Source organism: Aulonocara sp. 'chitande type north' Nkhata Bay, linkage group LG19, assembly GCF_057382095.1.
Source record: "Aulonocara sp. 'chitande type north' Nkhata Bay isolate Kocher_YH1m ecotype deep benthic linkage group LG19, A_spYH_male_GT1.1, whole genome shotgun sequence".
Classification (NCBI taxonomy): Eukaryota; Metazoa; Chordata; class Actinopteri; order Cichliformes; family Cichlidae; genus Aulonocara; species Aulonocara sp. 'chitande type north' Nkhata Bay.
Window position 1 is genome coordinate 31,215,681 of NC_141362.1, and position 58,527 is coordinate 31,274,207.

Genomic DNA, 58,527 nt, shown 5'->3' on the forward strand with positions numbered 1-58,527 from the left:
TTTGATATCGGAGCCGACTCTGACACCGTGAACTTTCCTAAGGCCCATTAACCAGCTTTAATCATTTAAACACTTTTGAGAATTAATCAGCTTAATCCGATTGGCAGAGAAAGTATCAAACCACTTAATTTGATCTGGCCTAGCTGGCTTCTGCGAAGAAAGGGGGTGGGGGGGTTGAGGATTTAAGCGGCTTTTCCCACGTGACCATTCTGTGTGTTATTTCATGTTTGATTAAGCACTTTTGCAAGGTCTATGCCAGCAGAGCACCTCTGACCACAGAAACAGCCCATGGGATTAGTAAGAGGCAAAAATAAACCATACTGACTGTTAGTACTTGACAGATTGCTTAATTTAGACATGTTTGTGTATTTACTGCACTGTTTCAGACCAACAGTCCTACTTCTCTTCATTACAAGTGTGAACTAGTTCATATTTGTGGTTATTTTACCGCCCATTTTTCTGCTCCCGGTCTTTATTGTAGACATTAGGTGCTGCGTGAGAAAGTCATCATGCACAGAGAAGTCAGTTCGAGGAAAACAGCAGGACTTCACTTCCTGCAGTGCCAGATTCAGGTGCAGGAGCAGGAGGAGGCTCTGCATATGGTGAAGGTTTTGGCAGGAACACAGATTGGAGCTCCTTCCAGCCCCGGAGGCATAATGCAAGCCTCAGACTTGTGAACTCACAGAAGCGAGTAAAGCTGCAGGTAAATACTGCCTCATACTCACACCATATTCAGGGTGGAATGAGCTGGCCAGGAAGCACATAACAGAGTTGTGTCCTGTCATGGTCAGAAAAAAAGAGTACATTAATCTATGAAGGCCTCAGATAGAGATGTTTTCTTTTAAAGAAGCAGATAGCATTAAGACACAACACAAGCCCCCCTCTCCCCTTTTTTTTGTTAAATAAAAGGTCCATTTATTTACCATAAAGTGACCTATCAGGCAAATTAATTTCAGCGAGCCATATTATAGAAATTTACTTTAGTATTTGTTGGGTTTGATAATAAATCCACATGGTGCAGAGCATTAAAGGAAATGGATTTACTGCCCTCTTACATCCAGAGAAAATGAAAATGAGCTTGACTCCCACGGAAGGTTGTCATAATGAAAAACATAATAGTCAGTGAATGCCAACATTATGAGAAGCAATTTCATTAAAGCGTTAGAAAGTTGCGGAGTATGTGACTTCTCAAGGTCCCTCCACAAATGTTCAATCAGAATATTAACAGTGTGTGTCTGGAAGCTGGCCCGCGTCTGCGTGCCGGCGCAGTGGGAGTGGATGCGCTGGAAATCCCAAGAGACCCGCAGAGGCTTTTGGCTTTTGCAATTATCTAACACACAAATGCAATATGTGTCGAATTAGCTGAAAGCGCTCCATCAGGAGGGGAAAGGTCGGAGTTTGTCATCCACAATTTGAGACAGAATCACCACTTTGTGGCTCTACCCTTCACCTGCGAGCACGCTTCCCTTTAGCGGCGCATAACAAATGCAAAGTGTGCAACTTGGGAGAGATCCAGTCTGGAGTCGCAGCAGTTAACGTCACTTATAATTGGACTTCATCCAGCAGACGGAACCTGAATGAGGACAGTGGGGAGTTTCTCATCTTCACAGATCGCTGGCACCGGTACAGTAGCCAACTGTCCTCTAGAGAGAGAGACGCACTGTGCAGATTAATGGCATCACTGTGCCTAGATTTGAAAACTTCCATTAATGGAACACCAATGATAATTTATTTGGACAGCAGAGCTGCTTCTCTGTGAATAATGAAGTGGCCTCAGGATCATTAATATGATGGATTTGCTCTAATGCAGTGATGCTGTGCCAGAAGTCCGAGCTGTGAAGGAAAAGACAACAAAATAGAAAATCAAAAATCACAGCTTTGTTCATTGTTCGCTTGGATTCACAAAAAAAATGCTATTAAGTACTGACACTGCTTCTTTACAGGGATTTAAGGGTTTCCAAGAACCGATACCTCAGATGATTTTTTATTTGGATCTCTCCTAATGAACTACACACTGTTAATCCTTCTGAGTGTATTTGCAGGTATTCCAGGTGATGAGTCAGCCAGGCATGACAGTGCGCTGTATGACTTGCAGAGATGTGGTTTTACTCACTGTTACTCTATCCCATCAGTCTAAAAAGGAGAATTACCAATTATGCATGCCTGCCTCTGTCAGAGCTGCTGTCCCTCATTTGTCATGGGACCACCCAGCATATGTTACAGCTTTCCACTTTTTAAGCTCATACACTAAAGCGTTTATTAAACAGCTCATGAATTAGCATTACAACTTCAATATGCTTCTGTGCAAAAGAGAGCTCAGACGAAAGCAGACTCCACTGTCTGTCAGGGGTTGTGGGACTCATGCGGAAGGGTTATAAATAGGTAATCGTTCAGGAGCGGCTGCAGGTTAAGGCAAGGGAGCTCGCTGAGGGCGGTAGTGACTCATTGCCCTGTCTCATTGCATCATGTCAGTTACCTGGTGTTTGCACCTGTCACTGCAACCCCACCTCAAAATCCCTGACTGAAGAACCTGCTGGAGGGCACATCACTGAAGTCTATTGATGAAATGATGAAATGAATGTGTGAAATGCAAAAGGAGTTACTTTCAGTGACGAGCCCAAAAGAAAATAATACTGGATTGTGCAGTTTTCCTCAGCTCCTCGGAGTGTTTTGGCATTTTAATCTAATTGCTAAGGCCCCACCCTCAGCACTCTTAAAGAGTGGACTCAATGCATTTTCATCTGAAAGAAAAGAAAAGTTATGAAACAGACAAACTGCATAGATCTAGGTGATCAGTAGTTGATGATTTGGTGTTAAGTGACTCATCTTTAACACAAAACCAAAGTTGCACAGATTAAAATGCAAAAAGATCTTGTAGCACATACATAGATATTACTAATGAAGTTTAAGAAGGACTCATTTCTACTTTATCTTAACTAGCTGATCTCCTCGGCTCTATTACAGTGCTTTCATTTGATCAGGACTGTATTTAAGAAAATCGAATGCTTGGGTAGATTCAGTGTCCCAGATAAACTTTGTATTACAGCTTCTGTCATATATATGAAATCTTTTGGTGTGCAGCAAACACTCAAACTAAAATGCTGATGTAAAGGTTGTCATAGATTTCATCACGTTCTGCAATCTAATGTAGCTGAAAGCCATATTCTGCCGGAACAAAAACTGTAAAACTAATTATTTCATTTCATGAAGCTTATATTATGCATGCACCGTAAAACTCCTCCACTGATTTGGATCAATAGCCACACACTCCCTAATGTTCCTCTTTAATGTTCTTCTCTGAGCTGTAATTTCAGGAGGGTTTATTATCTGAGCCCTGCCAGACTGCTGTGGCTGCCCTTATTTAAAAAGCTATTTTCAGCGCGCGCTGTCACTTTGGCTGGTGTTGTGACAAATAAACAATATAACCCAGGGATTCCTGTGGGTGTCAAAAGATCAGGATAGGACTACTTGTTTGTGAGCGCTAGCCAGCCTTTCATTTTCAAAAGCCTCTAATGCACCCGCAGGAGACGTGAGTCTTGTTTCCACAGGACGAATATGGCTTAACACCCTGCCAGAAATCCACGATGCTCTGCCACACGATCGTTTTCTGTGTCAATGACATCTGAGCGCCGCGCCACAGGATGTGCGTTGACTTGGACAGCCTTTTAAGAGAATCAGTGCACATGCGTGTAACCCCTGGGAGAAGACTGATCATCAGGATCTAAGATGAAGGAAGTGCTTTCTGTAACAGCTCATCCATCGGAGCACTCTGGTCCAAGGCTCATTAAATGACCGGTCTCCTCTACTACATCATTTTGGTCATCTACCTCGCAACAGCTGTCTGCAGCAACAGAGCCCTGAAAAGCAATGTAAAGGGATCCAGCTGGTATTTGTCTTTTCAGTGAGGTCATGATCTTATTGCACATGCAGGATGCTGTAATTAGGACAGCAATAATTAAGCTAATACGATGTATGTTGGCAATACGTTCAACACGACCCTGACACAGTTTGTGAAGAATTTTTTCTCACATAAGATAGAATGTCATTGGGAGAACAATTACCGAAAGCTTCTGCACGAGCTGATGTGACTGTGGATGATATGTGACAACATGTCTGCACCATAATTGACATTGCTTTTCCTTGTTAGGCTGAAAAATAGATGTCTAGCTGTGCATAATTCATTGAAATGCATTTTTTTTCCTGCATTCAAGGCCAGAGTTGCCACATCCAGTGTCTGTGTTGTTTATTCTCGACATCAAGAGAGGAATGGAGGCGATCTGCAGGATGTAATGAGAACCTCACAACCACAATTGGAGCAATCAGAGCATGCTAAACCACAGAGGAGGTGTTGTTTTTTTCTTCTCCCGTTTGGTCCAAATTCTGAGCTGAAGATCCACGTTTGTGAATAAATATATGCCCAGAAGTCTGGCCCGTGCACCCACTTACAGATTTATTAAGGGTAATGGAAAATGAACTTGTGACTCCAGAGATGCTGGACACTAAAGTTAAGTCAGTTAAACACTAGGAACTTCTGGAAGTATACATATTTTATTGGCATATCCATATTTTATTGAAGTGCTCATTATGCTGAGTGATGGCTTTGATGGAGATTTAATCAGGTCCTCTTTAATCTCTCATTCATTTCATAATGACCTATTTTTTCACATGACATTGAGCCAAAGGTGTACATGGTGTTTCATTGTGGCACTGCAAACTGTCAGGAAGAAAGTCTCATGTAGATTTTGGCTTTGCAAGCGAATAACACACACAGGGAGCTGCTGGATACTGATGTTTACTGATAGCTGGAAAACCCAGGGACTCTCCCTTCATTTTCAAGGACATTTTCAACTGAATAGAAGCAATTTGCTGCTGAGGTGCAGGATATAAAAAGTTATCTTAGTTAGATTTGTGATTTTTGTGCTGAATCAGTGATGTATTTCTAATTGAAATCACTGCTTCTGGTTTATGCCCATTTGATAGCGTTTTGCTTGAAATCACCTGACACAACGGCCAATAAGTTTAAATGATACACACTGAGAATCTAACATGATCACAGTGATGAGGCTCACATGTTGAATTTTAGCTGAGGTAATGCTTCCCTTGTTGACCATCTCATTTTACAGCATGCCAGTGTTAATTAGCACAGACCTTAAAGTATGTCCACGGCTCCATTGTGCATGCATTTAGCTGAACCTCAGACAGTTACTTAAAGTTAGTGCAAGTCTTAACAGAGAAATTGCCTGTGACAAATCCAATCATGTTAAAACTAATAGTTGCCAAGGCAAGAAAGACTGCAAACGCATTTGTTAAATTCATCCAGGATTTTAAAAAAGCAACTTTTTACTGGATTTCATGATATTATTGTCACTCTGGGTAGTAACTTTGACCTATTAGATGTGAGGCTACTGTGTCGTTTCAGTACAGTGAATGTCTGCTTTCATTTTCATGAAGATCTATTGCTATACTTGTTGAGATATTTCAATACCTGGGATATGAAAGATGGATGACACTTGCCAGTCTGAAAAGTCTAGCCAGTGTCAGAAGTGCCTTAAATCTGCAATCTTTCTAAAGACTGACAGGGGGGGTTGCTCTTCTGGTTTCAACTATAGTGGAAGTGGAAAAATACTCTCAGCTGGTCCAATCTGTGACCTCAGTAAACACTTTCCTGATCAGTTAATGGTCTCAAACACATTTTCTTAGAGTAAAAGGGGAGAATGAAGCAGGTTCCACTTTCCCACTTGACTGGCAAAATTAGGTTTAAATACATAGTTGAGCTAATACCTGCTAACATGTGCATATGTTTAGATTAGCCTCAAGTACTAAATAAAGTTACTGCACTCAGTCTTGATGGAGAAAGGAATGGCTGTAGTAAATTGCATTATCTTAATGAGTGTCTTGTACAATGAACTTAACACGGCCTGGTGATGTATTCACACTGCATGCACCATAAAGAGATTAGCTAGTGTTACACAGTGCATAACCAAAAGCATGACAAATAGGGTGGTTTCCTCCTACAAGGTGTGTGTGTGTGTGTGTGTGTGTGTGTGTTTGTGTATGTGTGTGGTACTCTATATAGGGGCCGATAGTTTCTTAAAATAGGTTGACAATGTGACACCCAAGGTAACCATGGTTACTAAGGAAGAGGAAGGAGAGAGGGTGAACCTGTCGAGGAAACACATGGGTTTTCTGGGTTACTACAACTGATGCACCAGAAACGCCGCCATTATCACAATATTTTGACATATGTTTCCTACATCTGACATATTATATTGCAGAAGTGTTGTATGTATATGCACAGATCTAATTTGGAAAAACGAACCCGTGCACACTGCAGCTGATGTTAAAACTACATCTACTAAATGTCATAGTTCCATGCAAATGTTCCAGTAACTGCAGGCTTGCTCGCCAAGTTGCATTGGCAAGCAAGCGTGAGAGAAACAGGAAATCACAGAGACAGCAGACGAGACTTTTTTTTCTTTCAGGTGTATTTGATCTTCATGACAAAGCATAATTTGCTTTGTTAAGTGATGAAATAATTGATTGTTCTGCACCAAATTATCAAAGAAAGGAAAATTAAAAGCTCTTACCCAAGGAGAAAGGACTGATATGATATTCCACTCAACACTCACAAAGTAATAGTGTTCATATGTGTGATGGCACCACTATCCAAGCAACACTAGAGTCTCAGAATGATGAGAAGAGATGACAAAAAAGTACCATCTATTTCCACAAAAGTTTTCTTTTATTGTTATTCAGAAATCTTGTAAAGTAATAACTTTGAATTAGAATTAGAATTAAAGTGCATATTTAAATGTATTTAAAGTAGTTCAAAGTCCACATTTAAGTGAGATTATTACATGTTTTTACTGATTTTTTTTTAACTTAGAGTAGCGCCTTTGTTACATAACTGATATTAAAATGCATATTTAGATATATTTAATGATGCTCTGAGTGCATTCCAAAAAGTAACAAGGCCACAAAGTTCTTCCAGTGATCCTCTAAACGATGGTGGTTGCATTGTGACCTTGTTTTTGCTCATTATTTTTGTTTTTCCCTCTCTCATTGTCCACTTCCTTCCCCAGTTTTAAAGTATGTGTAAGGAGCTCTTGCAAGTAATTGCAACACTGCTAAGTCCAAAGAATAACATCTTTAACCAGGCGGTCACAAAAAAAGTATTCCAGTTGGGCTGGTAAAAGTGGGACACTCCTGGTGATGCGTGCCTTCATATCGTCACTCATCAAAATATCCCAAATTCTGGAGTTGACGTGGTCCATGCCTGATGTTGTGCAACCATTCATGGAGTCCCCTGGGATTTGAGATTTTGAGGTTTCTGACATGTCAGGAGAAAGGTTCCCGGGCGATGGGATGTATAAATGAAGAGCTGTGGCAGCGCTGTCTGTTCAGATTATCCGTGGTCCTCCCCTCATGCAGATGAAGGTCGTGATTCAGTCATATTTCTCAATCTTGCGGTTCGACTGGAAGACATTAAATTGTTATAGAAATATATACGCATGGCTCTTAAACAATACGGATATGTCTGCTTTTACTGCCGATTAAACCCACTCCAATTATTAGCATCAAGAAAAAAAGATGACCATCGTTCACTTCCCATTATCCTGCTCTGAAGGAAAAGTGGTTACGCTGCTAATGGTCACTCTCCGGGGACTCGTGCAAGGAGGAAAGCATCAAATCACATTAATCTGAACAGTTGGCTGGTCCCTTTGGGCCGGATGCTTGCAGATGGCAGAGAGCTGTGCGTGAGGTGTTTAACTTCTCTCAAGTTGACCCGAATTAACTTGCGTTTTTGCACTACTGACTTGAGGGATCAACAAGGCGATCCTGGATAGTGATTATTGTGAAATACAGCATCAGAAATGTGACAAATAATAAAGCTGGATCATGTGATTGTGTCTGGCTTTGACGCTGTTAGCACAGATCACCACCTTGCATATATATCAAAATCTCTCTTTGCCTTTTGTGCTGCGCCAACACAATCAAGTTTGTTGGCTTTATAAATGTTTCTATTTCCTCCAGTGTGACAATGCAGCCTCCTCCTCTCCACTTTTTTCTGGGTATCTGACCTTCAAAGAAAGCAGATGTGTCACATGAATGATAGAAAGACCTCTGCTTCTGACCTTTAAGTGATGCATGCCTCTGAGCAGTAAGTGATATTAATGGTTTTGTGCTGTTATGATGCACCAGGTTCAGATGTCACCTCAAGGCATTTAAGGTAGACTGTGCCATGCACCTGGACATGTCCTTACATCTAAGGTCAATGGAGAATGCAACAGGCGTGGGTGGGTGATCAACAGTAGCTAAAAGGCTTTTAAACAGCCTGCTGGCCTTCATTAAAGTCTTTTGGCTATTTCAGCCAGCCTTCACGGAGAGGTGCCGCTGATGGTGCCAGTAAATGGATAGTCTCTCAGTCTGTGCAGCAACAAACAAACTTCTAGCACATTCCTGCAACGGAGCGAAACTCTGTTTAACAAATGATCACGTTAGCGCTCCCTCGTCCCTGAAATCTGAAACTAATTTGGTTTGATTGTAGCATTAACGTATCATGTGCTGAAGGGAACATTACAGGCTCGGTGAAGTTCCTGGGTCGTGATGTTCAATCAAAAGCCTGAAAAAAGCCCCTATCCCACCCCCAAACTGCTGCCTAATTAGAGAATAAAATCACAGAGAGATCCCTTTAAAATGTGCAACTTGCTTCCAGATTGTATCCTTTCTTTAATAGTAGACTAATAAATACAATTTCTACTTTCACTTCCTAAAGGGATGCATTCAGTGGCCATGGAGCAGTTACTGCTGATGATCCATTTTATGTACTATCACATAGTGCTTGATTAGGTGTAAAAACAGTGTTCCGGTTATTTAATTTGCCTGCAACTATGAAATCTACAATGAATCTCCTGCTGCTGGAAAGCACATTCTGGAGCAAGCAATGATTGTTTAAAGATTCACTGTGCCAATATGTTGTGTACAAGCTGGAATATGCAAATTGAGTGCAGCAGCTATCTCAAATAAAGCCCTGTCGGTATTAGAGGAAATATTCGCTTAAAGTAAGCACTATCTGTTTTAATATAGCATATTACATAGTAGTAAATTCATGCAACTATATTGAAAACCTACTAGAAAGATACGCCTTTATTGTAAACAGCAACAATCACAAGGCAACACAGACAGTCTGACTAAGGAACGGTGGAAGAGGTAGGGTGATGACAAAAACCAAGGGCAAGTAAAAAGACATGGGTGAGAAATAATGAGCACAAGGGAAGCAAATTACAAAAGGATACAAAAAACATTTGTAAAACAATCATGGACACATGAGAGACGGACCCAGTGACCGGCAAGCCAAGGGTTTAGATGAATGGCCAACAAAACGGGAGCAGGGGACAGAGGATTACAGGAGCATGGAGGGGCAGAGAAATAGCAGGGAAATCAGTGGGGCAGACTGCCCAGGGAAATTTGTTAAACATGATATATAATTTGTTTTGGATACATCTAAAGGGTAATATTTGGTCTGAATATGGCCTCAGTGTATAAATCTATTCCCAAGCCAATCAATTTCACAAAGGGCAAAGTTAAGGCTCTAGAGGTTAACATCAGAGCCAGAGGCAAATTTCAGTTGATGATGGCTTTTCCTTGTGGGGTCTCGTGTGTGGTCATTTTGATGGTTTCAGATGCATGTTGGCTGATCCTTTAATCACATCTCTGAAGAAGCTGCAGCAAATTTCCAAGTCAGCTTAAGTAATCGGGCAGATGTTTCAAATTTAAATAATTAAATTCTTGTCCGATATCATCAATGCTACACGCAATAACAGTCTTTTAAACATTATAAATTGCAATTGCTGCTTAGCTTTTCCAATGCCACTGGTTAGGTCAAGAGGCCTAATTATTAAATTATGAAATATTTATTTATTTAACTCTGCTGACTCATGACTCGTGACTCGTGCTCACCACAGTTTTGGTCAGAAGTTTACATCAACTCATTATGGCAATGAACGTTATAGTAATTTGGGGCTTTAAATTATTTCTTTGAAGAGCTTTTTTCAGAGTGGAAGCCTACATCTTTAATGGCTTTGAAATACAAGAATTGGTTGCACAAGTTTGAATTTATTTCAGATTTTCTAAAAGACACACAGGGTTAAAAGTAGACATACAGTCTCAAGTATATAGATACACCCCCACTAATATTTGGTTAAATGACTCTTAGCAAGTTGCATTTCGACCAGATGTTTTCGGCAGGCATCAATAAGCTTCTGCGGTAGTTCTGGATATTTGATTACTCTTCTTAAAATTTGGTTGAGTTCATTTTACTTGGTTGGCTTCCTGGCAGTGATTCAGCCTTTGAGTGCAGCCTGCAAATTTTCACAACTGATTTGACGGCTCTGGGAGAAGCACTTCAGAAGCTAGTGTCAACCTGCTTTATCAACTGGAAAATCAGTTTTGTTTGGGATTCACTTCATTGTATCCAAGTTTCACCCTCTACCTGCTCATTTGAGGTGAGGCTAAAGTATTTGGAGGTCCATCCACTTTGTACAAAACAGATTCAGAGCATGATGTTACCAACACTGTGCTTCACAGCTGGTACGGTGCTTTTGGGTTTCAAAGCCTCACCTTTACTCCACCAAACATGTCGAAGTGTGGGGCTTCTATTTGTGTCTTCAGGATCAGATCTTGTACCAGAGGCCTGAGAATTTAACCGTTTTTAAAGTGTCTTAGTTTTTCCTGTGGACTGCACTTTTTTTCCTCATGGTGCTGTGCCTTTCTCCCAGTTTGGGCTGTTTATAGCACTGGTCTTCACTCTTCATCTATTCCAGTCTTTTCTGGTTGTTCTGTCAGCCCCTGGTGTTTCTCTATCATTTCAGTCTGCTCCTTTTTTCTGATGTTGCTGTCAGTTGCCACATCTTTTAACCTCCCCTGGTGTGGCTCAGGATCTAGAGCAGATTGTCTATTAACTGGAAGGTTGATGGCTTGGTCCCCGGCTTTTGTAGTCGGCATGTTAAAGTATCCTGAACCCTTGTGTGAATGTGTGAACGTAATGTTAAAAGTTCTTTGTTGTAGAAAAAGGCATTTGAATGAATGGCTTTGAGAACTCAAATGGAGTACCTAATCACATTCAATCTGCCTCTGTTAGAGCATCCCTAAATACGGCCTCACAAATCTGGTTGTAGTATTTTTTTAATTACTCTAGAGTTCATGTTGTAGTTTATAGTAATGGTAAACTGTATTATTAGATTTTCTCCAATTCTTATTATAGCTCAGCTGTTTTTGAGCACCCCTGGTTTCGATGTATTAATAAACACGAAATAGCATCGAAATGAAATATGAAGTGCTTTATAGTTTAGTGAGTCTTTATTATGTATCCTGCAAAACACAAGCTGTCCACAGTATCACAAACAAAGACAAGTGATTTCTCATTTTAGTCGTATATAAAGCATTTATGGCTTTTGCATTAATAGAGAGAAGGCTGCTGTCACACGTGGGAACTCCCACTGTGACTCCCTGCTCAGAGGGGATGTTGAATTCAAAAGTCCAGGTGGAGACTGGCTTAGACAGCTGCTTGATTTGTTCTGTCTCACCTTCATAAGCAATTCCCACTGGGAGGAACTCACTCCCTTCCTACCTCTATCTCCCATTTATGCTCTATATTCAGAGCTTGTATGTTGCTTTGCATTTGCTGCAGCCATGCTTTGCTTCACTTTCCTTGATTTTGCCAAGGAGTTCTGCTGACTTTTGAGAGCATTTCTGGTTGCCCCAGCACTGCAACATCTGTTCTCTCATCTCTCATATACAGTTAGTGCAGAATTATTAGGCAAGTTGTATTTCTGAGGAATAATTTTATTATTGAACAACAACCATGTTCTCAATGAACCCAAAAAACTCATTAATATCAAAGCTGAATGTTTTTGGAAGTAGTTTTTAGTTTGTTTTTAGTTTTAGCTATTTTAGGGGGATATCTGTGTGTGCAGGTGACTATTACTGTGCATAATTATTAGGCAACTTAACAAAAAACAAATATATACCCATTTCAATGATTTATTTTTACCAGGGACACCAATATAACATCTCCACATTCACAAATATACATTTCTGACATTCAAAAACAAAACAAAAACAAATCAGTGACCAATATAGCCACCTTTCTTTGCAAGGACACTCAAAAGCCTGCCATCCATGGATTCTGTCAGTGTTTTGATCTGTTCACCATCAACATTGCGTGCAGCAGCAACCACAGCCTCCCAGACACTGTTCAGAGAGGTGTACTGTTTTCCCTCCTTGTAAATCTCACATTTGATGATGGACCACAGGTTCTCAATGGGGTTCAGATCAGGTGAACAAGGAGGCCATGTCATTAGTTTTTCTTCTTTTATACCCTTTCTTGCAGCCACGCTGTGGATACTTGGACGCGTGTGACGGAGCATTGTCCTGCATGAAAATCATGTTTTTCTTGAAGGATGCAGACTTCTTCCTGTACCACTGCTTGAAGAAGGTGTCTTCCAGAAACTGGCAGTAGGACTGGGAGTTGAGCTTGACTCCATCCTCAACCCGAAAAGGCCCCACAAGCTCATCTTTGATGATACCAGCCCAAACCAGTACTCCACCTCCACCTTGCTGGCGTCTGAGTCGGACTGGAGCTCTCTGCCCTTTACCAAACCAGCCACGGGCCCATCCATCTGGCCCATCAAGACTCACTCTCATTTCATTAGTCCATAAAACCTTAGAAAAACCAGTCTTGAGATATTTCTTGGCCCAGTCTTGACGTTTCAGCTTGTGTGTCTTGTTCAGTGGTGGTCGTCTTTCAGCCTTTCTTACCTTGGCCATGTCTCTGAGTATTGCACACCTTGTGCTTTTGGGCACTCCAGTGATGTTGCAGCTCTGAAATATGGCCAAACTGGTGGCAAGTGGCATCTTGGCAGCTGCACGCTTGACTTTTCTCAGTTCATGGGCAGTTATTTTGCGCCTTGGTTTTTCCACACGCTTCTTGCGACCCTGTTGACTATTTTGAATGAAACGCTTGATTGTTCGATGATCACGCTTCAGAAGCTTTGCAATTTTGAGACTGCTGCATCCCTCTGCAAGATATCTCACTATTTTTGACTTTTCTGAGCCTGTCAAGTCCTTCTTTTGACCCATTTTGCCAAAGGAAAGGACGTTGCCTAATAATTATGCACACCTGATATAGGGTGTTGATGTCATTAGACCACACCCCTTCTCATTACAGAGATGCACATCACCTAATATGCTTAATTGGTAGTAGGCTTTCGAGCCTATACAGCTTGGAGTAAGACAACATGCATGAAGAGGATGATGTGGACAAAATACTCATTTGCCTGATAATTCTGCACTCCCTATACCTGTGATTTCTCTTCTTCTTCTTTTTTTAAAATCACCACCTGGTTTCATTTTTTCATCAGTTACGGTAATCTGCGTTTTCTCCAGGCTGTCTTTGAAGTACTTGTTCTGTTAGATGCTATATAACCATCAGTGTTTGCCTTCAGATGTCTCTTGTTTTTTGGCATCTTTGTATTGAGCAGCTTAAAACAAGACATAGATTTGCCAACAATCTGCTTTTCAATTTCACACAGATGTGAGCCAATATAAAAGTGTTTGTTTCGGGGCAATTATAACTTTTAGAGTTTCTTTTTTTGTTTATACCACTCTCACTTTGCACCAAAGTACGCCTTAGGGAACAACAGGGGAGTGAATATCTATCATAAATCATACTGGCAGCTGCACTGGTGAAGCGTGTACATCTCACATCACCTAAACAGCACCTAAGTCTTTTCCTTGTGATGCAGATCACTGATGCTCTAGGTTACAAGTTGCAGGAATGCACTGCAAACACAAAACAACCAAGAGGAATTATGTATTTTTTGGCTTTTCACACACACCATTCTGTCACTGTGCCTCTTTTTCTAAGCCTCGAAAATATATGCCTATTCCAAAGCCGCCTTGCTGGTATGCCAGCAAGATGAATAATATGAAGCCACTTCACTGGATATTTACAGGATATGAATTTCCTCACCCATAGGTTGCATTGTGTGTGTGTGTGTGTGTGTGTGTGTGTGTGTGTGTGTGTCCAGAAAGGGCAGCCTGATGTTTCTCTCTGTGTAAATGCACACACAGTGGTGCCCACACATTCATTACCTTCATATCAGGTTCAGACATAACTCTTCTCTTGCTATTCTGTGTTTACCTTGAGCTCATAGGTGCATTAGCTTGCATTAGAAACCTAAAACTGACTGTTTTAGGTTTCACTGACAAAGGTTGGAAAGAGGGGGAGGCAGCTGAGCAGTACTGTTTGCCTTTGCAGAGCAGAACTCCTCCACTTCTCTTCTCCCGTTACACTCCTCCGCTATCATCAAGGTTAATTAAAAAATGTAACCACAGCTTCAGTTTTAAAGCCACCTCTGGAAGATTCCTTAGAAAAAAACGTGTCTTTCTCTGCCTTTCCTGCACCTTCACTTGGGGTTTCTCTCTCTCTCTGCTCTTCCACAATGGTCCTTTGGCCATCATTAGAACTTGATGAACTCTGTTTAATAATCAAGGGAATATGTGGAGCTGAGTTTGGCTGTGGTGTTCCTGTATCCTACAGGCACTGCGGCGGTGGCGCTTGTTCGTGTTTGAAAGGAAAGTCCCCTGTGTGTGCTCCCGATGTGTTTTCTGCATGCTGTCAGGGGGGACATAAAATGGTCTGCTCACATCTTTGTCTGATTAGTTTTAGAGAGTGTGTTCATTAGACTTAGCACATTAAGTTAACTTATGGATATCTCACAATGGCCCAATTCCCCCAAGTACACAGCAACTGATGTCCCATCCATTCGCTTCCGCTTATCCTTTCCAGGGACGCGGGGGGCGCTGGAGCCTATCCCAGCTGTCATAGGGCGAGAGGCGGGGTACACCCTGGACAGGTCGCCAGTCTGTCGCAGGGCCAACACACAGGGACAGACAACCATTCGCACTCACATTCACACCTAGTGACAACTGATGTCTGGGTGATAAATCATTTCAGTCTGCCTGCTTTAATTGGTTGGTCATATTTTGATCTTAGTGTACGTAGAAGGAAGTCATACTCTGTATCACTTAGCCTACATGTGTCTTGTGGTCTCTTTCAGACTTAAATGCACCACAATGTGTTATGTTTACAGTCTCTGTTGGGTTTGTAAATGGATTTGTGTCTGATATATTTATCTTTTTGACGACTACTTTAGCACACCGGGGCAAAGACATTTCTCCTCTCAAGCTTTTATCACAGCCTTGATTGAAAAAAAGCAGCCTTTGAGATGACATTTTCTCTCAAGTTTAACACGTGTTCTTTCTGTCACTTTCTCTCAGCCAGCCATGGTATTGGAAATTATTCAGCATTAGTGTGCATGGAGCGTGGTAGACTCGAGGAGCTACTCCCCAGCAGCTGGATGTCACATTCAAATAAAAGTAAATTAGCTGTTACCACAAGGCTAGGCTTGGGAACTGCTGCTGTGCCTAAGAAGCTATCCTGGTCCAGGCAACAATACAGATGCAATATATGTGGAAATGCTTTATACTTTCAGATAGCTGCCTTCTTATCTGATGAAATACAGCTATAGAAATATAGACATGCTGAATCACAGCACCGGGAATATAGTAGTGTATAAATCACCTGCTGTTTGCAGTGAGCAGTGACAAAAAAAGAGAATTATTAGGTTTGAGTCCTTCCTCCTGCAACAGCAGACAGTTGCCCTCTCATTATCTACTGGCCAACATGTACTGTGGAGTCAGACTCATTACCTGCAGCAAAGCTCTAGGGACAGGCCAGATTGGCACAGTTGGCAGACGGGGTGATACATGCTGTCTTTAACGGTTTGTTTCAGCACAAGTCTGTGGATTCTTGCAAAACAATGTGTTGGAGATGTGCTACTTATTTTAACTAGTAGTGGATGTTGTTAAAAACGATATATTTTAAACCTAGCATTAAAAAGGATGTTATTGAAGTTAACTACCACTCATATTATTTGCAGGGCACATTCTTAGAAATAGACATACAACAGCTAACTCGAGCATTCACAGAATATACCTCTATGTTTAGAAACTGAAAACCAGCAATCACTAAAATGAATCTGAAAACCTTCTTATGGTGATGCTTTGGTGACTCCCGGTGGTCACACTGAGTAACACAGGAAAATGTTTACTATAGAATATGAATTATTTATTAGAACAATAAGAGAACAATACTGAGAAATAGGATGAACCTCGACATGAGTACAACGGCACAGTGTATACGTTGTATTTACAATACATTACATGTACATCACAAACACATATCTCAGCTCACAGTACAACACTCACACGATGGGCCACACTACATCAAAATAGCATGGCTGCACCAGCCATTTTTTAAGTATCAATATGAAGCCAACATAAGCATAAATAACTCCATGAAAGTACCACTATACTGTACAAAATGTTCCGATATCTCACTGTTCTTATGAAGTGTGTAGTGTTTCACACAATAAATATTGACAGAAGCATGTTGTGCATTGAAATGAGCAGTGAAAACAATATAAAGCAATCTGTACAACTTTCATTCTGCTGCTCTAAGCTCAGTGGGTTCCTGTCATTGCTAGTAACGACATGCACTTTTTGATGACCTTTTCCGCTGCTCACACATTTTACTGCAGCCTTTGATTTCCATTTTATGTTTAACATAAATAGCTAAGCTCATTAACTGATCAAGAATTGATCAAACACATTCTGCAAATGCCTTTTCCCCCTCTAAAAATACTGCATTCCTTCATTCAATGATGCCTTGTGTTTGCACACTAGCTAAATAAATTAAGTAATGCTCAAGCTACTGATTGTCACCTTTCTAAGCTGCTGAAAACATTAAAGGGGCTTGTCCTGTTTACTTCAGATTTGCAATTTAAAAAAGCCTTTTTTAAAACCATCTTCCCACTAAAAAGTAATTTGGATAAATGTGCATTTAAAAAACAACAACAAGTTGTTAAATTGCACCGTATTTAGCTTTAAAAAATCCGCCACCTTTAAAGAAATTCCTTAACCTTATTATTGGTGACACACAGATTTTCCTTCCTTGATAAAAACAACTTGTGCAGCGTATTCTCCTTTATATCATGTTATCTTCATCTCATTATACTGATAAATACTTGCACTGTTCATGATCAAATCAGGATTCATACCTGCTGCCACACGGAGGCAGCACCAGTCCCCTTGCTGAAGCATCAGTGTATGTATAAGTCTAAGAGGAGGAGTCCTCCTCCACTGGGTGGAGAGCGTGCCTCTTCAGCAATGTCTTTAGTATCTCCACCTCCCGCTCTGTCTCTTTTAGTTTCTTACGTAGTGTCTCATTAGCTTTACGGAGCTTCTGGTTCTCCTGTTAAAGAAACCTTATATTAAAATAACAAGTGGGCGATATGGTGCATAAAAGTAGAGTATAATTCATAGTGTGATACTCACCAGTTCCAGAGTTTCGTAGGTAGGTTTGCTCTCCTCCTCTGGCTCTTTAGGCTTTTGCACAACAGAAGCTCTGTTTTCCCATTTGGCACAGTATCGCTGTTTTCTTTGGGGTATTGGGCTGGGACATGAGGTGAGGGTGGGTGTTGCTGGGACTAAGAGAGAAGCTGAGGTGGGCGATACTTCAGGTCCATCTGTCTGGGTATGGCTATGGACTCTCCTAGGCCTCGAACTGGAAGTGACTGGGGAGTCCGGGCTCCAGTCTCTCCTGTCATCCGGAGGGTAGGGGAAAGGACATTCTTCTGAACCTGGGCAGAGGGACACGCTTAGTAATTATTTCTGTTCATTTCAAAATGCACATTAACAGACGGAAATAGCTATTGTTCTCATAGCCCTGTAAAACCTGAACCATGAGCTACATCCAACATTTTTGTGCAATTTATTGCTCACAGTAGCACTGCTTGTGTCTGATTGTATACAACACATTTTTCAAAAAAACAAAAATAAAAATCACGTTGATGATGTAGAGATCTCAAAAGCTCATGTATGAAATATGATGCAACTAAAATGAAAGGGCTAAAATTGTCTAATGATTCCTTTTTGCTGATCACGGTTGTCTTACAAAGCTTACCAATGCGTTTGACTTGGTTCATCAGCATCTTCTCACTGACAATCTCCATGCTATTGTTCTTTCCCAACAGGCATTGATGTGGTTTAAGTCCTATTTGTGCAACAGAAAGCAGCATGCAGTTTTTAAGTGGGTGCAAATCGGATCTGATTACTCAGCAGCAAGGGGTGCTGCTAGTTTCTATCCTAGCACCACTTCTTTTTGTATTCTATTCAACTAATTACTCTACGCAACTTTACGCAGATGACACTATTGTCTATACATCAAAGACCTCTGTTTTACAACCTCAACAGTTCTGCACTTTGACTTTAAAACTCTTCAAACCTGGTTCTCAGCTAACAAATTATTGCTTTGTAGATCAAAAAAACTTACTCTATGCTCTTTAGCGTAAAGACAAACCTTTAACTAAAATCTTTTGCCATAGCCTGAATATTTTCCCCTTCAGAAAGCAGAAAAATATTTACATTGCACTGACTCTAAACGTACTTTTAGACCACGTATTGACTTTAATATTGGTATTCATTGTTCCAGACACTGTCTTGTTCACAATATTAAACAGAGATTTGTCTCACTTGCCACGTTACTAGGCACACCTGTTCACTTATCACAAATATGTTTTAAATGCAAAACACGTGCTCTTCTGCATACAAATACAAGCAGATGGGCATAAAAGGAGCGGTCTTCTGCTGCCCTAAGGTCCCATAAAGCCCCTACTGCAATGTGGCTCAACGGGAGCTTTGCATGATGTATATGAAACCGACACATCTGCAGCAGCTGTGTGACACTATCATGCAAATAATGGACCTAAACCTCTGAGCAATGTTTCTAGCACCTAGTTGAATCTATGCAATAAAAAGGCCAAACCACTAGTGGGAACTGCTAGTGTACCTTATAAAGTGGCCAGAGAGTGTATATTACCAATTATGTGGTGGCTGTAGCTCAGGAGGTAGAGCAGGTCATCTACTAATTGGAAGGTTGGAGGTTTGATCTCTGGCTGCTCCAGTCTGCATACCAAAGTATCCCTGAATACGATCCTGAACCCCAAGTTGCTCTAAGATGCGTTCTTTAGAATGTGAATGCATGTGAATGGATGTAAATGCTAGATATAAAGCACTAGAAAAGGCGTAGAATGAATGGGTGTGAATAGTTGAATGAGGCATGTTTTACAAAGTGCTTTGAGTGTGCGAGTAGAAGATCGCCCATTTACCATTTGAACTACAGTAAAATGGATCTTCATCCTCGTAATATTATAAATAATTGTAGTAGATTTGGACATATTTTGAAATGTAACTTTGATTACCCTCATAGTTTAAAACATTCTTTGGTTTCTTTTATTTCATGTTATTAACTAAAAAGCTCCTCTTTAAAGTAACTTTTATGCCTAAAGAGCAATCAGTGATCCTTAAAGAAAATGGCTCAGATCAGTTATCACACCATATGACAAAACAGTACGTCAGAAAGACTCATTTTGAAAGAGCCTGAGTCTCTTAGTTAGTCAGCCTATAATAAGCAAAAACGAAAGTTTTTCTGCTCCAAATATAGAAGCATTTTTAAAGCCGGTGGGCAGCTTGAGTTTTACTGTAAGTGAAACTGTTCCTAGCGATAGATGGAGGGAAATCACCCTCACAGCAGACCTGACCTTGCGTTCAAGAATTGTTTTTTCTTACAGCTATTGCAAACTCTTTTTGGCACAGATGAGAAAAAAACAACTTTATTTTCTGTGCAGTGTCGGAGGCAGTGATTACAGGAAACAAAAACTGTCTCACCAATGAACAAGTGGCTTAAAAACTTTCCGCCAGAAGATGGCACATGATACAGAAAATTAGTGATTACTCCATGCCGGGTATTTGTTATTGTCTACATATTTGAGGTGAGATTGTGCGGTAACATGTGCAAGAAAAGCATGGCGTGATTAACAGTACTGAATGCGGGTGTACCCCATCAACACAACCCACCCTCTGAAGTGCCTGTGGTGACCGGCGTGGAGCTCGGGGTCGGACTGTCAGTGGCGTTGGTCACTTTGGTGTTCTTCTTGCACTCAAACGCCACCTGGTCCTTGCACAGCTTGTGGCAGTTCATCCCGCAGTCTGTGCAGGCCCAAAAGAATGCACGACATGTCACAACAGGAACCGAAGTTGATCTAGCTTCAATAAACTGACTTCTCACTTCTCTTTGAACACTATCTGTTCTGCAAATGCAACTCTCAGACTCTTGTTTTTGCATGCTTACTGTCAAGCAAACAAATAGTTCTCAGATCTTTAGAAGGACGGGGGAGGGGGAAGAAAATTGTGGTTCTCAGTGCAGTCTCTTTCTGTCATGTGCTGCAAGGTTCAACTAGCAACATGCAACGCAACGAAAAACCACACTCCATTTCACCTGCTCCCCACAAGACAGAGTGTACCTCTCCAAGTATTTGAGTTAACTGACATTTGGCCAGAGATACCAAAGTTACACGAGTGAGATCACCATATTCACCTTTGCATCTGTAGCCTTGCTTGATGACACCCCATAACTGTGAGAGAAAAGAGAGAGAACAACATTTATGTGACTAAACATAAAAGAGCAAAACCCAAATGACATTTTTTTTAGAAAACAGCACCAAGGAGGTTTGTGTTTCCTTACAAATCCTGAGCAGTTGTCACAAAAGGTGGGTTTCATGTAAGTGGTCTCCTGGAAGTTGTGGACAAAGCCAAGGCCCAGCTTGGAGCAGATGACACTGGCCCGCATAAAATAAGCTGTGATCTCCTCTCTGCTGACTTGGCCTTCCCTGAAAAAACCACAACACATATATTGTAAGCTGATGTTTAAAAGAGGAAACAGAGCTGTGATACAGGATGATTGCAAAAGAGCCTGATATACTAAAAATCTATTAATAGTAATAATTTACATGTTATTTTTGTAGGTTTTTTAAAAATTTTTCATTAATGTCTCTCCATATTTATAGATGGCTACACCCACTCATCTGCCCAGTGGTTGTAAAAAAAACATATACCACTTAGTGACAACGTTTTTTACAGCACCGGTTGCCTATCAGTTGTGCTGGTTTTCATGTACACATTTAGCGGCAGCTTTATGGTTAATTCCGCAGCTATTTTATGTTTCCGGTTGCTAAACTCGCCACTACACATCTACAAATGCCACTTTTGCTTCCTCTCCCCTGAAGTCATAAATAGCCTCTGAGCGAATACATGACCTGTCAAGAGACTCACTTCTCTTTGTCCATGACACAGAAGGAAAACGGAAAGCTAGCAGCGATTTTCTCAAAGTCCTCCTGATTAATGAAGCCGTTCTCGTCGTGGTCGTAGTTCTTGAACACGGACTGCGAATGACAACAAATAAAAAGCATTGTTGCTCAGTTGTTAGCGAACAATAGCGGGGAAGGCAGGCTGTCAGGATGGCATCATGCAAGAGAATAGTTGAAATAAGGAGGCTTGAAAACTGTGGAGGCTTGAAAAAGGGAAGTGCTTACATCAACCATTCTTTGCACGTGTTTGCTGATGGTTCGAGGATCGGGTTTAGGAGCCACTCCTGATGCCCAGTCCACAAACACGGGAGGTCTAGAAGGTGTGGCTGGCTGATTAAAAAAAAAGAAAACTAAGTCTCAGGAGATATGCAAAATAACATCTGACCAAAGGAGTTTCAGTTATCATACACTCCATAAAATAAGGCCCAAATGACGACAACTTTAAGCAATTTAATTCCATTTAAATCTGTTACGTAGGTACGATTATGAGGGCACAGACTCTTTTTCTGAGTGCATGGGTGAAACAACCAAGACATTACAGGCTAATTACTGCGCTTAAGTTAGTCAGTTTAACAAAAGCATAAAAATTCACTTTCAACAATGTTGCACGGATGTCAGGCTAGGCACTTTCTTATTTTCAGTCTTCAGACTAAGTAATTGCTTCATTTTTAGCACACACAAGAGACAGTGAAATCTATATTCTCATCTCTGAGAGAAAGCAAATAAGCCTTTGCTTCCGTTAAGCATCATTACACTTTTGCTTAACCAATCTCAGGTCCCAAAGAGGTGAAAGGCTTGCTGTTTCTGTCTCTTTGCATTAGGCCAAGATAAACAGCTGCTCTCTCTAAAGAAAGAGAGTGAATAATCCTGCTTTCCAAGACAATCTATTAGTTTGTTGATATGCTGAATTTTTCCAGCTGGTAAACAAATGTTTACTTAAATCGTGTCTGTTGCTATCACTCACAGGTGCTTTGCAGTTCTTGGGTTCCCGTGCATACGACAGTTCATAAATCTCATCCTCAGAGTAGTAAAGATCCAAGGATAGCTGCAAGACATTAAAAAGCCACTTATTGCTGCATGGAAGGTAAACAGAATGAGAAAAAGGTCTCTAGATTTCTCCTTGAAACATGTTTTGGTGAAGGTGAATTCAGGTTGCGGGGTAATTATTATCTCTTCACGGGCATGCTGTCATTCAAGTAGGATTAGCACACTGCACTCAGATAATACAACAATACAGCAATCTGAACTCACTCTCATTCACATTCAGCTTGTCACCCACACACTCATAGATCATAGACTCTAATCACACCCACACGAGAAAAAGACAATCCACATGCTGCACTCATTTGCATCTTTGTATGTGTTCAGCGCTACTTGCTGAATCACATGAAGCTGCATAACAATTTCAAATGAACCCAAAGTCGCCGCGAGCAGTTCGCTACCGTCAACAGGTGAACCAGGTCCTTGTTGGCATCCAGCCTGGGTGGGATCTGCTGGAGTTGGATCAGCTCGTTGATGTGGTTGTACAGGGCCTGGAGCTTCTGGACGTTCACCTTGTTGTCCTCGACATAATCCGACATGGCCTCATTGACTGAGATCAGGTCTTTGAGGTGGACACCCAGGATGGGGATTTTAAAACCTGTACACTTGTTGTAAGCTTGTCTGTAGTTGTCATAGTTTCTGCAAGAGGACAGCAGGTCTGTCATCTCGTTCAGTACCTGGGGAATGAAATCATTTTTATCATTGTGCTACAGTTATTTTTCTCCAGTATTTTGATCCTTGACTCTAAATGAACTGGACATCGCGTTGCCAGTTACCCTTTACCTTAGTGACTTCACTCGGTACGTGCGACGTGGTGTCTTTCAGTCTGGAGATTGAGCTGTGACATAGGCCTCCCACCACCGCCATTAGTGTGTTGTAGTTGTGCATAAGGTGCAGACTCTGGCGGACACGCACAAGAAACACACGTCAGTCCATTCACGCACACACACACACACTTATAAACGCGCAATTAAACTTGTTTCAGGTAGCCTTGGTTATATAATCCACAACAGTGGCATTACATAAGCCACTTAGATCATTGGCTTTTTCTTACTGCACTCTGATGGTTCGCTCTTTTTTTGGAAATGCTTTTCCCTCTCTTATTTTTTATAAATTCTCCAGTTCTTGCTGTCACTGGAGCATTATGGTGTGAAATTCGTTTCCACACCCGTGGGTTTCGAGGTTGACAGCAGTGAGCAGCAGCAGACTGGTGCATTAGTGTTGCAAGAGGTCCTCCAGAGTACAAGCCTGCCTAACGGCTCCCCAAAGCCAGTGTATCACTTCTCAGCAGGCTGCACACAGCTTCACGTTGGAGTGGTTTTAACAAGCCAGCTCTGATCAGAGACTACACTCACGAGTCATTTCCTGCTTTTCTTCTCCTACAAAGTCCTCATTGTTTAAGAGTGTTCCACTTGGTGACTTCATTAGCTTGCATTCAGATAATATTTTTCTATCGGTAAGATATTTGGATACCCTAAAAGCCTGCAGCACAGCTCCTGAGAATCACTACAAGCTCTCTGAATATGCATTACACAATTACTAACATGTGAGGGGCTTTCAGAGTGAGACAAAAGTCATATTAACACTAGTTAGATAAGGTGCTGGAACAACCGCACATAGATTTAAGCGAAGAGGAAATGTAAGCACAGAAAGTATATGTGTAGTGGAAGTGGGGGTTGATTTAACCACTACCTGTGCAACGTGGATAAACTTAGTGAAAACCTCAGCTCTCAGCTGAGCGGTTGGCCGGCTTAGCACCATCAGCTGAACCCACTGGGAGACACCGTTACACAGCGCAATGGAACGCTCCATCACGGGGATGTCCTTCATGCAGCAGCTGCGGATGTAATGCTGATAGTCTACAAACTGGCAAAGAGAGCAGAGACAGGAGCATAAACCGCTGCACGGAAACTGCAAAGCATTTCCTGTCAGGAGGAAACACTTAATGGTTCTTAGTAAATGTAATTAAAAAAAAAAAACAGAGAACAAAAACAAAACAGCAAAGTGTTAATGATAAGCTACAAACAGGTGCGCTTGTTCTTTTAAGTTGGTGTGTGTTTATACTCACTGATATTCTGCAGAAGGATTTAAATTCAAGGTAGGTGAGATGCTCGGCCAACTCAATGGGCTCCAGGTGGTCAAAAAGGAGCGACACCTTCCTCTTTTTACTGCTGTTAGCTTTAATCTTCTGGCTGGCTTTCCACGACCAGTCTCGTTCGGTTCTGGAGTACACAACGAAACAAAACGTGAATGCATCAGAAGAAAGGTTATGTAGCAGCAAAACTTCATAGACTGAAAAGCTGCAAATGGATTTCTTTGTTTGTTGATTCATGGAAGTCTCCCACAGAGCGTTTCATTACATTTATTTGCGGTCACTTCCTGGAGAGAAAAATGGTGCAGCTACAAAACGTGCAGTTTGGAGTTTTAATCTTTTAATTCTACAGTTCAATGATTTTAGCTTAACAAATGTAAGTATCTACCACTTTTATTAATGTTGCTGCTTTAGTATTGGGCTGTTGATCAGACACAATAAAGCATGTGCTATGCGTGAAACTGATATTTCTCACATTATATATAAAACAACTCTTTGCATCACTAATTATTAATTGGAAGATTATTCTCTAAATATAATTATAGTTAGCTGCAGCATCAATCTGAGTATTTAACTTAAAACTGTGCAGTCCAGTTTCATCACAGCAACCTAAATGATAAAAAACAACAACAATAAAAAATGGAAGATTTAGCATGCTTACTACGGGTCTGTGTTCTTCATAGTGAGAGTCTCTATTCTTGATCGTGACTGATTTCAGTACTTTTATGACTGCAACAAGCAACCGAGAGTTCTGTAGACCTAATGTCTCAGTTGGCCAGCTGGCCGGAGATTAACACTTACATCCATTTGGTCTCTAGGAGAGAGCAAAGTCGCTCCTGTCCGTGCTCTCGGATCAGATCCCGAAACTCATCCAGGCTGTCTGACAAGCTGTGGTGCAACCGGAACATCATCCAGAATTCCTGGATCCAGTGCCTGTAAGAGTAAAGAATGATAACAGTGTGAATGAGATGTAAAAACAAGCCAAATTGAACTCTGAGTCGGTGTATTTGTGGGACTGACCTGATGAGGTAGCATATCCTCTGGCACTCTGCTGGCTGCTCGCTGTCTACTGCCGTTTTAAACGTGAGGACTTCAGTTAAGGAGCAAGTGACATGAGCATAAACCTGATGAATATGAAAGTTAAAGCTTGGATTCACTGCTGCTTGTCTTGCCAGCAAGTTATTCTAGACAATTTTTTTCTGGAGTAAATAATGAACATATGGTTGATGTGACTGTGCAACTTCTTTCCAGCAAACAAAGTCATTAATAAAAAAAAAACTAAACTGAAAAGGCAAACACAGGTGACATTTGTTAATGTGGGAGGAGGCGACTGCATGAAGCAAAACTCCCGATGAGCATCACGGAATGAATCATTCTGGCTTACAGAGGTAAGAGAACAACATAATGCACAAAGAAACCGCAGAATCGGTGCCTCGTATATTGTAGAAAAACTGTTTTGCGACGGATCTTTAAACGTGCGGCAGTTTAAACAGTGCTGTCAGCTCGAAAGGCTATTATTTATTACGGAGGTCACTCTGCCTTCCTTTTAGCACATGTTGCTCAGAAAAACACCGCCCTGTGAATTTATATCCAACCGACTGTATAGCTCTGCGCTGGCAGGAACGAGATTGCGGTGAAGCACATAAAAAGGCTAATTGCGTCATAGGAGCAGAAGAAGTGCCCACGCAATTCCAAGGCCAGACTGTGATGAAGACTGTTAATGGCCCCCTGTGCCTCTTCCCTGATCCTAACCCACACACTGTATTTATTTGATGCATCCTTTTGGGTCTCGGGCACAGAACGAGAGGGTTAAAAATAGCAGAGAGGGCCATTCGGCCGTGCGTGCATTGACGTGGGTCTGCGCGAGCGGGGGGCTCTTTAGGCAGTGGAGGGTCTGTGTTTATATATAGCTGGAGAGAACTTGTATGTGAAAGAGGCAGAGGTAATTAACACCTGAAACCACAAGGCTTTCTCACCGTGGGGCTGATAAGCTCCTCTGAGGGGCTTTGTGATGCCACTGCTGTTTCCTGAATGAAAGCTGAGATTATAGATCCTCCCCACAAGTCACAAGGAATTAAAAAAACATGGGGTTTTTTTTGGTGTGAAGCAGAGAAAATAAAAAAGCACTGAACCAAACATTCTGAAAGAGACCAAAATGCTGAAAGGTAATAGACTCCCCGCTATTGAATACACCAGCTCAGAATAGAGGAAAGTTGCACACTGAAAGCAACTGATGTACAAAATCTAAAATGTCTGACAGGAGGAGCAAACACGAACTGCCACTTTCCTATCACATTTTACACACTGACAGCTACAGGCTGCATTGTGAGCCAAGTATGAACTTGACAGCGTGTTGCTGTTGACAACCAAATGAAAGCAGCACACGGCAGAACAAGTGGTCTGATCTTGGTCTACATTTTCTGCCCAGAATTGGCCGCTGATTTGTTTGAATCACGTCCCTGCCTTGTGACAGCAGCCCCCCCCCCCCCAAAGCTTTTATGATGCACTCCACAAAGGATATAAAAAGACGAGTTTGTCCAGCAGATCACCGGAGGAGATGAGGTGACGGTGCATGGTCAGGGTGATGTTCAGCAAGTGGCCGTTCCCGTTTACACATCCGTTTGCGTCTGCAAAAGAAAACGAACGCACACGTGCTCGAGTTAGGCGTCGCCGCTGTAAAGAGGAGGAGGTTTACAAAAACACACGCCACCCTCTCAGATAAAACCTGCTCTGATGGTGAGAATTCTTCTGCCTGCCTTTCATCAAATACAATCAACCAGAGCACATCACATTAAAATGTACTATTAGAGCTGCTTTTGTTGCTGTTGTTGTTTGATTATCAGAGATCAGATGGGGGTTTGTGGCATGGTTTTTGTTGCTTTTTTGGGGGGCTGGTGGGTTTTGAATATCAAATGACTCAAAGATGGTATATATGCACTCCGTTTGGCCTCTCAGGGCCACCGTACACACACACACACATACATACATACATATATACATATACATACATATACGTGTGTGTGTATATGTGTGTATTTTTTAAATACAGAAGCCGCTACTAGTACTAAGATAAACCCCCTTTTGGTTTCGCATCATGTTTAACTCAAATGTGGTTTTCAGATCCATCACACAGTTTTCTCACAGAAAGTTAATCGCATAGCTGATGATGTTTTGAAGGCAAACAGAATAACATGTTGCCATGATGTTTCTTGCTTACAGCAAATAAATCTGGATCAAAATGTATATTTATGTGGGGAAATGCAGGCCAAGCTGAGGGGGGAGTTTGAAATTTTGATATTGTGAACTAACAGAATAAACACACAAATTTTGCAAGCTATATAGATTTTGCATTCATATAATGTGAAGACCAAATATTGTATTTCAGTGTTTTCACAACTTTACTCAAGTGAAACTTTGTGTTTATAGACTCACGTAACAGTCTTTGTGCTCTTGCGTCTTCTGCTTTTTCTCTTGCAGCATCTGCTAAAACTGCAAATTGTTATTTCAGCTACTTTTCTGTGTGGTATCTTTGAGTTTCAGCAGCGATGCACACATACATAAGCCCCTCATTTCCTATAATATTTGTTCACTTCGCAAACTGGAGCCAATCAAAATGTGGGACATTATGTCAGCATGCTGAACAAGAGATAAAGGTGCTGTAAAGTCCAGAATAATATGAGACGCTTGGCCACCCTATCCCCAGCCAATAGTCTTGCATGCTAGATATGTTGGTGGGATGAGGGTCTATGCATCAATAATGTTAAAGAAATACCCTCCTCCTTCTTCATTTATTTTGTACTACATAAATCCAGCATAGACATTTTCATCACTTTACAAGAGACAGTTAGCTTAAACTTATGCCCACATTCTCGTGCCATTACCTTTCCGTTGAACGCTTACCTTTTCCTCTGATTGTGTTTACTTCTGCTGCTCGCCTGTCTCACTACCTTTTTTTTGGCTTCCTTTTTCCTTGCATGTATCTGACTTCCTCTCTTTGTATGCAGACCACCTTTCCTTATAATGCTCGTCTGACTCCACGCTATGACTGACATCTCGAAACCGCGAAAAGAAAGACAAATTTCTTATCAATGACCTCTTAAAATCGGACAAGATGAGCACAAAAAGTGATTTTCCCACACACTCAAACAAACCACTCATCTTCAGCACAAATTCAAAAATGACTGTATCGTTCCGTAAATTTGCGGTTGACGTAAAAAGGAAGTGAATTTAATAGCAGCTCTAGACTATTTGTGTCTTTCTTCCCCTGTGGTCCCTGAAAATGGGCTGAAAACCTTAAGAACAACATTTGCGAAGTCTCAAGCTGCGTGCTGTTTCCCTTTAAGCTTTGCCAGTGTCTTTACACCATCAAGGATATCAGGCGTCTGAGGACCCACTTTTAAACAATATCACCTTGGAAATACCTTGGACGCCATGGCAACATGTTTTCTAATCTTTGTTATCTGTAAGCAACTTGCCACTGCTGCCGCAGCTGACTAATCCATCCCTCATATCCTGCATCTGGTGTGTTTGTGTTTGTAACACGCAGGCTCTGCCATCTAAACCCAGCGAATGTCAGTGACCTTACCCTCCAAGTCATTAAGAGAGTAAAAGACACAAGAAAAACACAGGGCTGCTTATAAAATGACACATGTGATACAGGTTGCAAAAATTTGGTGCAGTTAAAGTTAAGACATATGCATGCAGAACAATTCCCACTCCTTCTTGGCATTTCTGGTAAACACAAATATAATAAGATTGCTTTAATCAAATTATCAGTTAATACTCTCTTAACTTACTAACACTCAGAGTCAGACCTACTGTAAAATAAAGCACAGCAGGAGGCTGTGAGTCTCCATAAGGCAAACAATTACGCCATACTTTTTTCACAACTTTCCAACCACTAACCCTCCCTGTGCAGGGTTAATTGTGGGAGGAAATCCCCTCCGGACTGGCTGTTAGTGACTGGAACATTAGGAAAGCTGCTGCCCGGCGAATGATGATAAACACTGCAGTGGGCATGCGGCCGGTGGCCTACTTTTAAGGTTATCTTCGACATTCATCGGCCGATCCAAACATGCACGTCATGTTTCCTTGTTTTGACAGAGGCTATCAGATTGGACGGTCCTTTTGTTTTAGAAGAACCCGAGTCAGATTGCCATCTCTATGTACTCTGGGCAAAATCTTCCATAATATTTCGGACTCTGTGAAACTGTGTCGACAACACTGTTTCCATTCGTGCTTTACAACAGTAATTCCCAAGCAGGAAAAAAGCAAACAAATAAACAAAAAAAAACTACTTAGATGGAGAAAGTAAAGTAAAAAAAAAAAAACTGCATATAAACAAATAGAAAAGGATGAATTAAAAGTGGATTTAAGTGGTTAAATAAACTAAAGGCTAAAGCTCTCTGAATATAAACAGCTTAAAAATGAAAGAGTAACTTAAACCGTTATCTAACAGCAAAAGATGTGAAATAGATGTTGTGATCTGTATGCAATATGTAGTTATGTAAAGTCATGAGCAAGCAAAATTAACACATTTTAACAGAAAGCCAGTTGTAATGAATTTTTAAAAAAAGCTAAATGTCATGGCTAAATAACCATTAATGTTACATAGCTACAAATTGGGATTTGATGTTAGTTAATGAAGTGTCCAAGCAGTAGATACATTGCAACAAAAACATTAAAATTAAATAAATACTGAAACATCTGCACCCGCATTTATGTGGGAGTAGATGGGTAAATAAATACAAAAATAAAAATATTCTTATGCGATAAACAAAGTGTTGTTTTCTTCACAGCTGTGAAGATTGAGACTTTCCATCAGGCCAAAAAACCCCACCACTGTTTCTTGACTTATATAGCGCGTCTTATTCTATTGGCTTATAAATATTTTGCCAAATTTGCAAAAAAAAGGCAAATTAAATGCAAGCAGTACTGTAATAAACAAAAAAGAAAGCAAGAACAAAAACAGAAAAAAAAATATGGGTGTGTTCTGAGCGGTCCAAGGAGAAAGATGATGTCAACAGCTATTGATCCACACCTCGCAGTGCTCTGCATTTCAAAGGTTGGTCAGCATCTGAGGACTACCGTTCAGGGATCTGACCTTTCAGCTCAGCCAGGCTTGAAGCTGCCATCCGGTAATCCTTCAAATAGCTCTTACGTGCACTCTCACATTTGAAAAGGTGGCAGGACTCGAGGACCTTAGGGGTCCCCTGTGATGTGAGTCAAGAGGACCAGAACTGTGATGCATTTTATCAGGAGAGGCTGTGCAAGGAAAACCCCAGTCATAACACATTATCCTGACAGAGAGACACTGTCACACACTGAGGGTGTAACTTTCAAGCGTACGGGGTCTATAGGGCTAAAACCCCTCCCACTGATTCTGTATCCTGCCAACGGGAAGCCGACTGTGATTAATACCTGCATCTTTGCAGATGAATGTAGTTATGAGATGTCATTTTATGTGCAGTCCATTGTAACACTTCTCCACTGCTCTTGCTGCATTTGCGTAACCAGGCAACGGCAGTTTGAAAGCTTGTCTCTTCAGAGATGCAATCACCATAACTCAAAGAGCACTCCAGACAACTCGATGAAGCCAATGATATCTGCTTGATTGATCCAACTATAGCCTACACAATCACTGCTGTGCTGTTCTTTCATTTAAGTACGCCCTCTATATATCATGCAGCCAGTGAAATATTAATGCACAATTAATAGAGTGCAGCAAAAAGCATTTCTAAAAAATTAGCAAGCCTCAAACACCGTGTCCCTCAACATTAAGGCACAAAATCAGACCGACAAGAGACTTTATCTTCAAACCATGAAATCTTACACTAAACAAAAATAAAGTCAGCCTTGGTAAGAAATCACTTTTTTACTTTCCAACACGAGGCACTCCCTTCTTTCTTTAGAGGCCTGCCTAAACTTGTTGCTGGTGAGAGAAAGTGGTGAGAAAAACAGACTCCTTAAGCTACAACATTCTGTGATCTCGCTTAACCTGAAGGTTTAATGTCTTCTGATATCCGAAGGACTGCATAACCTGTTACACAACCATAGAGCACAAACACCCTCTGGAGTCTTTTGTTCACTGCAGGACTTCACCTTGTAAAACAAACCAGCCAAGAAGGTCAGCGCTAACTTACCAAAAGACTGCAGGCAGGCTTGGATGAGCTCCTCCCAGGTTGCGCCCTTGGTGAGGTGTCCCAGAGGCATTACTGATTTACTCGGCGGGGTATGGGCCGGGCTAGGTTTGTGGAACCTGTGAGGCCGACCTGGAGGAGAAACTCTAGACCTGGAGGTGCATCCTTGAGTCACTCTCCTTGAGAAACACCAACACAAGAAGAACAGTGAAGGGCGGAGGAGGTACAGGAGGGTTAACTGCAGTGAAAGTGTGCCTTTCTCCTTTTGCTATTAACATGTATGACTGTACATGCACACTCCTTAAACCATGATTTTACGAGAGCACGGGTTATTAGCCCACACGCATGAAAGGATTTGTCCCACAGTCACACAACTCGAAGGTGTTATTTACACTTAAGAAACCCCCGTGGTGTGTTTTGCTATTCATTGTTCTCATTTCCTTCCTTTAACTTGGGGAAATACCGGCTGATTGCGGACATCCACATAAAACTCTCGAGTGACCAGAGCAAAGAGCTTACAAATGGAACAGTTTTACGCATGTAAGCGCTTCAAGCGTAGCAGGTCTGGCCGCAGAGAAGCGGGTGAACTTGAACACGCTTGTGCGCAATAACAAGTGGAAAGCATCAGTTTTTGACACCATTTTGGCCAAAATTCCACATTTACTATTAACAAATAGCTGATAGTAGGATTAACCTTCCTATACCTTCGATCAGGTGCCCACGTTTTCACCAGAGAAAACCAACCAGAAACTCCTCAGTAAAAGCACAAAAAGATGAGCCGACTTACGCTTCGTCTCTGCCCTTTTCCTCTGATGTTATACTTTCGTTTTGGTTTTCTTTTGACTGACATCCCATTGCGAGGTACTGGGCGACGAGCGGTTGAACTAGGCTGTCCATCTGTGTCCTCCTCGATGGGAGCATTACATCGCTCTGCTGGGCTCGGTGCGCCTCCGCGGTCTCACAAGCATTGTGCTGACTCGTCAATGAACGTTACACAATTAAGATTCACCCAGCCTGTCTGTGAGTGGGCGGCCGTGCTGCTGCTGTCGGGCTTGTCACTCACACGGAGTGGACTCCGCGCTTCACTAGTCATTATACTTGCGTCAAAAGTCGTGCTCTAGATTTATACTTGAAGATTTTAATCACGGAAGCGGCGCGGGGGGGGCTCGTTGAAGTCATTCCATCCAAGAAAATGAAAAGCACATGTTCCTATTATCTTTTGGCACTCTAACAATGATTTAGAACTTGATCACATATTATTTTTATTTTTTTAATTTTCACATTTTCCTGCTATTCCATAACAATTCACATTATATTCACATAACCAGAGGTTAAAATATCCCTTTAATATGAGTACATTCTGGATAATCACTGCGTAATGTGATTCTTCCTTTGGTTTACTAAAAGATGTTGTTTGTTCATTCTGCACAACAGGAAAGGGTGGATCTTCCTTTAACAGATAACAGAGGTTGCAGGTTCCATTACCACTACAGCTTAAATCAGGGATTGTGTTATTGTGCTGTAGGTGATCCAAAGAAGATGTTTCCTGAAATCTTTCAGGAGCTTTAGGAAGTCTTATCACCTTCATCCAAACGTAGATATGGGGATTATGGCTGCTCACATTTTACTCCAGAGGCCACGATTATATGAGATCTGAACGTTTTAAATTGAAAATAGTCTCATTAATTTTAAACTGAAGCCCATTTCTGAGATATTTTTCCTCAAGTGAGAAATGGATGTACCTGAGTTGGTTTCTAAATTACACTCAGGCCAGCTGGCAAGTTAAAGGTAAGAAGAAAGCCTGGAGAAGTTTGATCCTCTAGTTCTACCCCCTGTCATAAACAGATAAACAAATGATCATCCAAATCATACTAAATCAGCTCTGGAGCTTTGCATTTGAATTTTCACAACACCATAAAAGAAGGATGCATACACATCTGTGAAGACTGTGATGTAAGAAAAGCTGAGGCATCTCTGTCATGAAACCTATCTCCACTCCCTGTACGTAGTTCCCTTTAGTCAGCATGGCTGTGAGGGGAAGGTGCACGCCTGAACCTGAAAAGGGGGAGTTTAAAAACATCTTAGTGGATGATTATTGTTTCCTTCTGTAATGCTTGTTCATGACAAGAGATTTTTTCGTGTTTATCAACGTCACTTGCAATGTGAATCATGCCCCTTGACTGAGTGAATTCGACTGGCATCAAAGCGCTATTAACTCCACATCAATGGATTTAAACACATGAGCCTCCCCCATTGGCCAGACGACAGGTATGAGTATAAAAGGTTTTGAAATCCAGTTATTATGTATTTGTCTGTATTCAGTTTAACTGTGCAGGTTTAATCTAATTATCTATAATCTTAAAAAAAATTGATTTGTACTTTTCTGTGTGTGTGTGTATGTGTGTGTTAGTTGGGCTATTTTAAATGTGAAAATTAACACACTGGTCCATTGTTCTCACTCACACACCCAGGATTACTCAGGTCAAAAGGTTTTCTGCTTCCTGCACACCGGAATATCCTCCCTTTGAATAGACGACTACATGCATGCCATCTACAGATGACCAGCAGCTTGGGTTCATGTGTTAGTTTGAGCTCATGCAGAGTGAAGTCATGAGAATATGTGTAAAGACCAGCTGGCTGCTTGTGATAAGATAGTGTATCTGCACCCTTTTTTGTGTCTCTGCTGTTATCGGACTGCTTGGTGATACCTTTACAACTTGCCCCCATGCATCTAAGTGCACTTCTGAAGCAAACTTCTCACTCATCTTATCCCAGTGCTACTTGTAGAAATGTGCTGCTTGAGATAAAACACACACACACACACACACACACACACACACACACACACACACTAATTTTCTATTACTTGAAAATACTGCTGCTCTCTGAGTCTCCACCCAACCTTAAACAAACAGAAAAAGGATCCTGATGTGAAAGAAAATGGTAGCCTTTTAAACACATGCCAGGTACTTTTCTTTGATAAGCTGCACTGTTTCAGACGTGATAAATTTAGGTATATCTGTTGATTGCCATGCACTCCAAGTGAATGTGCAAATTTTGAAACATGAAAATGACATTTGATGATTAAAGAAAATAAGACACCGACAGTCACACAGTACATCAAGTAGGCTATGTTGCTATTCTGGTAGTCAGTGGTCACTGGTGTAAATGATGTCACAGAGTGTCACATTCAAGGAAGAAAGAGTCAAATACCTTGGACCTGCAGCCGTTAACTCAATAGTTGAGCTGTGGACACCCCCTGGTGGATATATTGAATCATCTGCTGTCCAGCTGAGAGGATGATGTCCTTTTGCAGGTACTGGAAATTAGCCTCAGCATCTTTTGTACAAATACATCAATCACCATCCAGGAGAAGACAGTACTTTTTGTGCAAGCTCTTTTCTTCAAATCACAGTTTCCCTTCAGCAGGGAGATTAATTGAACTTGGGTCTGACCACCAACCTCTGTAGCAGCTGTTTTTGTCGAGGTTTTTATGCTCATTTGACGAAAATTGAGCTGAACTCGTGATTATGGAGGGTCACGAGTGAATTTAACAACTGAATTGTTAAATAGTGAATTAAATGGGTCATTAATTAATAAAAAATGGAAATAGAGTACTAAATAATTTATCAAGTGGTTTAAATGATGATAACATAATTGTAATCATTTATTTATATATTAAATTAATTAATAATTTCCCATTTTAATTAAATAAAAAAAATTATAATAATAATTTTGGCACTCGTTGCCCTCAATACTCTGTCATCCTTGTTTTAAAATGTTGGAAATACGTAAGCACGACCCATAACTGACTTGTGGAGTTACCTTCATTTGTCATGGGAAACAAAAACATTTTTTAATCCCAGAGAGCGTCCCTACAGTCAGAAATAAAATTTAAAAAAAAAATCGGTTTGTTGCTTTACGCAAAGTTTCCGATAGCCGTAAATGTAATTTTAAAAACTGTGTTAGTTGTTTTTTATCTGGTGATGTTTTTTTATGGAGTCAAGGCGCTCGAACAATTAAGTAACGACGAGCTCATGAACGCAACATTCCCGGCCAGCGCGCTAATCGCAAGCAGCTAACAGCCTAGCCGCTAACCGGTGATTGGGGATAAGGATATCTCCAAATCAACAAATACACTGTTTTATTCGCTTGAAACAGCTCGTACATGATTTAAAATGGTTGTGGATGATGTAAAACTACTGACTTACTTCAAGGGAGCGAGAATCAAATTGATCCTCAAGACTTCATCGTTCTTCGGGGTCGTGAAACGTATTTACCCCAACAAAGCTTTGATTTTGGCGGACGGTTAGATGTTTTTAATTAATGTTGTACTTTATTTATGAATTCTTTCTGTAATATAAGAGAGTAAAACTGCTAAATACTTTATATTAGTGTCTTGGAAAGATAGTTGGGGTTTCTGGTTTGTTGCAGTTGTCAGTAGTGATGGCTGGAGGTTTCCCGGAACAAACATTTTCTTTGGCCATGAGATTCTGAATGGTGAGTTCACTCATGAAAAGTAATACCTGAACAGGTTTGTACCAAGCTGTACAGTATTCTTTCATTGTCCATTCTGATATCTGGCTTGACTTTTTATATAATTAATTCAACAGTGGAATTTAGCAGTGATGGGAACGGTGACCGTGAGTAAGTAAGACATGCATGAGGTGCCACTTTTGGTGAGAATGCCTTTTGTCCTGGCTTGTAATAAATTTCAATGTACAAAACTGTGCACAGAAATATTCACCATCACAGACCAGAGGACCACTTGGATGTAGCAAAGTTTCAGCCATACAGGAAGACAGGCACATTGGGTGAGTTCATTTATTCCACTAAAGCTAATGATGAACCAGTTACACCAGGGGTGTCAAACCTAAGGCCCGGGGTCCTGAATGGGCTTTGGAAAGCTTTGGAAAATATGAAGGAGGCCTGTATGCTAATGGTCATTTATACTACACCAAAGTAATTAAGTAATAGATGAACACCTAAACTACATGTTTGCTTGTTTTCTACCCACGGTAAAGAAAAAAAAATCAAAGTAAATTATTGAAAACTTTAAATTTTATAATTAAAGGAATATCTGGTACCAGATTCTTTTCTATAATTTTATGCAGTTGTGAAAACACAGTTGTTTGTTTCTTACAAATTAAGCCAAAAAAGCTGTCCTGACAGGATTATTTTCCTTTATTACAACAGCATTTCTTTATTGTGCAGAAAGAATTTGACGTAGTGTTGAAATTACCCTTTTTTGCTCATATTGAGTCGTCTCGGGGGTTACATGTGCCGTTCGCATTGACACAAGGTTGTCCGGCCCACTAGGTAACGTGAGTTAGACAACCCTGAGCTACACATTTGTTTTGAACGTCTCACTTTTGAGAGGATTTTTCTTTTTCTTTTTGCAGATGATGACGAGGAGGATGAAGAGTACATCAACTACGTAGTTGTTGATGAGTTTCATGAGAAGTTCGGACCTACTGTGAGTTGATTTGATGTTTGCTTTCTACTGTTTAAATGACTCAGATTTCTTTGACCCATGTACCGTATCCAAATGTGTTAGATAATGCACATCAAGAAACAGCACGTGATCGGTGTGGGAGCAGAAGGAGTTGAGGTATTTAAGAATGGACAACTGTGTTGGCTGCAGGTGAGAAGGTCGTCAGTCTTTTGGTTTTTTGTTCCTTCTCCATCATGAGGACAGAAAAAGGAAAATAACTTAAACCTAATTCTTCTAGATTGCCACTAAAAACAAAGTATACCTATTTGATGTCCTGTTACTCGGAGCCCGGGCTTTTAAGAATGGCCTCGCTATGATCCTGGAGAGCAAGGACATTTTAAAGGTGACAAATAACTGCATTAGAAGCTCTCTTAAAATTATGGCAGTGATTATGATTACCGTAGCATATTGGTTTGATATTTGTTATAGGTCATCCATGACTGCAGAGCCATTGCTGGATGTCTGATCGCTCAGTTTGGAGTAAAGCTGGCAAATGTCTTTGACACTCAGGTACATGCGCAGTATGCACATTATTGCTAATCTTTAGATTATTCTCTAAATTATCCATATTGTTCTTTTCATTTTATGTGTCTCTGTTTTGTCTGTTTGATTGAAATCATTTTTTTTGTCTTCTTTAAATATTTTAGGTGGCAGATGTCATGTGCTTCTACTCAGAGACGGGAGGTTTCCTTCCTGACAGAGTCAGTACTCTCCACGAGGTGTTAAGTCTGCATCTGAGGGTGCCCCCCTCCCAGCTTTTGTCTCTTCAGATGAAGTCACAGTTCACTAAGGTACACCACACAGACCTATCCAGGGTATTTTTTTCTTGTGCTGTATAGGTATTTGGTGCTATAACAGGCTTATGTTTTTACAGGAAGAAAGCGAGATGTGGCACATGCGGCCTTGTCCGTTACCCCTGCTGAAGGTGATGGCTCTATCAGTGATCCACCTACAGCCGTTCAGACTGGTGCTGCTGGACACGCTCATGAGAGACTACATGGCTCTGGTTGATTCCTACCTCAGCAGCAGCCATTACCAGCCCGATGAACTGGTGTATGTTGGCATGGTGGGTAATTAAGAAACAATTAGCTGTCTTCAAAGAAATAATCCTTTTCAGTTTTTTGCTCCAGTCAAAAGTCGGGCAACATGATAGAAACGCGCATGATTTAGTCAACACTGCTGGCTTCATCAGTCTGTTAAAGTGACAGCTTCCTGTCATTCACGCGTGGGACAGGTTTACGTTATCCTTCACTGCTTCATTCACACACTCCCACGTCAGTAACACACAGAAAGACATTTCTGCATGTTATGTACAGTATTTTCATATCTGGTAAAAATGTATGGCATTGATTCTAGTGAGATGTAACTGCACATTTGTATGTTTGGTTCTTTCCTCCGTCATCAGTAAAACACAGAGTATGGGCCTGTCTCTTAGAAAGTGTATAAGACGGACGTGGCCACTTTGATGTCTCAGTGATTGCTGATAACGGTGGCTAAATAATGCTCAGAATTCACAAAGTGGATTTTATATTTTATTCAGCATGATTCGAAAGTAGTGAGTGAGCCAATATAGTCATCAGTAAAGTGTTTGGTGAGCTCACAGAGCAAGATCCGAGGGCTGCTTTCCTATAGAGTTCTATACAACTGGGAGAATTTTCAAACATAGAACCCACATCCATCTTTTAAAGTGTCAATTCTGCCCTCTGCCCTTGTACAAGATGTCTGAGAGAGATTTCTCTTCCAGATTGGGAATAATAAGGAAAGAGATGATAGCTGAGGTAAGAAACAGGGTCTATGCGATATGATGCAATTCTCAGATGATTTTTAAGCTGTGCAATTCACAAAAGCACATGAGATAAATGCAGTCTTCTCGGTTGTGTCTACATATTAATGATCTGCACTCACGCAGACTTATGCATCATTAAATAAATGTTATTGTAGACCAGCGTGGTAAGGTTGTCCTTACCAGTTATTGGTAAGTCCACAAGTCATGGTCAACACTTTTCATTCAATTGTTCTTACAGTACCCTGCGTTGCATGCGAAATGGCTAATATAGCTAATATAACTTTATGTGAAAAAGTTAAAAATGAATGCCAAAAATAAACATTTTGCTTTTCCTTTTATCAGCTCTAATGTGTTGCAGGATTTCAGATTGAAATATAACATCCACAGATCACAGCGGGCTAATTGTGTGTGTCTGTAAAGGTCTTAAATCTGGCGTTTTCTTTACTCAAGCATTGCACAGATTTAAACTGCTTTGAGTATTTAATTGACATGTGAGGTTTGCAGAAGTTTAAAGGTTAGCAGTAACCGTCCCAATCAACTGTTTGTATCCACAGGAAAGTGTGTTGGAGTTGCCCAGAGAGCTGAGGCAGCTGGAGGTAATGCGTCGCGAGAGGCACGAGTGGGCTTCCAGTCACTATCCACTCACAGAGCAGGGTCTGCTGGCTCGCTTTAGCCCCAAACCTCAGTCTTCATCCCAGGCCTCACCTGCTGTAGAAGAAGACCAAAGGAAAAACCATCCAGATGTGTCTGAACCTGCAAGTGTAGAATCTCCTTCACCATCACCACAGGAGCTTCTTGTTAACCAGTCTGCAACTAGCCCTTTGAGGGTCACCAGTGGGCCTGCTGTGGATGCTCGGGATCCTGCTCCTGCCACTGTGTCAGACCTCACCAATAAAGAGTCCATCAACTGTTCTCTGTCAGCAGGTATGAGCAGAGGGGATGCAGGAGTACGAATGGATCTCATGGGAAGAGGAAGGCTCTTTGGGAAAGAGCAGCCATCCAACGGCACTTTTCCTTTCTTAGGAAGAGGAAGAGGCTTCCTTCTCCACTTACCACCCACTCAGATCCCCAAGTGCTGGGGACTTCAAACATCAGTGTAGTGTGAAAGCGACTCCTTTCCAGAATAAAATGTCAGAACCTGGCCTCGGAAAGTAACCCACCTAAAGATGTTTGTGGTTTGAGTGGAGAAGAATTTACATTAAGTCCCCAGCCTATCTCATCTTCACTGAGCCAATCATTCAGATATTAAAGTAGTCATCACAAATGTTTACTCTTTTCCACTGTGTAATTCCTTAGCATGGCCAGTAGGTGGCAGTAAATGTTCTTTGTTTGTTTGTTTTGTTTTGCAAAGATTTGTTTGACATTTGTCATTTATGCTTCTGGAAAAATAAAAATATACAGGAGTTCTTATTGTTTAATACAACTAAATGTTTCATCTTGTGTTTTAAGTCGTAGTTGACCCCCTTTTTATCGCACACATTATGCTCTGATAGCATGTCACAATATGTCATGTGTGACGAGAAATGATGGGTTTGGCTGGTGGAACACCAAGTACACCCAGACAACTCCACAACCTCATTAATGTGCTAAACTTAGCGTGATTGATTGCCTGTACAGCCTGTGTTGCAGTTAATTGATTGTGAAATGCAGAAACAGGCACTGATGGATCTGCTGTTAATTGAGCAAAAACATTGCTGGCTGACACTTCTTTTGATTACTGATAATAATAAAAGGGGGGGAAAACATTAGACTTGGTGCAGAAGGAACACAGAGAGGGATACAGATTCTCTATCTTCAGTCATTGCTGCTGTTTTAGACGTGCTTTGATCACAGGTGGTCAGCACCTGCCATATTTTGTAATAACAGAAAAAAGATGATGTTATCCTGTTAATTTGCTGCTTGACATGCCTTGCAGATTTTGTGCAGCCATTTTTGCCAGAGATCAAAACAAGCCATGGACACAACAGCAGGGCATTTCTGCAGAGCAAGCCCCCCACCAGTATTAATCACATCTTATTGCTATGGTTATCTACATGCAGAGGCTTGGGCCCTTTCCAAAGCTTTCTAATTGAAAGCATGAAACAGATAATGTAGGATTTTAATTAACTGGGAGGCAGCCTGACACAAAGCCCTGCTTCTCTCGTAGCAACCACCCTGCAACAGGGTGGATCGTACCCATATGCCTCTTTCAGCCCTCTGAAACGCTCCCGTTACTCGGTCTGTGTACGCGAGGTTTCAGCAAGGAACAAAAGGGTTATCGCATCATCTTAATACCGATTTGTGTGATGTTATCTTTGAGCTGCTGCTCTTAAATCCCATCCCACAGCGAGAGAGGATTCATTCCATATAATGTGACTGGAGCTTGCTCTCCTCTATATTTATCTGCGTCAATCAGCAGTGAAGTTGTGGAGGGGTTGTAGTTTGTTGGGGGGGGATATACAGGTCTCCGAGGGGCCATGGAGGACAGGCTCCTGTCATTGACCACCAGATTGGAGCTCTTATTTTAGAGGACCTTGCATTTCCTCTCCGTCACAATAATGCCTTATGTGCAGCACTTCCTGTTTCTCAGGCCTCTGAGGAAGGAACTGCGCGCTTGTCACACGGTAGTCACCGTTTCCTCCCTCCCCCTCGGCCTCCCCTCCCCTCCACCCACAAACTTCAGACAGTGTTATGTCCTTCAGAGAGGAAAGATGACTGCACCTTCAGCATCACAGCAGGATGCGGCCGAGCTAATTTTAGACTAAAAGTCGGAAAGGTAGCGCACAGACATAAACACAAACTTTAGGATGTCCAGCTGTGTTGATTTTGCATCCGAAAATGGAGATCTCAACCGCGCAAGACCATTTATTGTTTTGACTGAGCAGTACGAGCCACGAGGCCTGAAGGTGTAATGGAAATGGTTCACTCACTGAACAATGATGAGCACTTTAAAAGTCACACTTTTACAAACTGTATACATTATTCAAAGACGGCAAGGAAGCCACCCAGACACGTGCCGAGCTGCATTATTGATCACCAGAGCTTCAGGCGCTGTTGTGAGAGTACCAGAAACAAAGGTGTTTGTCCTCCTTCCCACCCCACCAGCTTACAACTCTGAAAATGACACGACCTGGACAACACCTTCCCTCCTGATCGGGGTTAGGCTCGAGGATTTGTTCATAATTAATAGGCCCTTGTTAATTATTAAAAGTGAAAGGACAGTTGAATGAAAACCTTTGCTGTTGTAACACGTCATTAAAATTGATCATCATGTTTGCTGACTAAGTGCTCACTCAGATCATGGGAGATATAGCTCAGCGCTGAAAAAGAAGGAAAGCTAATCAGAGTTTGGACCAGTGGCTCATCAGTAATCAGATTGTTTGTGAGCTGTTTAAATTTTTCCTCTCGGCTTAATCCTGCTACTGCTTTCCTCTGGGACTTTGTTTAGCCTGGGGTGGCAGACTTGGCCAGAAGCGACTTGTTTGATTGGCTTGTTGAAACAACACAATCAGCTGGTCTTACCTGAGTAGCTGCACTACAAAGAACCAGACTGATGAGCAGCATCAGCAGTTCTGACCGCGCCACGACAGGTTGTGTAGACACGTGTCAACAGAATAATATGATTTTCATTATTAATGTAACCACATGTAATCCTTTTGTATTTATAGGCAGGGAGGCATACAGTCAGATATCAGGTTCCACTGTGCCACTAACCGCATCCCTGCAGCCAGTCTTCCATCTGTTAGGAAAAACCTATTGAATCGTGCTCCGCTCCCCCACCCCCTACAGCCCCCCCTCCTCTCCCTTTCTTTTTCTCACGTTACAGGCAACCCTCCTTTACTCTCCCCAGGTCATATTCAACGGGACAATTAATATTTAACGTGAGAAAGGCCGACCTATCCAGATGGCCTCTCGAGTACAGGCGAAAATGAGAACAAAACACAGCATCAATATTTCAGCCGGCCTCACTAGTGGCATGCACGTATCCCCGCAGTCAGGAAGCTTTGCTCAGGAAGACCCCCTTCAATAAGCACACGTTCATTTAAATGCACACATACACAGATGCAGGCACACAATACGCATCTTTATGAACTGCTGCGCCATGTTTACTCAGGCGGCGTGGAGCATCGGGACCTGGGAGGGCCTCTCCAAAGGAATCAGCCATATTGTGACCTTCAGCTGGAATAGACGTGCACAGACAGGAGATGAGTGACAGGTGACGGAGCAGATGATAAAGGCCAGGATTTAGGAATGTCAGCCTTCAGTCCACCACTTTGGTCCAGTCTAATAAGTAGCCAGTGTATGGGGCAGCTATGACATAACAACGCTTCATATAGACAGCAAGAGGATGAATTCTATTAACTTTGGTGCAAATGTAGCTCTTTATTTTGGATGAAATATGATGGAAATAGATACTTTCTGTTTTTTTCTTACCCAAAGTACTCCATTCATCCTCTGTAGAAAAAGCCTTTCAACCACAATCAGCCCAAAGGGCCGAGGACACAGCAGGATTTAACTACAGAAGCTCTCCATCACATCAGAAGACCAGCTGAATGTTTCCGCATTTTGGCCGTCGCTTAACCGACCGCAGAGCAACTGGCCTGGCCGCAGTCCCTGAGGCTCCGTAGGTGCACCTTCACCCGCAGGAGATAATGACAAAACGAGCGGGATGTTAATGATTTGTGCAATGAACGTGGACATGTGTCAAAGACAAGCATGCAAATGACTCATGCAAGACCCCCCTTCTACCCCCCTACCCGAGCCTCTGATGCTGAGCAGCATCATTATATCATGTTGAGTAATAAATTATAGCAATTATGGAAACATTTAGAAATAAATAATAGCTGCGATGGGTCTTTTCTTTTCCTGTGTTGTTGGCTTTGAGAGGAGAGTTGACGATAAAAAACAAAGGTGTTGTCAAGGTGGAGTTATTAAATTATTGGCCACCCCCTTTATGTAAGAAAGTCTTTCATTCAAAAGATGAGCTATTAGCTGTTGGCAAGTTTGTCATAATTAAAACCTGCATTGTGTAATGTGGGTGTGTGCACACAGATGACGGGGTGATTGTAGCCACGGGAAGGGCCTGGAGAAGGAAGAAACTGCGGAGGGGAGGGCTCCCTGTGGCTGGCTGAATTAGTGCTCGATGGGTTTGGCCTGGCAGCTGCTCTGGGGGCCTGGCATGCTGACAGCCAGCACTGTGGCGTTGTGTTGTCATGGCCAGCCACCACACAGTAAGGGAGGTGCCAACGCCAGGCACACCAACGCCGTCACCATTGCGGGGCTTTGTCTTCCAAGCATACTTGTTTTACTTATTATGGCAATATCATTGGATTAGTATGAGATTAAGCCGGGTAATGAAAAAGGGCAAGTTGCGTTCATGTCATCAGGGAAAACGTAAATGCCACACTAAGCTGGTTATGACATTTGGCCGTAATGAAAAACGTGATCGTTGTGTGTTTTAAACAGCTGTTGGTTCAAAAACCAGCCTGCTGTTGCTTTGATTTATCAAAAGAAGAGGCTGACGTAAAGTAAATGCCCATATGACTCACCTAAGATAAATTCGATTTAGTCTCCTTTGTCAAGATGTGCTCAAAGAAAACAAAACAAAACAAGGTGGTATATTTAATGTGACACATAAAGCTGTGGGAGCTTGCCTTTAGCTCCACTAACACTGGAAACACTGTGTTACTGTAATGTCAGTTTCACAGATTTACACAAGTCCAAGCCTGAGAGGATGCTGGAGAAATTTTGTGATTAAGGTTGCAATCATCTTTATCCTTCCTGACATTAGACAGCGAGTTAATAGACATTTGACAGAGATTCATTGCAAAATAGTGACGTGCTGAAAGTGTCTTCGTGTATCTCCTTCAGGCTGTTAAAGGCCTTCATTGACTTTGACCACCCTTGTATATTAAACCTGTCCTGCTTCTGGGATTTGGGCAGATTCTGGGCCTGGTTTGCCAGAGCCGGCTGGGCCCATTTTGGCCCAGATGCCACGGCTTCTATCCAGGCATGGCACTGGGATATCTGTGGGGCCCAAGCACACCAGCTGCTATCTCTGTGTCACAGACAGCTGTATCTGAATATTCATACAAAGTGTAGATTAATGTGTATTTGTTTGGCCCCCTGTGCTGCGCCTTCAAACAGACCCAATTGAGAAACCACTCAAAGAAGTCATAGCAATAATGCCTGCCACAGCGCAGATGAAAAACCTCAGCATTCCTGTAACCTGTGCCTGAAAGCATGGCTAGAGAGGTTGATGGTTGGTGCATGCAGCAACAAAACACTGAGGTTTCTATCATTCAGTACCAATCTCATTGACCTAAGCTGTTGTGGCATGTTTGCTTACTAACTATTAGTAAGTATGTTTTGTCCTCATGCCTGATTACGAGAGGACAGGAGACCAGCTGCCCATTCTTTTTCTTTTTAAGTGAAGCTACTCCTGTGGCTGTCACGGCTGAGCTTGTGCTGCTCCAACTTTTCCTTTTGGCTCAAGCCATTCATGCCAAGCCAACAGGAGATGCGTAGGAAAGGACCTTGCATTCACATTCTAAGCAACGGCCACCTTACCCAGTAGCGGCTCAATCAACCTTGGCCATCAGTGAGACGTGCTTTGAAGAGAGCGTTTCGGTGGGTGTTTGGTCAAATATGCTGCTGGCTAAGGCCAAATAGAATTGATGAATGTGCACTGGTGAAGGTTTTGAGGGGGAAGTTCTATAAAACGAGCAGATGGGCTTTACTTCCCCGCCTGAATAAGTGGAGTGAACCAGTGTGCACACAGGGGAAGATTTGTGGGTAAACTGTTTTACCTCCCCTCTCTTTGTTTTGTAATGAGAGAGTCGAAATGGTTGCTAACTGCTGACAGACAATGGCTCGCCCCTAATGAGAGCAAAGTGTTTCGGAGCCGCTGGTATAATGAGGATGAAGTGGTGCGGCTAATTATTGCAACCATCTGAAGCTATCACAGCCTGTATTTTATTATTTCCTGTAAAACTCATTATACCGACCAATATGTTTTAATTCTCTAAAATCGAAATAAATAAACACCCAATCTAATATATTTTGACCATAATCAGGAAATACGTGCACGAGTGTGATTGTGAAACAGAAAGGAGTATCTTATCTCTATAGTAAGCAGCCTACTGTATGTTAATCCATCACGAGATAGTGGAAGCAGGTTACTGGGTGTGCAGTTTCTTTCCTCACGCAGGTGTGTTACAGCTCTTATCTGCTGTCTGGCTCTTTGTTGACCCTGAGAGTTTGTCAGGCTCAAACAATAACGCCGGTCGTAAAAAACCACAGATAGCAAAAAAGCTTTGACTTTTACTAGAGAAGACCTCCTAGGCAGCCATATCTATCTAGTGGGTGCTGTGGTAATTTATGGAAGGAAGTGGTGTGTGTGTTCCTCTTCTGTTTTAACCAGCGTCCTTCCTTCTTTCACACTTGGGTGTTCTGGTTGTCTATGGGCAACCAAAATGAATAGTAAGCTAAGAAAAAAGGTTCATAATTATTAAAAGGAGAAAAAAAATCTCTTTTACTCTGCCAAAATTCTGATCTCAGACAGTTATTATCATACTAGTTTGTTGTCCAGAAAAACAACCAACTTTATTTTGTTTTCAATCTGTGATTCATTACACCATTCCACGGTAATGATCTCTGATAATGAGCTTGATTTGGCTTCTGGAACAAGATGAACTCTTGGTTGATTACAGGGCGGGTTATGAGCAGAGTGCAAGTGATTGCAGTGCTAAAGCACAGGCAAAGTCAGTCCCAATCTGCAAGGTGATGGCCCTTGCATCGTTAGTGCAACACAAACAGCATATTATTCATAAGCAAAAAAGACAGTCTCATATACTGTACATACATATCATTGATATGTATGTATATGAGACTGTCTTTATACAGGTTAACCTTTATGGCCCTTACTTACTTTCAATGCTTCTTTAAATGGATTGCAAAAAACTGTAATTCCTTAATTTAAATCTACCCGCAAAATCTATAATTCTCTGCATTTTACCTGCAGCGTGCACACTTTGAGGATAAAAGTTTTTCGGACACTAGCAGTGCTCACATGAACATTCAGCGAGGCAGAAAAAACACTGTTCTCTTTCAAACAAAATTATAGAACTAGTTCAAGTTGATTTCCTCCATGAGAAGTTAGGGCTTTCTAGACTCTAGGGGTCAATTTTCTCATTTTCCCTTACGTAGATAAAATATTTTATATTGTGTAAATAAAGATAAGGTCCACATGCTATTTAATCTTTTGAAATTTATGGTTGCAGAGTGTGGGTGTAACAGAATTCACAGAGCCCTAAAAGGAGAAATTGATGCAGAGGCTTACAGTTTCCCATCAAGCTTGTGCCTTTGCTCTCTGTGGCACTGGGGCCAGAGCACTTTCCTGTCATTATGAGGGCTCCAGAGGAAAAAGAGTAGCAAAATGGTTTCCAGGTTTTACTTTAATGTGAAAAAGGAAGGTCGATGATGGGGATGGGTGGGGGTTGTGCGGGGGTTGCTTGGTCACAGGTAGTGGTATCGGTTGTAGCTGTGGGGAGGCCAGAATGAAAGAGAAGGCAATATGGGTCACTCGGTGACTGGACGCAGAAGCAATCGTCTGTAGTCCAGGTCATACATGCTTTTAAATACAGCAAATACTCACACGTGGTTCAGCAAAAACTGAGGGCCTTGCATGGCCATTGTAGTTTAGAATAGCTGAACATATTTCACTTCTCAGATTATCACTCACGTATCAGTCTTTCAGTTATTATTCTTGGGCTGTCAGCCAGAAGCAGCCATTAGAACAATGCACATTGTGATGTCTGACGGCGACATAACCTCACAATTCTATGAGTTATACCAGGGGATGATACCCATATTGTGGGGGGAAGTGGGTGTAGATTAGGAAGGAAAATGACACAATTTCCAATTTGAATTGTGTCACAGACAAAATTAAAGTCTCGAGTATCACCATAGTGTTGTATCAGCAACATTATGTTGTCTGTGGAGTTTTTCTTAAACTTTTTTTTTTGATTGTACACAATGAAATCATACTCAAATTTCTTTAGAGTATGATTAATTAGTTTTTAACGATTGCCATTTAAACTTCAGTTCAGGATACTCAACAAGGTAGGAAGGTTCCTACTATTATTGTCTCAGGGGAGCCATGTTGTCTACAGAAGGCCTCCTTCCCCTTTGTGCCCTGATACCAGCAGCAACATAGACTCAGGAGCCACTCTCTCCAAAAGGACAAACAGGAACCAGCCCTGTATGTGGCCCTGTTGTTTTATGCTAGGACTATTTCCTCTGTCTTGAAAACTAGAAGCCAATGATTCTAGAGAAGATCTATACCACTATTATGTCCATTTAGCTCTTTCCCCCATAAAGATGACATTTGACGACTTCTCCTGTACCCTTTGTGACCAGTTTGACACCTCGTTATATACCAATAAAGTTCGATGACCATTAGAATGGTTTAAGGGGTTTTCCAAGGGTGGCTGCATATTCAGAAAACATCCTCTAACTTCTGATGAACATCCAGTCCTTCTGTTCTATAAGCAGCTTCTAACAATATGACAGAAACCACTAAGTTCGGAAAAGAGCTTCAGCTGTTACTCTTAGAGTGCTTTGAAGGAGGCAAAGAGTTGAAGCTTCAGCCAGGTTGGCATGATGACTTAAAACAGCAAGGCTGGCTCTTTCTAAATTTGCATCCAGGCACCTCTAATATTCATCATTTTACATGTTTTCCTGTACCTTACTTGCTATATATATAAAAAAACAAGCACTTACAAGCTTTAACATTAATAACCACTGGCAGTTAAACTGAAGAACACTGCTCATGGCATTATAACGCACTGTTATACAGGAAAACTTTTGATTGTGGCATTCACTTGGTTTCAACTTCCACCCACATGTTTTTCCCGGCAGCACAGTTTATCCCATCCACAAGGTTTAAAAAAAACTAACCAATAATGCCCGAAAGAAGAAAAAAAATCTCCAAGTTTATCTGGCATCCAAACTCCCCAGATTCCAGTGTGATCAAGTGTCTGCGCAGATGCCCCACCCAACAACCCACAAAACCCAAATGATCTGCTGCCAATGTCCAGACACCACAGATATCGCCAGAGTTCGATTGTCCATTCCTTAATGGGTCAAAGCTAGTCTGATATCAGGCTGCGGCCTGCTGTTACACGCCGCTGGGCGGCACGGTGATGCAATGGTTAGCAGTATCAAATCCCAGATGATGATTCCTAGTTTGTCCTGTGGTTTTCCCCAACAATCTAGGATCTTATGAAAGCTGTTGATTCTGAAGTGGATGTAGGCCTGGCTGAGAGGTAAAAAGTTTGTAAGCATATTTTTTCCATAATGGCTTCTCTTTACTGGCTTCTTGTTAAATTTAGAATCAAGTTTAAAATGATTTTCTCACATAAAAGATCTTGAATAATCAGGTCCATTCTTATCGTAAAGACGTCATATGAACTCAAAGAGCACTTTGCTCTCAGGCTGCTTGTGGTTTCTAGGGTATTTAAAAGCAGAACGGGAGGCAGAGCCTTCAGCTTTCACTCCCTTCTTCTCTGCAACTAGCTCCCAGATTGGATTTGGGAGACAAACATCCTCTCTAATTTTAAAATTAAGCTTAAAACTATCCTTTGTGATAAAGTTAGGGCTGGACCAGGTGATCCTGAACCCTTCCTTAGCGTTGTTCCAATAGGCCTAGGCTGCTGAGTGTCTCTTCTTAACTCAATACACCAATCTACATTTAATCATTAGTTGTTGTAAAACTCTGGCTGTCTTCCACAGCATTTCTTTTGTCCTGTCTTCCTTTCCTCACCCTCAACCAGGCGCAGAAGATGGCCTCCCCTCCCTGACTGGCTGCTCGGTTTTGCCAGTTTCTTCCTGTTAAAAGGGTGTTTTTCCTTCCCACTGTTGCTGGGAGTCATCTGATTGTTGGTGATTTCTCTGTATTATTTCAAGTTTTTTGCCCTGCATTATAAAGCACCTTGTGATTTGCTAGTATATAAATAGATATATAAATAGGGAATTTGCACAGAATTTAGCATGTAGCTTTAATGTTGTAGCTGATTGGTTTAAAGGTTTTGTTTTTTCTAAGAATATATACGAACATATTCTAAAATTATATGTTCAACTATTCTTTTAACCCATAAAAAACAGCACCTTAAATCTTTTGTTGATCTTTTTTCCTTTACTCTTTCAGTGCCTTACATTTTATTCTCTGCCCAGATTTTGCATCTGCAGTCCTTCTGATATCTGGCCAGATTTGAGACTTAAAAACCCTCCACGTCCCATGCGTGGGATGCCCAAAGAGCACCGAGCCAAATCAGCAATCCTGTTCAATTTGAATCTGTTTGTCTCTCCGGCAGACACACCTGCTGCAAAAGGAGAGGGAAAGGAGCCAATCGATGTTTGCTTGCAGTGTTGTCCAGCATCACACAAAACACTGGTCACTTTAAAGTTGTCATCCTGCCATCTTCTCCTGCAGAACACAGAGTGCCATGGAAACCGCTATTAAAGGAGATTGATGATGGGTCAAAATAGGCCTGGCGTAGGAGAGCAGAGGGTGGCTATCTTCTCTTTTGGGTCTTGGTGGCAATACCGTAAGTATCTGAAATAGGTTATTTGATATTTCTTGGTATTTTCTGTCTTTCCTTATGCGCTCTAATTCTGCAAATCAAAGAGGACAATTAAAAAAAAAAAGGTTTTAAAGATAGTTTAGATAAAGTAAAGATATGGCCAAAAAAACCCGAAATCCTAAAGTAAATCAGAAAATAGCCAAAATATACTCTGCTGAAATTTCGGTATGTCAATTGCTCTGTCGATGGGCTTCAGTTTGTAGTGTTTTTCATGTCCCCAAGGATTAATGCATTCTGATAAGGAAATCGAGAGATGCAGAGCTAAACAAATGCACGCTCATTCCAAAAGAGGCGTGCGATATTTGTTCCTGTACAAAACTAGAAGCACTTCTGTGATATATTGTGACATAATTTAAAGCAAACACATTTAGCTTTGCTTAAACAATCAAAGTCGGAGAACAATCCTCTCTCTATATAAGGGAGGAACTTCCCTCTGCTTTCCTTGCAGGAATAATGTTATTTTACTTTGGGGGAAGTTGTTTTCTTACTGAATTGCAGTAATTTTTCGTGCTCCTGATGATTGCCAGAGTCTCTTTTCCCTCGCCTTGCAACATTTCCTTATCAAAGCAACTTTGTAAAACAGTTACTTGTTTGGCTTTAAATCAAAAAAGCCATGCGAGGGTCCACTAGCATCAAGTTTTGTGCTTAACTTAGTTGGTTCCCAGCATAGTTCAGCCTGGCATGAGGAGGGAGGGAGGGAGCAAGCCAGCTGCAAACCGGTCCTCATGTATGACCTAACCCCCACTGTCCAGGGGGGGCATAGTTTAGAGTGGGAGGTTCCCATGTCACAGCTCAGATCATACTTTACAGCATGTTTTTATTTTTGCCACTCTGACTAGCTTCTTGACTCTTTAGAGACCTTTAATTCCTGGTCCCACTATGCTTGCTGTCAATCTCCGGATCCCGAGGGGTCCCTTTCTATCCATGGGAACGTTGGTTGTGACAGCAGATTCCCCAGGGACACGGTACTGGGTACATCTTGACAGAATGACATAGTTTTGTCGCTCAAAAATTCTCTGCTGCTGTTTGAGGTCATGAGGGGCTATTTCATAGAGAGTCAACTATCAGAGATCCCGCAGCTCCCTCCCTTGTTCCCTCCATGAGACCTCAGAAGTAGAAGGATGTTTCACCCCCTTCCTCGAATTGGGCTTCGCTGTGGGACTTTGATGATATAGGTGAGAGCATGATTACGAGCCAGGATGTGCGTTAGACATCCTCTGATGTACAGGAATTCCCTCATTAAAGTGGGACATGTTGATAGTCAATTCAAAACAGCCTGCGGAATAAACAGGGGTGGCTCATCCAGCGATTTCAAATAAACACACTTTTTATTTATGTAACATGGAAACAGTGCTCAAAAATATGTATATATTTTAATTATCCTTTGGATTAAGGAGGAAGGGGGATTTATTGTCTAACTATGCACTGTACTTGACCTTGTGGTTTAAAGGGGTGAATATAAAAAGAAAAGAAAATAACATGAAACTGTAGTCTTTGGAGTGAAGTGTAAAATGTTAAATACCTCCTCTCTCTGGGAGATGTTTTCTGAATAACCTGGATTGGAGCAATTCGAAAAAACCATTAACATATTTGCTCACGTATGGTTCAATGCTGGGGTTCACATCAAGGCCCTTTTAATGGTGCTGTTGTTTTTTTCCCTTTCCTGGTCCCCCCCATGTCTGACAAATCGTTTCCAGCTAATTTACGATGGTCAAACACTGGGAGAACAATACCTCGTGGACATAACATAGCACAAGCTCTACCACATGTCCCAGAGAAGAGCTAGGTGCTTGCAGGAAACACTTGCTGAGATAACAAGATAGTAAGGAAAGCAGGGCTATGAAAGGCCATGTGGAGGACTGCAGAGAGAGGGGGGGGGGGGGTGCTTACCATGTAGGTAAATGTCAGCAGTGTGAAGGTTCGCTTCAGGCTAACCACTAAAAATGAACATCCTCATATTGAACGCATGTCTTTTCTTTCTAGTTACAAGAATAGTATGACAGGGGTTAAAGGTTAGCATTAGCATAGCGTCTTTCACTGTGCTATGGCTAACTGTGACAATCAGCTAAAACCTTGCCAGAACAAATACTCCAACAGGGTAGTAGGAGCACCAAGCTGGGATCTGTGGCCACGTGTGGGTGGGTATTACATACACACAGCCACACAAGAGACTGTTTTCACTGCCAGTGTCTCCCAATCTCACACACACATGCACACAATGCTCGGACTTTCCTCCTGGTGACAATAAGCATTTGATAAAACAGTTTAGATGCACATCTGCTGAGGTTGATTATATGTATTTAGTCCAGATAATCAATTCTGGATCTCATGTGCACTGTAATTACACACAGCACCTGTGTCTAGCCCACCTGCAGTCATTATTATGAATGCCAAGCAGCAATTTAACCATAATTATATCAACAAGGGAAAAAGGAAACATTGAGCAGGCAGTACAGCTCAATTACTTTACTATTAAAAAAGCTGCCATGTTTTCATCAAGAGAGGAAGAGCACTGTCTCAACAGAATTCCTGGAATAATGAACCACCAGAAACCCAGTGGATGAAACATGTAAAGCCCCGACCCCCGAGGCAGATCGGTCTTTAAATCTTTCCAGCTGGGTTAAGGTTGAGCAATACAGGGGACGTGGAGGACAGCAGGATCAGGGTTATCAGTCAGGCTAATTGATGAGTATAGTTGTTTTCACTGTGCCCAAGTATAAGCAAGAAGAGGAAAAGGAAAGCAGTCTTCAAGGCTGCCATGTTTGTGTTGCGAGGACAGAGGTGAGAGGTCAGGCAGGAGCTCTGAGGAGTTTTTAGCTTATTAAACTAGTTTGTCTTTTTGCCAACAAGCTCCAGGGTGGTGAAGGGTGAGTTTCATTGCTGCTGGTGGGAAAAGGAGAAACGAGGAAGTGGCAAGCCCTCTCAAGATCAATGAATGCGGTGGAAAAAGGAGTGGCTCGGGGCAGCCAATAGGGGCTGGGCCACAGGGAGCTGCGCGGAGATAACGTAAACAAGGAAACCACCTGATCTGAGCAGGGTCAGATAAATGCTCAGCTCTCTGCGCAGGCAGGTGCTTCCTGAGTCCTGCTCGCTCAATCAGTAGAGCCCCACTGCCCTTCTCACTCGATCGCCATTCCTTTTTGTGTTTTCTCAATCGGCTGCAAAGTTTTACTGAGTTTCAGGTCGAATCACAATTCAGCCACAGTTACTGCCTGCTAAACGTAAACATTGCGGGACAGTAAATAGCAGAAGCACAGAGGTTTCACTGAAGTGATTGCAATCACACACGCAGTAAAGATAAGACACCGGCTGTTTGCCACTGGGATTACATAATGTAAGCTTGTTTTGTGGGGGGGTCTGTGTCTGCAGATAAAGGACGTTCGCCTTTCAATGGGACAGACAGGTGAATTTTGGAGATTGACAAGACAGTCGTGCGTTTCCAGCTCCAGCCACAAAACCTGCACAGGGTGAGAATACTTCTCCACAAAAGCTTACCTCCACTGTTGTTCTTTTTTTCCCCCTTCTTTTTCTTTCTTTTTCACTTTGCTGGTTGGTCTGGGATTGTTTTGTGCTGTCCAATGAGGAAGGAAGTCAGTGTGAGAAAGTGCCTGTTTTTTTGGGACCAACAGGAATTGGCCTCATCACAAGCGGTTCCTTTTTTGCTGCTGGAACAATGCACTGGCGTCACACCCCTTGACTGGACCTCGGCATTTCACATGGAAAAATGTTCCCAGAATTCCGCTCCCAGGCTTGGGGTAAGGCCGAGGATGGGGTGAGGGTGAGAGGGCGGGAGGTGGAGGGCGAAGGGTAATGGTTGTTAGCAGTGTGGGTGACACAAAGTAACCAGTGGACACTTCTTACCTCTACGACCAGAGAAAAGATCTCAAAGATCAAAGATCTCATTAAATCTTAATACCTGTTTGCTGAGGATGTAAAACTTTAAAGGACACCATGCATTCAACTCTTAATGGTCCAGCACACCAACTCGAACAATGCATTTTTGATTTGGTTCTTCAAATAAGCTACACAAATGCACATATAAGCCCATATACGTCTGATCTGACAGGCTAACATCAAGCCAGCATCTGATCAGACACTTGAAAGACTCAGTTGGGTTACAATCAAAGTTCATCTTCATATGTGTCTGTGATTGCTTTTAGATCCTCAGAGGTGAAGCAACTAGAGGTGGTGGAGGTATACGAGGTCTGGCTACCTCTGTGTAGGCTGCTGCCCTGGACCCTGATAAGCAGTAGAGAATTAATAGATGGATTGAGGGTAGACTTATCTGCTCCGACAATATATATAATATTCATTCATTACATTAAAGCAAACACACCAATGCAAGTTGCAGACAGATACAATCTTATATCTTATAAAAGATCTTTCCTTTTTGGTCACTTTGAAAAATAGAATTGATGCATTTTACTCACCATAACATTGGTAGAGGCACCCCATTTACAAGAAATGTGTGCTACATGTTCAGAATTCCACTCCAACAGCGCTGGGCAGCAAGATAAATAAATTACAGCCCTAATGTGCTAAGTCTACACATATGCTATCAGTGTCATTTATCACCCTCGCTACTAAATCATTGTGGAGTGTATGAGAACACAAACTCTGTGTAGAAAGATTAATTTGCACAGTACAGTAAATTATTCATCTAAATCTACCAGAAACAATAACATTGCAAATCCATATTTGTGTATTTTACAAATGCATCAATCCGTTACTATGCCACAAAATGACAGTCAGGAATCATTATTTTTACCCTCTGGATTTGCATGGGGGTGGGGGTGGGGGGTCCCACATAAGGGAGAAATTACTTCTTTAAAATGCAATGAAAGCAGAGCGATGCATTTTTAAAATTAGGTTATATTAAAAGTATGACATCTTTTGTATGAATATGGTCTGGAAGGAATAGAGATCTTGAGACATGTCAGATATTGAACAGCGATATGAAAATTGCTTGTAAGAGGCAAATCAAAGGAGGCAACTTGGGACTCGTGGGGTCAAGTTGGAACAACAGCCCATAGCTATTAGGGCCTGGCAGCGAGGGAGCCTCTCGCGCAACAGGCCTGACATCAGAACAGAGGCCCAGTGGTGTATCACTGCTGAAGCCCATTAGTAAGACACTGTGAGAACATATTCATCACTGTAAACATGAAGCCCTTCTACACGGGCTCATCTGCAAGGATTCAACCTCAGTGAGCCTTTACTGGACAAACAGGCTCCGCACAGACTTCTGACCACTGTGCTCAGACTCAAGCACCCTCTAAGCCCCTGCTGTCACGTTTTGAGGCTGGGTAAGCATAGAAGTGGGCCTAAATCATGTCAAACATGGCATAGCGCCCACTAATTCGCTGTCCACAGGAACACAAACTGGACGTGCAAATGTATACATGTGCAATCTGTGCGCTGCACTACTGTTAATATCACAGCCAAGCCTTAAGTTGACGTGGATAACAATCACTTTATACAAAAGGGTTTGCATCTGTTGTTTGTCCTGCAGAGTGGAGATGGGTCTGTGTGTGTGCGTGTGTGATGAGGTCAACTTCAGTTCAACTCATTAAACAGAATCCAAACAGAAGGTCACATTTCACTCTGACGGCCGCTGATAGTTTCTGGTAGGACCAGAGAGCACAGCGAGGCCTCGCACTACCTGAGCCTTTCGCCTAATAAGCCACTCATCTCAGTGCATTGCACACAAACATAACTCTCCCACGTGTAACTTCCAGCGGGACAAATTCCCAGGAATCTGTGTTTGTGAAATTGAAAGCAAAGGTAGGAAACTATTCATACATACACCGAAAAGGAAAAGGACAACTAGGAACTTCAAATCGTCAAAGGAAAAAACAACGGACCCTCCTAAAATATTCCTAGGTCCGTCTATATAAATAAACAATAATAAAGTGTAGTGTACTTTAGAGGTCATGTGCCCCCCCCCCTTGCCCGCTCAGGAAGTGGAGGAAGAACAGTAGATAAGAGATCATTAAGTCTCTTGATAATTAAACCAGAACCACAGACCCTTATCACACAAGATCACAGCATCTAACGGCGTGGCATGCCAAGGTGAAATTACCAGACGCTAATCACGCTGATGGTGTTCAGTGATTACTGAGAATTTCCCCTACGGTGACACTGAGGCCAAAACTCTTGCATCTTTGAAGATTAATATTGCCAATTACTTTGATGGCAGTTTCCCGATTCTCAAAGCACAGTAACTTCAGTGAAATGTGTTTAATAAGAACCATTAAAAAGCTTGTACTGCACAGAACATTAAGGTTAATGCACCTGTTCTCGCCTACCCAATAATAATGAGGTTAGTGTGTGAATTGTGGGACACCAATTCATACTCTGTCTGGTGTCCCCGATTGGCTCGCTCTTGTGGTTTTAACAACCCTCTTCACACCAGCACGTTCTTCCCTCACATCCATTTATCTCTTTCCTCTTCCTGCTGTGTGGTTTTGGCTTGCGTAAAGCAATTATGCTTTGACTTTGGGAAAGGAGGATTTCCTCAAGGCTACAGTAGCTTCTTCCACGCAAACAACTATCCTTGCACTGGCAATCATGCAACAACTGCCTGGACACAAAAACATGTTTGGCTTTCATGCCGTGTCCTTTTCATATTTATTGTCTGTTTGAGGACAATGGTTAAAAAATACAGCGGCAGAAGGGAAATGCATCTGCTAAAAATGCAGCAGGATGTGACACTGCTAAGCTCACATTGACAGATGCGGTGATTATCCAGCATCTCTGCACGTGTCAAAGGCGGAGCTGTTCTGTTGAGATCAATACTGAACATTGAGGGGGTGGTTGGAATAATCACAGACCCTCATGGTGGGAGAGCGGAGTGTGCTATGCCGTTTTTTGGGGGGGCATACTAGCACACAGACAGCTGTTACACACATGATCTGGTCCATTTTAAGCGCTTCAAACTGAGCGGAACCTGTTGAAAAGGCGTGGCCCTGAGTCATAAATCATACACTGAAGGCATGCAGGATGCCTTTTAGCTAACAGACATCTTTTCAGCAAAGCAAAAACCTTTATTGACACCTCCATGGTTCACGACATGGTGCCAGTGACCACATAGTGTTGATTGTTGTGGTGCAAGTGTGGGGGATGGTTTTGTTTTGTCAACAGCTTCGAAGATGGTAGCTGGAAAGTTCCACAACAGCCCCTCGGGCTCTTATTAAACCGGCAACCACAATGTCAGGAGCTTTAAATTAAAGCTGAAGGTTTAAACTGAGTAAAAACAGACATGCAGAGCAATATTTAACATGGTAATTTAGGCCATATGTTCAAAAACTTGCAAACATATGCAGAAGCTGATCAGTAATGACTCTCAGGTCCAAAAGTGTCACATAAATCACGCTGATTTATATTTCATCATGCTAGACATGCACAATCATGCTTTCTTCTCTACAGCTAGAAGCATTTAATCTTTGGCGTAAGCACATAAAATCTCTCTAGAAATTTTTTTTAAGTCTCCCAGACTTACAGTAACGTTTGAACAATTTGGGTTTGTATCCTTAAGGGGGTATTTTCTGTATGTTTAGCGTAAAAATAAGAGCTGCTTAGGCTGTGGATGGTGCTGTGAGAGAATGGAACCACCCCTTGTTTTTCTAATTGCAACAGCAGGTGATTTCTCCTCCCAGCGCGGCATGCTTAGAAGCCTCAGATCCACTGGCAGCGCACATCAAAAGCCCCATTGATTGGCCGGACAGATTGGGGCATAGAGATCAAATGTGCTGTAAAGAAGTGTTAAACTGCTGCGCATTAAACAGGCCAGATATCTGAACTAAAAGGGGGCCATCTGTTAGCTTTGTAACTTTCTACTGCACTTTACTAGATTGTTGATACTACTGGAACAATGGCCAAGACTGTGGTATAATGAGACAAAATAATGTAATGAAAAGAAAAAAAATGCTTCCAACTGGATCTAAAACTGACACATGACCCCACTGAGCTTAATGTTTTCATATCAGTCAAGTGGATTTTCACTTAGGTATAAGGTTCATTGTC

General features: G+C 41.7%; 2 protein-coding genes across 2 annotated transcripts; one reads left to right on the top strand and one right to left on the bottom strand.

Annotated features, from left to right (window-relative positions):
• Window positions 1-16,176: 16,176 nt before the first annotated feature.
• LOC147307411 (RAS guanyl-releasing protein 1-like) lies at window positions 16,177-32,677 on the bottom strand. The gene is made up of 17 exons (XM_086274810.1): window positions 32,389-32,677; window positions 31,605-31,780; window positions 26,984-27,089; window positions 25,483-25,545; window positions 25,264-25,395; window positions 24,439-24,592; window positions 24,063-24,236; window positions 23,154-23,270; window positions 22,772-23,047; window positions 22,294-22,374; window positions 21,555-21,659; window positions 21,295-21,404; window positions 20,708-20,852; window positions 20,561-20,597; window positions 20,041-20,172; window positions 17,461-17,765; window positions 16,177-17,377 (listed from the first exon to the last, which is right to left on the bottom strand). The coding sequence occupies exons 1-17, from the start codon at window positions 32,520-32,522 to the stop codon at window positions 17,243-17,245; spliced, it is 2,382 nt and encodes a 793-aa protein (XP_086130936.1). The 5' UTR covers window positions 32,523-32,677; the 3' UTR covers window positions 16,177-17,242.
• A 2,951-nt stretch (window positions 32,678-35,628) lies between these two features.
• On the top strand, window positions 35,629-40,309 carry exd1 (exonuclease 3'-5' domain containing 1). Its single transcript, XM_086275667.1, has 11 exons — window positions 35,629-35,909; window positions 36,036-36,101; window positions 36,215-36,248; window positions 36,339-36,415; window positions 37,004-37,077; window positions 37,159-37,245; window positions 37,334-37,438; window positions 37,525-37,605; window positions 37,743-37,886; window positions 37,970-38,161; window positions 39,436-40,309. The coding sequence occupies exons 1-11, from the start codon at window positions 35,780-35,782 to the stop codon at window positions 39,979-39,981; spliced, it is 1,536 nt and encodes a 511-aa protein (XP_086131793.1). The 5' UTR covers window positions 35,629-35,779; the 3' UTR covers window positions 39,982-40,309.
• Window positions 40,310-58,527: the final 18,218 nt, after the last annotated feature.

What these genes read in the sequence shown, in the direction of transcription:
- LOC147307411 (XM_086274810.1), bottom strand. Translation starts at nt 32,522, where the DNA reads ATGCTCCCATCGAGGAGGACACAGATGGACAGCCTAGTTCAACCGCTC. An exon ending in CTGGACAAACTCGTCTTTTT is followed by an intron (nt 25,546 to 26,983) that starts ATATCCTTTGTG and finishes TGAAGTCCTCAC; the next exon opens with GTTTAAAACGGCAGTAGACA. An exon ending in AGTTTATCCACGTTGCACAG is followed by an intron (nt 23,271 to 24,062) that starts GTAGTGGTTAAA and finishes CGTGTCCGCCAG; the next exon opens with AGTCTGCACCTTATGCACAA.
- exd1 (XM_086275667.1), top strand. Translation starts at nt 35,780, where the DNA reads ATGGTTGTGGATGATGTAAAACTACTGACTTACTTCAAGGGAGCGAGA. An exon ending in ATGAGAAGTTCGGACCTACT is followed by an intron (nt 37,078 to 37,158) that starts GTGAGTTGATTT and finishes CAAATGTGTTAG; the next exon opens with ATAATGCACATCAAGAAACA. An exon ending in AACTGGTGTATGTTGGCATG is followed by an intron (nt 38,162 to 39,435) that starts GTGGGTAATTAA and finishes TTGTATCCACAG; the next exon opens with GAAAGTGTGTTGGAGTTGCC.